The sequence below is a fragment of the Canis lupus genome, chromosome 9 (genome assembly GCF_048164855.1).
Source record: "Canis lupus baileyi chromosome 9, mCanLup2.hap1, whole genome shotgun sequence".
NCBI lineage: Eukaryota > Metazoa > Chordata > Mammalia > Carnivora > Canidae > Canis > Canis lupus.
The window spans coordinates 25086604-25158692 of NC_132846.1; the positions used below are offsets into that span (position 1 = coordinate 25086604).

General features: G+C 34.0%; 1 protein-coding gene and 1 long non-coding RNA gene across 2 annotated transcripts; one reads left to right on the forward strand and one right to left on the reverse strand.

Annotated features, from left to right (window-relative positions):
- Positions 1–18577: 18577 nt before the first annotated feature.
- LOC140639387 (uncharacterized) lies at positions 18578–35040 on the forward strand. The gene is made up of 3 exons (XR_012036115.1): positions 18578–19180; positions 28413–28466; positions 34353–35040. It is a non-coding gene; the product is annotated as an uncharacterized lncRNA (long non-coding RNA).
- A 32406-nt stretch (positions 35041–67446) lies between these two features.
- RPL10L (ribosomal protein L10 like) lies at positions 67447–68595 on the reverse strand. Its single transcript, XM_072838457.1, has one exon. It carries the CDS (start codon positions 68588–68590, stop codon positions 67874–67876), a length of 717 nt encoding a protein of 238 aa, XP_072694558.1. The 5' UTR covers positions 68591–68595; the 3' UTR covers positions 67447–67873.
- Between the last annotated feature and the right edge of the window lie 3494 nt (positions 68596–72089).

The following is a 72089-nucleotide window of genomic DNA, read 5'->3' on the forward strand; positions in this document are numbered from 1 at the left end:
AAAGTTTTCTTCAGGTCTCCCCTCAGGCATTATCCCTTCCAAGACCCTTTAGATTTGGTGTACTATACTTCAGAAATATGGTCACATAATTTTCCAAAATATTCTTGATATGTTTATATGTATTTGGGTGCTATAAATTCTTTACATGTAAATTCTCGTAATTATATATTTATCTAGGGGGCTGTTTGATCTGTTTCCCTCCTGTCTTGCCCTAGGTTACCTCAAAGCTGAACTGAAGGGAAAGCTTGTTTGCAAGTAACTTAGTTAGGAATGGTTCCCAAGGAGTAGAAGTGAGAGACCAGACTGAGGGAAGGAAGGAAAGCTGTTAAGGATTACAAGTGGTCTGCCCTGCTAGAGCTTAAGAGAAATTTATAAAATTCATTTTATAACTATCTACCCTACAGATGAAAGAAAAACTAATGAATTCATTGTCTCCATTCTCATTGATCCAGGGTAACCCATGACATTTTTTGTCTTCTAATTTGCAAATAAAGAAATGCTCAGTGGATCCCCATTGGATCACATTCCCTGGAGTTAAGAATTCAGAGGTAAATAGAGGGCTGGGCCGGTCCATCCAAGTAAAGGTAATATTTATATTTGTTCAAAGCTATACCACAACAATGGTATGAATGAAGAGGTGGGGCTGAGAGGTTTAGAAGCGGGATGAGGTAACCTTCCTCTTAGAGTCTCCCAGAATATAAACAGCAAGAGCTATGATCTTCTTCCTAAACATTACATGCTTACCTTGCTTAATGACTGGCATCTAGTTAGTACCCAATAAATATTTTTTAGTAAATGAATTAGTGGGGTGTAGGAATTCCTTTCTGCTATATTATTGAGTTTGCTAATCATATAATTTTCGAGAAAATAAAATTGAAGCCTGTATAGGGAGATCATGAAATTATTTCAGAAAGTTTCCTTTTTTAAGTTACTGTATATATTACTGCCTTGGTTGGTTAGCAATTTAGTGGACATGACCTCCAAACTTATGTACTATTAAATTAAATTCAATGATTATTTTTTGTTATAGAGAAAATACTTGGTGCATACAAAGTGGCAGTTCCATCTGGTTAGGGGTTTTGTGGTGTCAAAGCTTTCTCTGGCTCAGAAGGAAAAACGCAACAGTGCTACTTCAGTTCACAGATATTAGGGATAAGGTATGGATGTTTCAGTAGCCTTCTGTGTCAGGCTAGTGACCTCACACCTCACATACTCGCCGAGGCAAGTGACCTCACATCTCTTTGGGGGCAGTTCAAGTAGATAATAAAGGATTGTATCAAATGACGACCATGCACAGATATCATAGTACAGGGCACATGTAAATCAGATGTTAAAAGAACTAAATAATGCTAGAGAAGGAAAAACAGATGGATAGATGAACAGAACAGCCATCCACACAGGACTGCTAACTAAACTTTCCAAATATCAAAATGGTGCCTGCATCCACCTGATGCAGTCTTATGCTCCAATATTACCTCATCAATGAGAATTTCTTGGCCCTGCTTTCTTGTTTAGCAAGTCCTTTCTTGGCCTTGTCAAATCCTAACACTTTATTCTGCTCTATTTTTCTTCATGGTGTTTTTCCTCATCCAAAAATATTGTATAGTTAGTCATTAGTTTACTACTGTTAATTAGTACATACTAAATTAATAACGCATCATCACCAGACCCTGAGCTTCATGGAACAGGTAGTTTGCTCTCTTTGCTGCTTTAGTCTCAATGTCTAGAATAGTTACTGCCATAAAAGACTTCCTCAATAAATATTTAAAGAATCATTGACCAATCAATGAATACATAGTCTAGAGTAGAAATTGGAAAACTACAGTCTGCCTACTGTTTTTGTAAATAAAGTTTAAGTGGAATACAGCCATCCTCATTCATTTATTGTCTGCGACCATTTTCTTACTATAACAAATTGACCATATGACCCACAAACCTGAAAGTCTTACTACCTGACCCTTCATAGAAAAAGTATTATACATCATATTATAGATGTAGACATTTAACTTCTTTTACTTTGCAGGATGTGTATGTGTATATGTGAGGTAGATATATACATATATAATACTGATATTTTTCTGTGACAGGAGGCTACATAAATGATATAAAAACTGCTGTTCTTGAAACATTCAGAAGAATTCTGATACAAATTTTGTTCCATATCTATAACTCTTCCAAGGGCCAGAAAAGCAGACAGAAGAATCTTGCATGTTTTCTTAGAACTACTTCTCTGAATTTAGATATATTTGATTCTAGTCAAAGTACTGGCATTAACTAGATGTGTGACCATACATTACATAACTACACAGAGAGACATCTGTTCTCACCTTAAAAAATGAGTTAGATTAATTCTCAAGTTGATTCTGGCTCTAAAATTCTGATGTCAATTATTATCTCAGTAAACATCCAAGACATAAATTTTGAGGAGAAAAAGGAAGCCAGACCAAGGTATATCAATTCTTTATTTCTTAAGGCATTTGTCTTCAGAAAATTTACAAAACTGAGGGGAAAAGAAGGTGCATACTGGCTTAATGTTCTTTTCATATCAAGCTGACAGACTGTGACAAAGAACTTGATTAATCGACTGGGATCATTGTTATCTGAACTGGACTGATGAAATCCTAACATTGTACAAATTAAGACTGAATAACTCAGATATTGGAATTACACTATGGAATATAGTGATTAAGGTTTTTTTTTGAGGTATGAGAGTCAAATTATCTCATTTTTGAAAGTACATTAAGAAGGTTTGTATTTCTTGTTTTTCTAAAAGAAGTGACATTTTCATTTCCAGTTATTCTGAGGCAGAAAATGAGATAGTACTTGGGCTGGGTAAAGAAAAGAATTCTTTTTGACTGAAGAGAATTTAGGATGAAACTTGGAAATTCTTGTTAATAAGAATTCACTTAGCCCTGTCATGGGAAGGCTTGCCAAGAGCAAGGCAAATAACCTGAGGACAGGTGGAAGCAGTGTTCACTCTTCAGAGAAATTATTTCTCTGTTATACATTCACTTTTTCCAAGTTTTCCTCAAGTTTTCATTAACTTTCATAAACTTATATAAGTTGTTTTTGTCAGAAGATTCTGCTTATGCTCCCAGGGTGTTGAACACTTTCCCCAAGACTAAAGAGAATCAATGGCATTCTCCTGTAAAAGAAGACTGCCTAAGCTGTGACTTTCTATTATACTGTTAGAGGCAGTAGAGTATAAGCAATGAAGGAAGACCCAACCCAGGTCAATCCTGGATCCATCATTCCTATAACATGGCCAAATTTGTTATTATTGCTTCCATTTCCTCATTTGCAAAATGAGTAATTACACCTACTTCATACGATTGTTAAGGACTAGATAGCATCTATGAAAATTTCATAACCTACTGGCTAGACAAAGTAAGTGCTTGATAAACAATAAATGTAAGGTAGTACATACAAAGCTAGATATTTTTCCAGTAATGGCATTTAATATGGATAAAACAACTGTGAGTTAGAGCCGCAACATTCAATAAATGTGAAGGAAAGACTATAGGGAAGTCAGGTATGAGAGAGGGTACTAAAGCATGAGCTTCAAGGCCACAGAGTGTGGAGGTCCAATAATTTGAACCTGGCAAGAGATAACTAGGACAATACTCTTAAGTATGCAGAACTGGTACAAAATTAGGGGTTTCCACTTTGGACGGCCACAGGGGATGCCATATATTTTAGTAATCATAGATGTATAATGATGTAAATAAGGTGTTTAAGGAGAAGATTTGAAAATAGCATGGATTTTAAAAACTGGTGTTTCAGGATTAGGGCAGCAGTCATTAAAATTTGGCACTGCAGAAGAAAGAATTGTGTTCTAGTTCCAGTTTTGCCAGTTTCTAAATGTGAGACTTTATAGATAAGTTACTTAACTTCTCTGAGTTACAATTTTCTCATCTATAAAATGGAGATATCACAGCATTTTCCAGAGACAATGAGTCATTCCAAAGAAGTGCATAATGTGTTATTTTTAAAGTTGCTGATATTGTCCAGAGACTAACTAAATCCTCCAGAAAAATACCTGCAGTAAGCAATTCACTAAATCAATTTCAGCTATATGCCACATATCTCTGTTTGGAATCTACATGGAAAAACTTTTAAATTAAATAACATCCCCCAAATTCCAATTTTACTATTAGAAGAATTTCCACATGGAAGAGAACAGCTGATCAAAGCATTCCTCTTTTAGGTATCTGGCCAATGTGTGAAAACAAATTGTCTTCCCTTAGTATAATTAGCACCATCTAAAAATTTTTAAAAAACTATAGAAACTATATTATTCTTTAAAATTGAGAATAAAATAAAAACACTAAAATCCTGAGGTTAAAGAATGAATAAATCTATAAACATGGCCCTGAACACATGAAGATATTCAAAATTCAATTATAACAAAAGGAATCAAAATTAGAACTACTCAATCATATTTTATGTATCAAAAAACTAAAACTTCAAAAGCTAGAAAACATACTTTGTTGCTTAAGTTGTAGAGAAGTTGGCACTCTTTTACCATTGGGCCCTCAGAATATTCATTGTAGTGAAGAACCCTGATTTTTTTGTGATTTTATCTATGACCATCTAATTTGCATATGCCTCACTAAGGCATCTAAAATACTTGTCACTTGCTTCTCATGAGACTATCAAAGTAATGTTATCCATGTAGTCCATACAGTGTAGTATGGAATGACAAAGCTATTGAACTACTGTTCTTTGTTTTTTAGCCATCATCTAAAAAGCATTGCCTAAACCTAAAAAGCATTGCCTAAACTTATCCCTTTTCTGCCTATCAGGTTGGACCCTTAAATCCATTTCTTAACTGATTACTATCATTATTCTTTCTTGGTCCTGGAGTGTTATTTGCTTCATCATCACTATTTCCATAATACTTTAGCATTTTATAATTATTGTTTTTGTTTTATTTGCCTTTTCAATAACCTGGTTAACCTCTTTATATGGCTAAATTCTTCATATTAAATTCTCTCTATTACAATATCTGATGTATTTCCTGACTCCTGTATAGATATTGACTGGCACAATCAGGAATGATAACACATTACATTCTTTTTAAAACATCAGTCCATAAAGCCAAAGTGCTACAAATAAAATGGAACAGTGGTAGAAAAGCAATTATTTTCAGATTATGCTAACCAATAAATGTAGAATAATGATACATTATAAAAATTACCATTTGCCACTGCCACAGTAATAACAAATGTAGAGAAATATCATTAATAAATATTAAACCACTAGATACAAAGCTATTGAGTTAGAGGGTTTTTGTCATTTTTCAAGATATCATTTGGTAGATTATGTGTTATATAAAAAGAGTTAAAGTTACCTTTTCTATGGATAGATTTGGCATATACCACCACAATGGGACTAACTGATATAATGTACTTCTTGATATGTCTCCTCCTTTTTCCTTCTTTTTTTAAAGATTTACTTATTTATTTGAAAGAGAGACAGTGTGTCCATTGGGGGGAGGGGCAGAGGTATAGAATCTTCAAGCAGACTCCCTGCTGAGCACTGAGCAGGTTGCCTAACACAGTGCTCAATCCCATGACCCATGAGATCTCAACCTGAGCCAAAACCAAAAGTTGGCACTTACATGACTGAGGTGACCCTGTCTCCTTTTCTTTTCTTTTCTTTTCTTTTCTTTTCTTTTCTTTTCTTTTCTTTTCTTTTCTTTTCTTTTCTTTTCTTTTCTTTTCTTTTCTTTTTTTCTTTTCTTTTCTTTTCTTTCTTTTCTTTTCTTTTTTTCTTTTCTTTCTTTTCTTTTCTTTTTTCTTTTCTTTTTTTCTTTTCTTTTCTTTTCTTTCTTTTCTTTTCTTCTTTTCTTTTCTTTTCTTTTCTTTCTTTTCTTTTCTCTTTTTTTTTGAAGATTTTATTTATTTATTCATGAGACACTCACAGAGAGAGGCAGAGACACAGGCAGAAGGAGAAGCAGGCTCCCCCCTGGTAGCCTGATGTGGGACTCAATCCCCAGACCAGGATCACACCCTGAGCCAAAGGCAGATGCTCAACCGCTAAGCCCCCCAGGCATCCATCTCCTCCTTTCAATGAGAAGTTCACAACATTACTTATTTTAGCATTTTTTGCCAAACTCTTCAACCTTAATTTAGTCATAAGGAAATAACCAAGCAGTTCTAGATTAAGGAATATTTTATTTTAAAAATTGTACAAATATTCAAATAAAAAGGAAGGAAAACTTTTTTTCTACTAAAAACACACTACATTCAAATGCGATGCATTATCTTGCTATATTCTGTTACATTTTAGATCTAAAATACATATAAAGAACTTTGAGCAATTTGAGACACTTGAAAACAGATTATTTGGCAATATAATTGTGTCAGTGCTAAATTTCTTGGGTATGATAATGGTATTATGGTTATGTAGAAGAATGTCCTTGTACTTAATTAATACATGCTGCAAAATTGATTATAATGATGGCTGCAACTTACTTAGAAATGATTCAGAGTGATCCTGGGGTCTTGGAATTGAGTCCCACATTGGGCTTCCTGTGGGAAGCCTGCTTCTCATTCTACCTATGTCTCTGCCCCTCTCTCTGTGTCTTTCATGAATACATAAATAAAATCTTTAAAAAATGGTTCAGAAATACACATATATTCTACTCATACATACATATATGAGTACAATATAGTGAAAGATAAAATAATGTTGCAAAAATTTAATAATTGATAAATCTAGGTTAATTTTATATGCATAATATGTTTATATAATTTTTCTGTAGATTATAATGATTTTTCATAATAAGTTAGTGTGGGAGAAGGGCACAATGTGATTTCATTTCAGATTTTTTTAAAGATTTATTTATTTATTCATGAGAGATACAGAGAGAGAGAGAGTGAGGCAGAGACACAAGCAGAGGAAGAAGCAGGCTCCGTGCAGGGAACCTGACACGGAACTCCATCCGGGGTGTCCAAGATCAGGCCCTGGGCTGAAGGCGGCGCTAAACCGCTGGGCCACCCGGGCTGCCCTCATTTCAGATTTAAAGGATAGGTCTCACTATAGTGTTATAATAAAATTTTAAAGGACCAAAACTGAAAGTGGAAGGCTAATTAGATGGCTATTTCAGTAATCCCAATGACATGAGCAAGTGGCTTGGAATGGCATGGTAGAAGTTAAAGTTGTGAGAAATTGCAAAGTCTTGGTCAATTTAGAAGATAAATCATTGGAAAATAAAATTAGAAAATAAAATCTCCCAATACAGAAATCCTCCCCACAAAGGTAGTGGAGAAAAGAAGCAATTTATTATTGAATAAGCATTAAAGTAGCATGTAGTAATCTGCTAAGCAATCTGCTAAGACATTGCAGACAGAAAGACATCTCACTTTTTTTTTTAATTTTTATTTATTTATGATAGTCACACACAGATAGAGAGAGAGGCAGAGACACAGGCAGAGGGAGCAGCAGGCTCCATGCACCAGGAGCCCGACGTGGGATTCGATCCTGGGTCTCCAGTATCGTGCCCTGGGCCAAAGGCAGGCGCCAAACCACTGCACCACCCAGGGATCCCTCACCTTTTCATATATTAAAGAAGACACAACTCATTACATATATGATCTCAAGACAAACAATAACTAACCTTTAAGTAAAAGGACTTGACAGCAGCATTGGTCACATATAGTTTACCCTAAATTTACCTGGTAATCCAGATGACCATCTATGTTATTAATCAGCCCTACCTAGAGGAGATAAAAGATTCTTCTATCTTTATGACAGGAAGTAGTTTTGCAACTTGAACAATGTGTCCACTGAAGTCAGACTCCTAACTTCCCATAGAAATGTTACATTTCAAAGAGATGGCTCCTGGGTCCTAAAAAAATATATTTCTGGGTCATAAAACTGATAATAGGCTTATATCTAGTTTTCAAAATATATATATATATATATATATATATATATACATTTTTTTTTAAAAAAAGTAAGGTTACAGGATTTTCTGAAGGAAATGCTCTAAGAAAAGTGGTGGAAATGGAAGAAGTCTCTTTTCTGACTTTCCATAGGGTGAATTAAGACTCTGCTTTTTTCATTTTTGTTTGTCCTTACAGTGGCTTCCAGGGTTTAGTACTAGATTAAATGTAGGAAAAGAGAGAAAAGAGGAAATAAAGTTCTAAGACTAAACAACTGAAAGAAAAGACTTACTTAGATGGAGAAAGCTTGAGGAGAAGCAGAATTGGGGAAGGGGTTTTGGTGTATTAAGTTGGAAATGGCTTTTGTACTTCCTAGTTATCATGCCAAGCAGACAGATAGGTATATAAGTTTAGAATTTAAAGGAAAGGTCTGGTTTAGAGTTGTAATTTTTGGGTCTTCACTGTATAGAAGGCATTTAAAGTGGCTAATGAGACCAAAGCCCATCAGCCACTTGATCTATATTCATTAGAGATCCAAAGTCTGCCCTGAAGCATAACAAAGGAAATGACTGGGGAGATAGTAGGAATCTGTGTAAAAGAGACTGTGAAGAAGTAGTCTGTGAAGTAAAGCAAAACAAAACAAAAAACCTGTGAAAGCAAGCATTCTGTACAGGAAGTGAAGAATATATTTCAGGGAACAGATTGATCATGTGTGTCGAACGCTGCTAAATCAAGCCAGATGGAAACTGGGAAATAAGTACTGGATTTATCAATGTGGAAGACATTGGTGACATCCAAAACAACATTTTTCTGTGGAGTTGTGAGGTTGAAAGCCTGGCTGGTATAAGTTTTAAGAAAGAAGGGGAAGAAAAATTAAGACAGTGAATATAGAACTACTCTTTCCAAGGGAATTGGTGTAAATAGGAGCACAGATGTGTAACTGTAGTCAAATGGGAAATAAAGCATATTTTTTTGAATGGAAGAAATTGAAGGATATATGTATGCTGGTGGAAATGACCCAGTGAAAAGGAGAAGCAATCAGTAATACATGAGGGAGAGGAATTGCCAATCAATATTCTTGAGTAGATGAGAGGGCGCAAGTCGAGGAGTTGGTATAAGAACAGTGTTCATCTATGGTACAGAAAGGAAAGGGCACAGATGCTGATTGGTAGCTATGATGGTGGGAATTTAGAATATTCTCTTTTGATTACTCTATACTCTCAGAAAAACTGCAAGAGGGGCACCTGGGTGGCTCAGTCAGTTAAGCATCTGCCTTCAGCTCAGGTCATGATCCCGGGGTCATCCTAGAGGGAGTCTGCCTCTTCCTCTCCCTCTGTCTCTGTCCATCACTCGTGCTCACTCTTTCTCTCTCAAATAAACAAATAAATAGAATCTTTTTTTAAGAAAGAAAAGTTTAAAGATTATCACGATGGAGTGGGGAAAGTGTGAGCAGTTAAAAAAAAAGAGCAGAAAGTGTGTGTAGCTGTCTACGAAAATGGGAGAATATTGAATAAGAGTATGCTTGCTGGGCAGCCTGAAGAGCTCTTTGAGGCTATTGCCCTTGAATGTGAAGCAAAAGCATTTAGCATGGCTGTGTGTGTGTGTGTGTGTGTGTGTGTGTGTTTCACCTTAAAGATTGAGGGTACAAAATGGGTCTTCTCCCTCTGCCAAAACAAACATGACAAGACAGTTGAGAATATGTGTAAGGGGGCTATTATAGTAATTGGCCATGGAATTTAAGCTGGCTTAGGAAGGAAATGAAAAGGTGATAAAATCAATGGGTTATAGTTATTGAGGACTATGCCATCAGAGGTTGAAGAATTTTTTTTTTTGAGGTTGAAGAATTTAATATAGCTCTGGACACTTGAGATTGCTTCCATAAGGAACTCCACAAGATAAACCCCAGAACTAATATATACAGTAGACATATTGAATACTGGAGAAGATCAAGAAGCCATACAGTGTTGGAACAGGTAACAGTTCAATTTTTTCTTGATTTCAAAATAATTGCAAAATGTAAACTTTTATACTGATTACAGTTTAACAGTTTATCCTTCATTGTAATTGAATTATGATTGTGCCCATTGACAGTTATATCTAATACAATAGAAAAACTTGTACATGTCAGTTGTGATGCAGCCAAAACAGTTATTTTATTATTTAAGACATTCATGTGAATAATTCAGATAGCTTTTTCATAATAAGCTGATTTATATTTATGTCAATATTATTTTCTGAATAAATAAGGAGCAAAGGCCTTTAAACTTTATGACCAAAGTTTACATTCAAGAATTTTTAAAGTAGTATTTGCCAAATTTGCTATAGTAACAATCTGCCAGTACAAGATTCCCTTCTCTCTTATTAGGTAAGACTTAAAGGAAAAAATCCTCTTTGGAACTAAAGTTCAGGTAGTAAATATAAGCTAGTTCAAAATTCCTCATGAATCATGGCATATTTCTGTAAACATCAGGCAAGCATGTTAGGGAGGTATTAGTATTACTGCATAAACTAAAAATTACATGAGCTTTGACTTTGTCTTGGATTATTGGCTTTTTCTGTTACAAAAGGAAAATAAATCTTTTCCTGAAGATAGTTGGAATTGAAATAACCTAAATATATCATTGTTTTCTGTAGAATGGGATTAATTTATAGACCTGCAGCAATGTGGTGGAACTATACCAAGAAACTAATCTAATGTCTATAATTTTCAGTAACGATGACAACAACAACAGCAACAACAACATTTGAAATATGGTATCAGACTGCTGGGTGTGGCATGTCAGAGGGAGGCATGGGACTGATTTGTGTTAGTGTCTGGGTACTGGCCAAATAAGGAACTCAAGTGACTCTTGGGAAGCCAGTTAGGATATGTTCTTCAAAACCATGAAGGTGGGACACCTGAGTGGCTCAGTGGTTGAGTGTCTGCCTTTGGCTCAGGGTGTGATCCTGAGGTCCTGGGATTGAGTCCTGCATCAGGCTCCCAACAGGAAGCCTGCTTCTCCCTCTGCCCATGTCTCTGCCTCTATCTGTGTGTCTCTCATGAATAAATCAATTTTTAAAACCTAAGGAAAAAAAAAAACATGAAGGAGACCACAGATGAATCCATCCAGGATCTTTGCTCTCAGGAATTGATCTTACTGATATTACCAATTGTAATATATTTTACTAAGTGAAAACTGCCATAACTAGAATGTTATTACATGACTGGGTCTTTCAAACATAGAGTGTCACGTTAAGGATCCCCAGCATTTGTTTATGTTATTGTGGTTAAGTAAAATGTATTTGAGTATTCAGATAAGTGTCAGAAAATAATTTGTAGGGAGTTATTTTTGTTAATTGTGTCATGGTAGAATATAATATATTTTTAAAGAACCATACATAGCTTAAAAAAGCCTTCTCTACAAAAATAAAATTAATTCCTTTTCTCATGAAACAAACATTTATTGTCAACCCAATTTGTACAAGAGCCTCACAATAAAATTCTCAAATCTGGTGTCTTAACTTCACTGAAAATATACATCTGTGTATACATTTTATTTATTTATTTATTTTTTAAATATTTTTTTTTTAAGATTTTTATTTATTCATTCATAGAGAGAGAGAGAGGGAGAGACACAGGCAGAGGGAGAAGCAGGCTCCATGCAGGGAGCCCAATGTGGGGACTCGATCCCGGGTCCCCAGGATCACACCCCAGGCTGCAGGCAGCACCAAACCACTGTGCCACCAGGGCTGCCCTGTGTATACATTTTAGCTACAGAGACTTTCTTAGCCACGGGAGAAAGGAATGTGTTAAACACTATCAGTGTTTATATTCCCATGACTTTAGGTAGTAAGAATTCCCAAATCTGGATCCACAAGCCAGACATTGCCACTGAAATTGAAACAATCTGCCCGACATTTCCACTTGAATGTCTAATTGAGACCATACATTCAATGTTTCCAAAATAAACTGATTTCATCTACCAGAACATGTCATTCTTCCCACCTTTATAGTTCAGTAAATGATCCAAGGTGCTTGTTGCCTCCTTGCCCTCACTTTCTGTAACCACCAGATAATCATGACATCCATTCACATTCATCTCAAAATCACCCAACTATTTCCCTCTCTATAGTTCCACACATCTTTTCTTGGACTATTGTAGAATTGTCTTAACCAAACTTATTTTCCACTTTTGCTTCTACCTTTCAACCTTTCTTCCATAGACCACTCAGACTGATCTTATTAAAATGTAAATCTAATCATGTCTCTCCTCGCTAAATCCTTCAGTGACTTCCAATTACACATTGAGTAAAATCCAAACACTGTGTTGTGGCTGCAAAGTCTCTGAATTACTTGGTCTTTGCCCATATTTCTTACTTCAGCTCCTTTTACTCTCTCCTAAAGCACTGATACCCACTCTATTTACTACTAGGAATCTTCCTTAAATGTGCCACTGCTGTACAGACTCTGAACCTTTGTACCTGATTCCTTGAAATTCTTCTCTCAGCCTATATGCCGTTTAATGAATGGCTTTCTTTGGTTGTTACAGAATTTACATCAATTTGTAAGAATCTCCTCTGTTATTTCATTATTTATTATACAATAATATGTCCAGTAAGATTGCAGGATCCAAGAAAACAGGAACCTTGATTGCCTTGTTTATTATTACCACCAGCACAAATAGTTAATGATTTTTTATTAGAATAGTAATCCAAATACTTCCATTATTCCTTATTTTTTTCAGTCTCTACTTATTTAATAGAAAATACATATTTACATGTATTATATATGGGTACATAATTATAATCATAAAATATTATAATCAGTATGTAGAACTTTTTTTTAACATGATATTTTATATAGACATTTCCAGTATCATCGTAATTGGTTCCATTTAATAAATAGGTGTTGTCTACCTACCATGTATGAGGCTTTGTATTAGGCCCTAATAACAAATATAATACAGTATGGTCCACCAAAATAATATTAGTGCTTATATTTTTTGAGAATTCATAAATTATTTCATTCAACTTTTCTGCATTTATTCTTCATAGTTTATTTATTGTTTTCATTCTAGCTGTTTTTATTTTTTTAAGAGTTTATTTATTTATTCATGAAAGACACAGAAAGAGAGAGAGGCAGAGACACAGGCAAAGGGAGAAGCAAGCTCCCCACAAGGAGCCTGATGCAGGACTCCATCCCGAATCCCGGGATCACACCCTGAGTCAAAGGCAGACACTCAACAGCTGAGGCACCTAGGCGTCCCATCATTCTAGCTGTTTTTAATGATAAAATCATTTTTGTATTTACTGATTGTAAAAAATATTAGATGCTTATCATGAAAATTAAAACAATCAGATGTGTATGTTAAAGAACGTCAAAAGTTCTACATATTCTGTATCAACCAGAAATTACATTATTTTGGTTTTATATCTTCAAATCCATTCATCCTAGGCCCATTGCTATATAATGTTTTAAACTTGTAGTATATTATTGATATCTTTCCATGTCTGTACATGTAGTTGTAACTGGATTTTAATAAAAGCTGTGTAGTATTCTATCATTAATTATTTCATTTATTATTTAATCTAGCCACTATTGATAGGATTTTGCAAAAATAACAAGTAAAAGTAAGTTTGCACAATTCATCAATTATTTTTGCAGGATGAATTCATATCTTTGATTATCTTTTTTAAATCCTTGCTTTATGTTTCTTTGTGCAATATGAGTCACTTGTTTCATGTCATAAATGGATTTTATACTTGTCATGGCTAAGTGACAATGAATAATAAATATGTGGGCAAAAATAACATTACTTATCTGCATTTAAGAAATCCAGTTACTGCCAAGTGTGTCCACACTCTTACTGCAAATTACTCAAGTTCCTTGAGTTTCAGGTCATCTGAGCCAGCCAGGGCAAAATGATAAAGTAGATAAAATTTGCCTTGATGTAGAACTCCTCCTTCTCCTGCTGTTAGTAGGGCTTCTGTCCTAATTAATGAGTCATGTTTTTTTAAAAAAGTATTTAACCTCTGTACATTTGTTGTAACTACACATGTTTGGTAGTATTTCCTCTATCATTTCCAGTCCTTTGTATTTATTCTCTTTTCTTTATATTTTCTCTTTTCTTAACTTTTTTCTGATTTGACAATTTTTTTCTTATAATTTTTTTCTCATTTGATCCTTATTACACTTGTTTTCAACTATTGTACCAGAATTTCTTACACTGCTATTGTTCAAAAATGTATTCCAAGAGTATGTTTTTCTCAATCGCTTATTCTGGATTAATTTTGTAACATTTTGACCACACCAAAATCCATATTCAATTATTAAATTATCTTCTGCACTCTGCTTCAACTCTCTTTCTCTGGAGACTACAACTTTTATACTGGCTAAGTTTAATGTTTCTGTTTTGAATCTCCATTTCATTTCATGAGTCTTCTGTTTTTTTTTTTGTTATCTGCTATGGTTGTAAATGATACACTCTACCAATAATCTATATCAATAATTGGATTGCAATCTATATCAATTGAAACCAATAATCTATATCAATCTATGTCAATAGTTTTCAAAATACCTTGTGCTTCATAATCATGTCCTGAGATTTTTTTTTCTAAAAATACATACAACTGACATATCCTGAATCTGAACCAGAAAGCTCAGAGAAGCCCATGATCCAGTATATTTTGAGAATTCTTGTGCACACCTCTGATTAAGGAAAGCTGGATCATATTGACATATTGATGGCTTCTTTGGACTCCCTCAGCAATTGTATAGATCACGAGTTCATTGATTTTCCTTTGTGGGCTTTAAAACCATTTCATCCATCTTCAGGGAGCAGCAATGAGTCTTGTTTACTATTAAAATTCAATTTGTTCAATATCCTTTCCTTAATAAGTAAAACAGGGGAGAAAATACCAGTTAGGTCCCCTGGTGGCCGAGTTCTAAGAAATTTTCTAAATTCATTTAGTTTTCTCCCTGCCAAGCCCCCCTCCCCCCCCCCCCCCCCCCCGCAAACACCTATGGTCTCTGCTCTGGTGTCCTAGTGATTGCCTTCAGTAAGAGCTGTACTTATCATGAGAAAGTTATACTAAAAGCTGATCGTCTTCATGGCTTTCACCGCTGAGTGTTTCAACAAGATGAAATTGCCTCCTCACCTCCTTTCATTTTCCTGTTAGCAATATTAGGAGCTTTTAACAGCTAATTCCTTACTTTACCTTTTGAGAGGTTCAATAAAATCTGAGGATGCATTTGCTGATGTCATACAATATTCTTCAGCTTTTCACCTCCTAATTGTCACGGATGCTTATGAGGCCATAAGCCCACTGGAAGTGAGACTACCTTGTATTACCCATATAATTGAAAAGAAAAAAAAAAACAAACATACAACCAATCGTTTAAAAGAAGAAAATAAAATAACAAAGCTGGAGCCCTCTTTTTTTTGAGGGGCTTTCACTGTTTAAATAATTAACATTTTATATAGTGCAGAATATACATAAGTTATTTATTCACATCTTATTATTGGCCATTTGAGTGTGTTTTTTAAAAATATTTACAGTGACAAATACCTCATCTAGGAATGTTTTAATATAATAAGGGACAGAGGCAGTGGAGGATAAATTCCTTAGAGTACATTTTCCAAGTAGCATTTTATTAGTGAACTATGTGAGTGATTTTATAGCTCGTATTACATATAATAAATTTGCTCTCCTAAAAGACTAAGGCAATTTACTATCAACATACAAGTACACTTATTCTTCCATATTGCAACACTAAATTTTATATAATTTACTTCTATATTTTAATAGGTTTGTAATGGTGTCTGTACTTGACCTTTATTGCTTTGAGCTATCCATTTTCCTTCCCATTGTTCTAGCAATAGTCAGATGTTTTGCAGAATTCGTCTTCTACTTTGAGTTCATGTGGTCTTAGAAGACAGACCTACTACTGGCTCTTTCCTAAATATTAAACATTAAGTTAAAGTCTAAAAAATGACTTCAGCTGATTCATCTTGACAACTGCACACTCTGGTAAGATTATTCTTTACTTTGGACACCTAGATCCCCTGAGCTGCATTACTCTGCTTATGCTGAGCCTGTGTCAGCAGCTTTTCCTTTGAATAAACAAATATTTCTCTGAATATAGAAAATAATCCATTATTCACTTAAATTTGTCAGAGTAACTTTCCATTGCTTGAAAGAAGATTACCTAATCATATATATATGTATATATATATATACACATATGTTTTTAATTTGAATTGCTAATGAAGATATGAATATAATTTATATTCTGACTTTTTCACTTTATTTACTCAATTCAATTAGTTTATTTAGGGCACCTAGTGTGACACAACATTCCATTAATTTTGGGGGGATAAAAGCACTCATATGATAGAAATTCTAACTCTGGAAGATTGTAGGATATCTGTATAGTCAGGAATACAAATATAAACAATAATTAGCACATTCCAACTAAACACTTCTTTTTCTTTTTTTTCTTTTTCTTTTTCTTTTTTTTTTTTTAATTTATGATAGTCACAGAGAGAGAGAGAGAGAGAGAGAGAGAGAGGCAGAGACACAGGCAGAGGGAGAAGCAGGCTCCATGCACTGGGAGCCTGATGTGGGATTCGATCCCGGGTCTCCAGGATCGCGCCCTGGGCCAAAGGCAGGTGCCAAACCGCTGCGCCACCCAGGGATCCCAACACTTCTTTTTCTACTTTTCAAATATAATTTGTCCTTTATGCCAACACATTTGGACACATTTTTTACATTTTGGATAATAGCTTTTCTGTTATGTTTGTAACATATTTTTTTCATTTTCTTGCTTTCTTTTCAGTACTTGTTTTCATTATATTTTATTGTATGTATTTTTACCAGAATATAATAATGTATCACCTTCCTTCTGATTTATTAAAAAATACTATATGCATCTCCAGCTGCTATAGAATGTTTTTGATAAGCTCTTTTTAACATACAAATTATATATTCATTCAATATATATAATTGACACATGGTATGATATCTCTTTCACATTGTCTTCATTCTTACATTTAATGATGATAATATTGGTTTAATGAAACCTTCTCATTGTTTGTTTACTTTTAGTTCTTCATTTAATTTTAGTAGAAAACTTTGAATTAATATCTGGAAACATAAGTTTTTGGAAAATATAGACTGTTGCTTATTCTGTTTAAATACAATACCACACATGTTAGATAAATTAAGTTTGTAATATATTTCAAATTTTTTGAAAGGCAAGGCTAACTTAATACTCTGAAGAAAAACTTTTGCTGACTTTTCCAGTTTACTTTCCTTGATGAAAATTTTATTGAAATACCCCACAGGGACTTAATTAGAACAGGCTTGTCTATATATCAACTTAGAAGTGGTGTCATCTTTATTTACTATGTTAGTATTTCAGCAAGAATCAAAACTTCCACATTTATGCATGTCTTTATTTTTACTTCCTTCATTGGTATTTTATAATTATCTCTGAGTAAATAGCCTAGCTTAAGTTAATCTCAGACTATTTTGTCACTATTGTATATAAATCCCCTTTTTGTCATATTATTTTCTTGTTGCATGTCACTTGTATACAATGATACATGTGCTGTGATAAGAAGTGATGACTAAAACTACAGTGATAATCATATTGCAATACATAAATGTATCAAATCAGCATATTGTGCATCTTAAACTTACACAATTATTACATGTAAATGATATCTCATTAAAAAATGTGTCCCCAAAATCATCATTCCAACATTTTCTCCCAGTGGTACTCTCGTACATATTTTGAGTCACAGTCAAATTTAACCAATTGTTGCTCTTTTCTTTCCCAAGAAATTTGAACAAAAATAGTCTTGAAGGTTCTACACCTGCTGGTACTTTTGCAATCAGCATATAGATAATCCTCAAATATTTTTGTGGGTGATCTGTAATAGGTGATCAACAAATGGCAAAAACATTTTAGAAAGCCTGAGTAACTGCTCCTTCTTTTTACATTACTTTTAAAAGTAGTCCCATTATTCCTGGAATCTACCCATATTTAGAGAACAATGTCATAGAAATTATTTAATATATGGAATACACAGTAGCAATGAAAATATCCCCTTCCTGAGTAGGATATTGAAGCACTTTTCAAGTAAATAAATCCCAACCTACAGCAGCACTTCATTAGATCCACACCTAGAAGAGTCCAGATTTTCTTTAAAAATAAGAAAAGTTTATAAAGTATCGCTATCTGAAATAAAAAGGGTTATATCATCTGTGCTATGCTTAGAACAAGTCTAGTATTCAGTCTGGAAATTCTGCAGAAATAACATAATTTAATCCTCCACAATTGTAAACTATGAGTAACAGTTTGGGTGCATTTCAGTACTTCAAGCAATAAAGGAAGAGAATTTTAAAACACTCATCAGAAAATCCCAGGTACAAGATGTGGGATGTGCACAAATTATGGGAAAGACATGAGCCACTTTGTTGAAACCCTATTTCTATACCATGTGTCAGTTGTGGTGTAGGTGCTAGAGGATAGGTTCACTGAATATACCACCATGTTTTTCTTTCTCCAATTTAGGTTCCAAACAGTGACAAGTGAAGTTTGGTATGGGCCAACTTTCTTCTCACCAGAAAAGTTGGTAACAAGGGAGATAAATTGGAACTTGAGTGAACAATCTCATGGAACACAGTGGAACCCTGATACAGGAATTCCAATACACCAGAAAAGCATATGGGAAGAGGGATTTAAAACCAGCAAACAACCACTCAGTGAGAAGACAGATTAACTCATTTTAGACATACCAACTCTCAGAAAGATTTACCACCCACACATCTTTTCTTAATAAATTGCTAGAAGATACACAGCATAATAAAGGAGTAAATCAAAAGAGAGAAAAGGACAGGATTTAGGAAATAGTGAATCCTTGCCAAAAGTCTCGTAAACAAAAGTCCCAGAGCCAGTGTGATATATAGAATAGTTAAAATGTTCTTGATTACCATTATCATTAATCACCATCATTAGTACATAATAGCAAACATTTATTGTCCATTACTGCATCCAAGACACTGTTTTACATGTTAGCTCATTAAATACGCACACATTCCTATAAACTAAATACCATTGAGGGTATGAAGCTAGCCTCCCCCCCTCCCAGAAAAAACAACTAACAAATAGGGGCGATACATTGCCAACCTAGGCAGTCTGATGCCAGAAACCACACTCTTACCAGCTAAGTTCCATGATGCCCTCATCTACATCATCCAGCAGCTGGCATGTTATTTAGATTCATCAAAAGTCACCTAGGGTAAGTAAGTACTCCAAGAAAAAGGAATAATAAATAAAATTATCTGAAAAGCTATTTATCATATAACTCTGGTTTGGAAAAATAGAAGTCATTACTTTGAAATAATTTGCTTATCCAACTACACAAACAGGTTACCCATGGGAAAAATGTATTTTTTTCATGGCAGGATCAAGTCTCCCATACACTTGTTTCCCCAGTACTTGAAACGTTAACATTATGCAGTTTTTAGGTCTAATTTATGAGACTGCTATGAGTTGTTGTTTATACCACCCAATCACTAAACTCTGTTGTGTGCATTCAAGACCTACCTTACAATCTATATAATAATAAATTTATATGATATCTATAATGAAATACCACCTATGAATGAAACAATTAGTTTTTCATTGATTCAATATAAAGCTATATACGATACATGAGCTAGCTTTGTGGTGCTTTACCATAAAAGTATTGTCATGAAGGAAACAGTTAATTTTGTAAATTTGTTCAGAAACTAATTTATTTTGCAAATAAATTAAAACGGATTACACAAATAATCAAAACACAACATTGATACTAAATAAGAAGGGGTAGCTAAGAAATTGGGATAAAGATCAAAATGAAAGTAGAAAAACATTTTAAATGTAATGCAACACAGAAATCTGTGTGTAAGTCAGGACTTTTAATTGCTGATCACAGAAACACAGCTCAAGCTAAGTTAATCATAAATGAGAGGTATTATAAGAACAGTAGAGAAGGTCAGAGACCAAAGAAAACCAGCATTATGAAGCATCTGGATAAAGGCAGCACTGATATATCCTCAGCCAATAGATCATGAGACAAGAAAACTTTAAGCACTGTCTTGAGCTCATATTTGTTTCTTTTTTATTGATATTTTTCTACAGCAATGATATTTCTCATATGTTGGGAGAATGGCTTTAGGTGGCCAAGGGTTTACATCCTCACAAATCTACGACCAGAGAGCAAAGTTTTCCTACAGGCTAAATTGAAACAAAATTAGAGAAAGACCTGACTCAAAAGTTGGGTCATGCCCCCAATCATACATTCATCACTGTGACCAGGGGTAAAGTAGTAATGTTGTCTATTTTGAGTCAGATACCTTGGCAAATTATTTTGGCCACATGTCCTATCCCCATGTCCAATTCCCTTGGCCACATCTGATTTCATCTGTGGTAAAGTAGACTGTTCTGTATGGGTTCACTTTTTCTAGAACTGTTCCCCCTTGAGCAAAATCCAGATTTTTTTCTGCTTTTGTTCTCGGAACTTCCACAAAGCCATAGGAACCCATAGACGTGTGCAGCTTGGTAAGCTAGGAGAGTCAGTGTTCCAGGGAGCAATCCTCCATCAATAGAGAATGAGAGCTGATGAATAAATGCCTTAACCATCATCGGTTAATTCTTAGAAGGCCTTGTTTCTCACAGTGGTGACTAGATTAATAATGCCCTTTTATGTTGATCTTTCCTGATTCAGTTTTACCATTTCCTCATTCTAGCTTCATGATCACCTCCCAAGTAAACAATCTGTACTTAATCATTACCTCAGGCTTTTCTTTCAAGGGAATCCAAACTAAAATGTCCATCCTTTAATCAATTATTTTATCCAGGAAATTAGTTTTGTCTTGCTTCTTCATTAGATCACTGACCAACTTAAAAAACAAAACAAAATACAAAACCAACTTGTTCCCCTTCTACCTTTGATGCAGTTTTCATGTCTTCTCTATTTTTATTGTCTATTTGGATGATTTCATGTAGGCTCATGTTATTAAAAATCATTTGCGCTCTAGTGATTACTAATTTACATTTCCAGTGGGGACTTTTTCCTCCTTGTTTGCCATAAATAAGCCACCATATTCTGAGGATATCATTGTTCAACCATTCACTTCTAATAAGTGTTCCCTAGAATCACATTATCAGAGAAGCCTTTCTTGACTATCATATGTAACAGTTTCCCATATTCTTTTAGCTTCTTTAGTAAATGTCATCACACTTATTACCACTTGGCATATATATATATATATATTTTGTTTGTTTGTTTGTTTGTTTTTTCTTGTCTTTCATTTGTATCTAAAATGTAAGCTTTGTGAGGGGAAGGGATAGTCTGCTTTGGTTAGTTCTATAGATACAAGACCTATAAGAAAGTTTGACATAGAGGAAACTCTCAGCTTATACTTGTTGAATGAATGAAAGGAGATGAATGAAAAAGATGACAGTTCCAGTTCAGTCCACATTACTAAATTAGTGAGCTACTAGGGAGGAGAGGAGATTTCTTTAGATGGAATCTGGGATGTTAGTGATTTGGGTAATCAATAGAAACCAGGGTGAGCAGAGAAGCTTTCTGCTCCCCACTGGTATATACTATAGTACGTTATTGTTTCTAGAATTGAGTTATAAAGGTGACTGTTTTTCAGAATACACACACACACACACACACACACACACATTGTATACAATGTCAATGAGGTAAAAGAAATGAGAGACATGAAAAACACAATGAATTTTGGCTTGAAAATGGATAAAATGGACCAAATAAAGAGGATATCATGTAGTATACTGAGAACTGCCTTCAAAAACATAATTACAGTAAAGGTAGCAAATTTTTATTTATTATTTGCATCTTATTTATACATTATATACATATATGTCAATAATGCAGTGTTTCCAGTGATTCCATTTTTCAAAGTTTTTTGATAAACTTTTTTACAAATGTGTCCCTTATAATTCATCTGAATTAAAAATTAATCATTGCTACAAAGATATTAAGGAGAAAACTCAGTGACTGATGGCAATTGAATGTACTGAAGAAACCATTATAACTTTCAAAAATTAAAATTTAAAAATAAATCTTCTTTCATAATATCTCTACATTCCCTACATCAAAATTTTGTACCAACCCATTGGATCATTATGAAAACTGGATTAAAATCCATCCATCTTTTTTATTACAATTCAGAAGTATTTCTCAAATCAAGAAAAATTTAATAAATCTTTACTGGACTTAATAAAAGAACAGAAGATTTATATATCTAATAAAAAATTCATTCAGTTCCAACAGTTTTATTTAATTTGTTTCCATATGTCTTATCACCTGTTAGATATCATTTTGTTTTTCAAAATACAAAGAATAGAAATCACTTCTAAAATAATTTTTATAGGAAAAAATATATAGATTTCTCAAATATTCCATGGGTCTGTCCTTTTAAAATGTGGTGGATTAAAGAGTGGCTTGCACAATCAAAAAGCATCAGGGGAAGATCTTCTTGGCTGCTGAACTTCAAATCAATTTTGTGATTTTAAGAGTCTTTTACTCAGAAAACCCACATAGGGTTTTCTCTAAAGGGTTCCAGACAATTAAGAAGGAGTTAAAATTAGACATTTCAAAATGGATGTGGAATTCATTTCTGTAGCTAAACTACAGAATTCACACCTTAGTTTCTTTTTGTTTTTAGGAGCAAAAAGGCTACTTTGCTGATTAATATTTCATAGCATGTCAAATTATGTTGTAATCCTTCCTTTCTCAAGGAGAAATAAGTGTAGTTCTCATTGAAATCTCTTTTGAGTATTTATAGCTAATCAATTAAGAATTAAGACCAATTAAAAAAGAATCTTTTAGGTTAGCCACTTGCTAATAATTGGGATATGCCTACTTTGAATATAAGTATTTGAAGATTTGAAAAATAGGGATAGTTTTATTTCAGAAAGATAATATTAGATGACAATGGAAATATGAATCTCTCCCAACAAATTATGCTCTCCTTTTGAGGACCAGAGAGAGGTTTTAAAAGTAATATGGAGCACAAAATAAATGAAGTTAGTACTGACATAAGCTTTTTTAAGTCACAAAGATATGTACTCCAGCACTTATCAAGAGCTTTATGCAGTAACTACCCTAGCACCATACTGGAAAATCTTTATTCTAGTCCCTTTTCAATTTAACTAGTTATGTGACCTTAAACAAACTATTTTTAATGTTTTGAGGCTTTATTTTTCTTTTTTGTGAAATACCAAGAACTTTCACTAAGATTTGTTCATATTTAATAATGTCATTTGTTTCAAAATTGTAATACATGTTTCCCTGCCAGTCCTTAATTTTGAAGTATCATATTAAACGTGCAATACTGTTAATATGAATGCTTTCCATATATTCTAAGCTCAAATAATCATAGGACAGTTGGCATTGTCAAAATATAAATGTATGCAATAGACCTTTGTAATTCATAAAAAGAGCAAATGGACACTACATACTTTATTTAATAAATTATTATTTTCACCCTATTTGTTAATATCTATATATTTATGATAATACCAAGATGACAAAAGAAAATCTAAGCAAATCTAAATACCAGAACTTCAAAAGAAAATCTAAAATAGTTGGGCCACATGATACTTTCTTTCCTGATATTGAGTTTCTTATGAACTGCATGTAGCTCAGTTTCATTAGGTAAGTCTTTTTTTTCCACTCAGTAATAAAAGAATCTTGAGGGAATATACAATTTCCTTAAAATTTATATCTGGTCTTTTTTTAAAGACAAGTTTAAGTCGCAGTTTATGTATCAACTTCAAAATAGCCACTGCTTGTCTTGTATCACATTCTGTACAGCTCATAAACAGGGCCCAACTGTAGAATAAAATTGCAATGTTCAGATTTGTTTATATCAGTTGCACTAATAAAATCTTCTAGTATGTATAAAAGCATTTCTACCACTATATCACTGTGTTCAGATCGTCAGTAGTTGTAAAAGTATAAGGAATGAACAAAAAGATATTATAGCAGCAGAAGAAATACATACCTTCTAAACTCATTTTAAGTCCCTGGTATGATGGAAAATAAATGCAGGTCAGAGAACCAGATGGCCAAACAGGCTGAAAAGAATTAAAAAAAAAAACATACCTCCTTGTATTTATGCATGTCTCATTTTCAACTATTATAAACTTAACCTATCCTTATCCTTTGCAACATTAGTCTTCCAACTGAATATCTTTTCATGACCAAATTTTTTACTTGCTTTAAGTGTTGTGACATGTTAAAGCAAACAAATTATATCATTACCTTAGTCCCAAGAGAAGTTTTCTTCAGGACTTTTTTTTTAAACAGGTGAACACAAAACCCTGCCCTTACAGAATGTATATTCTAGGTAGGGAAAAAATATACATATAAACCTGACCAAGGTGGCCTTATTGTTTCCCTCAGCTTGACTAATCTTTAGACAGGATTCTTTCTTCCTTTAAGTCCTGACTGACTTCTCATTCAGGGCTTTTCTGAATCCAGATGGACTAGACGCAGACATTCCACTCCTCCTTCCTTCTTAGGGTATTCACTTTAGAAAACTTACTATAAATTCTTTACATTCCCATTTGAGATGTAAATCTTTTTAAAAGCTGGGGAATTGTGCAGTCCCGGTGGCCCAGCAGTTTAGTGCCACCTTCAGCCCAGGGCGTGATCCTGGAGACCCAGGATCGAGTCCCGCATCGGGCTCCTTGCATGGAGCCTGCTTCTCCCTCTGCCTGTGTCTCTGCCTCTCTCTCTCTCTCTATGCCTCTCATGAATAAATAAATAAAAGCTTTAAAAAATATTTAAAGGGATGTGTAGACAAATAATAAACTGAATTTTTAAAAAATAGAAGCTGAGGAATTTTATAATTGAAAAGGACTATTTTTCTAAAGGACCTGGGAACCATCATCATAATCATCAAGGAAAATAATGCCCTTGTCTTCTCATGTCTCTGATAGGGTAGGAACCTATATTGAGTGGACACTTTGCTTCAAGTTCTAAAACTACCTCCTGTCATAAAGATATAAGAATTTTGACTTATCCTTAGTGTAAAGTCAATTAACAAACACAAATAGCCTATGACCCTTTCCATCTCAGCTCTTAAAGACTTTCAGCCCTTTGTTCCAATGGCATTCAGACAGTATCCTGGTCCCATCTCCTATTACAATAGCCTTGAAATTAAGTCTTTCTTACCTATTGAACTTTGCCCAGTGCAAATTTTGTTCTGACAAACTTAAGGATGTACTGTGGGGTAAAAAAGCATAAAACAAGACCTAGGTTACTCGTGCTGGTGCTGTGAGGAATGCCATGGGGAAAAGTATGCCTTTAAATTTGTAAGCAGAGTAGTCAACATAAGCCAAAGATAAGAAAAGATTCGAGCAAACTCTTGACAAAGACTTGAAGGTGAGAAGTAATACTTGTGGGAGGAGTCTTCCAGATAGATGAAACAGTAATTCAAAGGCCCTGAGGTATGAGTGAAGAACTGTAGAATGTGGTCATAGTGAAGTGTGGTCAGTGTAGTCATAGTGCAATGACAAAGTGACAAGAGTAGAAGAATCCAATATGAAATCACATGGCTAATGATATAGGGCCTTATATACTATATTAAGGACTCTGCTTTTATCCCTAGAGAAAAGGGGGAACCACTGGATGATTTTGATGTAGAACAAGTAATGATCTGACTTGTGTTTTAAAAAAAAAATGTAGCTGCCATATTGAAAACAGACATTCAGAGATAAGAGTAGAAGCAAGGGTACCAGTTATAAGTTTATTGCAATAATTTAGGAGAGAGAGAGAAAGAGAGGGAAAGACTCTTGAAGTAGAGTAGAGATGATGAGAAGAGTTATTCTGGATATATTTTGAATATATTTTGAAAGCAGAGTCAATAGCATTTCTTACCATTGGGTTATAAGAGTAAGACAGATGTTAAGGATAGATTGAAGTGTTGTTATTATATTTTGTTTTTGTATGTTTGATTTGTTGGTTTTGATGTTTTGTTTTTGTGTATTCATTCTTGAAGCACTGAGTTTCCTTAACTGAGCTGGTCAGTTTGAAGAGAAAGTATAGGATTTCAGTTTTGAACTTGTTATGTTGAAATATCTGTTTGATTACCAATACTTGAGGAACCATAACTAAATGAAAACTAGAAATATCAATTTCAAAATGTTAGCTATGACAATAAACAGAGGTTATAAATGAAAAGTTGTTAACCCTACACATAGGACAAAATATGGGCCTTATAAAAGTTAATATAAAATTAAATGTGCACTTGTGCATGTATAATTGCACCAATACCACCTTTCACTAGTCTGAATGAAATCTATAAATAATATAATCTGCCTTTATGATTAAAATATAAAGCTCCAGTGCATGTACTTTAAAAGATAATCTCAGTATGTAATCTTCTCATCATAATGTTCTATCAAAGTACTAAATAAACTAAAAATAAATAGGCTATAAATACTATATTTTACAATAAAATTAATTAAATTCAAAGATTTCTCTGGATTTTATGTGTCATACAAATTTAAAACACTTGGTTCTAAGTGTGTTAAAGCAAACTTACATTTCTCTGTTAAATATTTTCGGTAGGATTTATTAATGTTCCTCTTTATGAAAATTTCCTCTGCAATCCTTTATTTAAAAAGAGTTAATGATGTATAGTTATGACAGTATATTTTAAAATAATGCTAGAAAGAAGACCGTACTCTGCCGTGGAGAATGTATAACATTGCTAGCTCCTGCCCACTAAATGCCAGTTGTAAGTACCTCACCTCCATTACTGTATGCACCAAAATGTCTTCACACATTTTCAGGATGCCCCCATTGTAACAATTCATATAGATGAACACAATAGAGGTCTTTTGTCCATTAATCAAGGGAAGAAATTCAACTAGTCATATAAGTGATTGCCAGTTGAATATCTATTACTTTGACAAAATGTAGAAGAGAAGACATGTAGTTGAATACTCAGTTCTTTTACCTAAAGTTGTCAAAAAATATTTCTGATTTTTCAACCAGAAATGTTAATCTATACATGTATAATTTAATTTACATAAAGTTCATAATATATCCAATGTAATATCTTTATTATTGGTACTACTACTGGGCCACAATAGCGATCATGCAAGCATAATGGAAGGTAATATTCTTCATCTGGGGACAAAGAATATAAGATTAATGTTAGTTAACATTTATAAATCACTTGCTTTATGAGAGATATTCTACTAGATGTTTTGCATATTTTATCAGTTGGGGTCCCAATATCATGGTTGAAACCAAGGAACTCATCTCAATGATAACAACTCTTACCATATCCTCAACTTAGAAGAGCCACAGAGCTTTTCAAGGATGCTTGTGCATCCTTGTTTCCTACTGCTATAGTGAAGGGAAAGTTCCTGGTTTCCCTCAGGGTATATGGTATATAGTAAATCTACAGAGTGCATGTGATAAAATCCAATTCTACATTTTCATTTTTTAAGCCTTTGGATTATCCCCTCTTTAGCGTGCCAGAGAAGTGTTGGCATCTTAACCTTATTAATATTAGGCCCCTTTGACCCATGGTTTCTGTCAAACATTTAAGAAAATTGTTCAAACCAATATATTAAATCCATAATCTCTGTTCACATGTCTTTAAATCTATAAATTGGGTAAATCAAAGGTATATTCATTCCTGCATGACCTAACATTCCCACATGTATTTTTCAGATTCTGCATATAAAAACTTATAAAGTTGTACAATTCTTCTGGGGTGTAAGATACTTCCTTCTAAATCAAACTTTACACTTGTCCTTCCTAGAACATGATGGGATCCAATCCCAGCTATACATCTGAAGGCAATGAGAGATGATGGGGATATATCTTGGGGAAAATAATTTTCTCCATGCAAGGCAACCACTTTAGGTTTGGAGATTACCAGAGTCCTATTTTTTCATTATCAAGGAGCACAGACACCAGAGAAAAAGATGTGACCCATCAGATCCTCATTGTGAGGCTATGTTACACTCTGGGAGAGGAGACATGAGCAAAGTCTCATTCTGATTAACAAAGAGATACAATGAAAGATAAAGCTGCTGTAAGTTGGCTGATGAAGTGATACTGACCAGGACTTAAAAACAGTCATAGTGCAATGACACAGTGACAAGAGTAGAAGAGTCCAATATGAAATCACATGGCTTCATGTGTTCATGTCTTCTAAGAAGACATCTTAGAAGAAGTGCCACATTTCCACTTTCTGATCTCCTTTCTGTGCCTTCCATTTGTGAAACACAGTAGGTGTGGGTGTGTTTTCCTTTTCTTGGGCATGAAAGTTCAAGAAATGTACCTTGCAGAGTTCTTGTCTCAGCATTACAGAGGATAGAATTAGTAAAACTGGAGTTGAAAGACAATAGGTAAATTACCAGTATTCTTATATCAATTAATTTTGCCATCACAACAATATGTTATTTTGATCTCCTTTTCACAGATAAGGAAAATAAGGCAAAAGGAAGTTAAAAGAGCTACCCAAGTTATACAACTGGTAAGTACAGCAGAGATTTGATACCAAGCATCATATATTAGAATGGAAACACCTAAATAGTGTTAAAATGTATACGTTTTTTGGCTCCTGACAGATTAGATGATTCCTCCAAACCCTAGGTTTAATACATACTGCACCTTGGTTATAATTGCTTTAAATATATTAACCTGGTTGATAACCTGACTTATATAGTTGATCATGCATTTGGCATATATCATATTAGTGCAGAATAATACAGAAACTGATTTTATTTATTTATTTATTTATTTATTTATTTATTTATTATATTTTTTATTGGAGTTCAATTTGCCAACATAGAAACTGATTCATTTTAAAAGCAAACTCAAAGGTACCTGAGTTAATAATATTGTAACATCAATTTCTTGGTTATGACAATGTACTGACTGTGGAAGACATTACACTGGGGAAGCTGATTGAAGGGTACATTGGAACTTGTATTATTTTTGAAATATCTTCTGAGTCTTAAATTATTTCAAAATATAAACAGTCATTGTTTAAAAGTCAACTCAAAATCCTAAACAGTGGTTAAAAATGGATTCTAATGTTCTATGTCTAGTATGGGAATACATTTAAACATGTCTATATATAAATGAAAAATTGTAACATTAAAATCATTAAACTACTAGGTTAAAATACAATAGCAGGTGCCCTGAACATTTAATATTTAAAATTCAATACTAAGTTTTTACCAAAATCATAAATCTCAAAATAATTCTGACAGTAATTGCTACTGCATTTCACTGATAAGAAAGCTGAGTTTTTGAGACTCAAAAAGCTTTCCTAGCTGAGAGTAGACAACTGCAAAATATCAGAGTGAAAGCCCATGCCATTTCCACTGTAAACTATTGAGTCTGACAACATTTTACTATATCTTGTTTTGAAGAAGTTATGTTGTCTAGCTCACCATTATTGACATTTTCCAATTTAACTCTATACTATTTCACCTTGTTTATCTGGAAAACAGAGGTGAAATATTCTACAATATCCACCCTGTTCCTTGTAATGACTCTATATTGTATACTTAACTTGCGGGTTAATAGCTGGGAGGAACCAAAAATGAATAATTGCTTAAGAAATGTTGGGACCTCAGGAGTTCTTGGAGCATGTGTTTTGTACTCTCCTCTCCCTATAAATAAATAAAACCTCTAGGACAAATATGCACCTTTTGCTCAGCACTATAGTTTCTATGCTTAAGCATTTGTCCATATGTTCTCACAAAGGATGCCACCTCCACTGACCTGAAATCAATGACATTGTCAAACTACTCATTTGACAAATTAACTATCACTAGCATGTTTGTGTTTGACAAATATACTGTATTGTCTCTCTTGTTGTCTATGTAGAAATACATATTAATTTATAGGTTACTCAAAAAGCCGTGTAAAATTTCATGTCAAAGCAAATTATTTAGATGCTAACACTGAATTTAAGACTTTGATTAATTTTTCAGAGGATTTTTTTCAATGACTAAAGGTTCTTCTATTGAAACTAAATTCTATATAAATCAATTTCTTTTCTTACATTTTTATCACTGATGATTGGCTCTGAAAGAATAAAGTAAATTCCATTTGGAAATTTATGGTAATTTCCCTAATTATTATGTTTCATTTCAAAATTATAAGGAAGGAATAGAATTCTCTAAGGTTTTATTATCACCCAATTTAAAAATACTGCACTAGGTAATACCTCATGGTCATATGCTCAGGAGTGTGTTACATACTCATTATATCCATTGCATCATTTATGTTGGCTGGCTTTTGCATGTTTGATAATAAAACTATTGCACATCCATAATGGTTTTGCACTTTCCAGGAGTGATCAACATATGATGGTACTAAAAGATTTAATGTCCCTTCAGAGATTCATAATTTGTACTTGTATAGCAATCACAGGTAGAAACAGGAAACTAAAGCTTAGAAAAGATAAATAGTAAACATTATACTAAAGAAAATAAACATATGGGAGTGTGTTGTGTTTGTGTAAATATAACCCAAACTTGGCCTTGTTCATATGTCAAAAAGAACTTAGACATACCTTAATGTAACTCCCACATCTATTTAACAAATCTAGCTTTCCTAGACTTTAGTTTCCTTGTCTCTAAAGTGGAAACATCAGTTTTATCTTCCATGTAGTATTCTTTTGAATACTAATTGAGATACCAAATGTAAGGTGTTTACCATATGATGAATTCAATAAACTACTATTCCATACATTTCTTTCTATACTAGCCTAGAGGTTAAGAACATAGACTGTGGATTCAGACTGCCCAGATAAAATTCCTGGCTCTCCATTTACTAGCTTTATGACATTTGGGCAAATTGCTTAAACTTTCTATGCCTTAATTTTCTCATGTGTGAACAAACTACATCTTTGAGGATTAAATAAATTAACATATGTAAATTAGATTAAAGAGTTTGTTCTCTATTAAGCACTAGAATAAGATTTTGTCAATATTTCTTTTTCTACTACTACTAGCACCACCATTGTAATCATTAGAATCAGTTTGTGGAAAGAATGGTGATACTCACCATCTTATCTTTCTCATCTCCTCAATCCACTGCCATCCATAATTAGCATCTCTTTTTCAATACTTTCCTATTCAGTGCTGTTAGGATGATTTTTCATTCTCCTTTCATAAAATCCCGTTGTCTCCTTTCAGCTTTTATCTTAGTTAAATTTGGTGATACCATTAGTTCTGTACTCACTTTTTTCCCAAAGTACTTGGTATTCTGTTATTAGCTGCCCCCCCACCCCTTTCCCCTTCATGCTGAATATTATTACTGGGCAATCTCATCTATGCTTGGGGTCTCACCATCTAACATACAAATGAATACAACTAATCCACATCTTTCTCTCTCTCTTTCTAGTCCCACCATAAATGTCAGGGCCTCAGAGATGCCTTTTTATATTTCCCAGATGAAGTAGGCCTTGCAATTCTGTTATTTTTATTATGCTAACAGTGAATTTAAGACTTTGATTAATTTTTCAGGGGATTTTTTTCAATGACTAAAGGTTTTATGATTCATAAAAGAAATTTTATGATGTATAATTATTTTAAAGCTTGAAGGACTTTTCTCAAATTCTATGTTCACTATCCTGCCTTCACTACTAGCTTGTAAACTACATAGGGTTCCAAGCCTATCCAACTCACCAGTGTATTACAGTGCCTTTCAGCATCCCAGGCACGTTTCTGACATTCAATTATGTTTGTTAACTGATCATCGAACTGAATCTTGAGTTCTATAACTGAATATCTACAAGTATTTGCAAATATCAATCTGAGTGTCCCAAAAGCCTAAAAAGCATAAATCCAGAAAGCAAATATTATGGTTGTTTTTTTTTTTTTATCTCTATAAGCTCTTATGGACTCATTGCTTGTGAAATTATTTGGGTGCAATAAATTTCCTTTGCAACTTCTCCAGAAATTCTCTTGAAGGTACAGCCTAAGCAATAATAATAAATAAAAATTTTAGAGTAAACTTAATTTCCCATTGGGCTATTGAATGAATGATTGCTATTACTGATTTTTACTTCATATGTAGTTTGTTACATTCAAGTATTTTTCCTTTGCTGTGCTATGAATAGTCCCTTTATAAACATTAAGGCTTCATTACAGATGGCAGGAATAGTACATATTTAGCAAATTTCTGAATATGTACATGGAACTATACAAACAGAGGTTCATTTGTTCATTTATTTTTGAAAAACATATGATAACAATAAAAATGTAACTTCTGTTTGGAGCAGTGTCCTGAGCTCTTATACTTCCCTGGCATCTGAGGACATTCTACTATGTTCACTGCTTATTCTCCTATCATCTGTCTGAAAGGTTAAGGATCAGCCCCAAGTTGTCTACCAACAGACCTAAGACTTCAGCTTCTGAAACATGAGCTATGAGCTGAAGTCTCCACCTTTCTTTACAACCTGAAATATACCCCAAATAGAGTTGAAGAGAAGAGATTCATTGTCTCATTTGAAATATCTCCATGTTGTATCTGCCTTTTGGTGCAGAATTTGCTTTATCATGGCTTTTATGGACATTTGTAATTTGACTGACTCCAACTATGCACATTGTATTAAAGACATATCTATTTCAAGAGTCCATATGGCTCTTCTAAAGAGAAATTTCATTTTTATTATCAGCATTGTCATCTTTGTCAAAAGGTAAAGGAGTTTCTTTTGAATGGTTCCCTGCTATGCATTTAAAAGTATATAAAGTATATATTTCCCTAGCCACTTAAGAGTAATGTGTGTTTTTTAAATAGAGGAATTATTCCTAGTATAGCAAGAACATAGAATTTCAGGGCTCTAAGCTACGTATGAGGCACAAGTTAGCGATATCAATCATTCATTCAATACTCCAATGGGAAATTAGGTTCATTCTAAAAATCTATTATTTATATTGTAATTACAAGAAATTTTCTGGCACTGAAATAATTGAACAACCACACATCGAAATGAGGGAAGAGTGTTCATTCACAATGAGAGTTACTTTTTAGGAACATAAAACCAAAGAAGCATAAAATAAATATTTTTTTTATGGGAGACCATTTTCTTGATATTACAGACCCCAAGCAAGACATTCTCAACTTTTCTTCACAAAGTAGTATGATTCCAGAAATTTGACTGTCAATGTCACAGTAAAGAATGATTTTGCATTATTTCTATAGTTTCACAATTAGTCTGCTTTGATTTTTGATATATATATATATATTGAAATCAATATATATTGACCATATTTTATTGACATATATAGATATATATGATTTTATTGATATATATTGAAATCTATATATATATATATATATATATATATATATATATATATATATATATATTGTTTTCAATGACCATATTTTATTTCTTTCTTCATGGTACTGTGTGTGCCTGGTGTTTGTTGTTATATCACTTCAACTAGTTTTACTCTGAAGTGTATTTTGATCTAGGTTAAAAAGAAATTCAGGTTAATTCATTTAGAACATATTCTTTCAAATTTTGGAGTTAGGAAGATATGAACCTTAAAGTTTTCATATTTACATTGATTGCTTTTAAATTTTCTCGTAAAAACCCAGAGCTGTTTTCTTTCACTCAGCCTGGTCTCTCTCAGGACTCTCCTTCCTGCCAAGATCAGCATGTTTTTTTGGATGCTATTAGCTTGCAAAGCTAAGGCATTTGGGATTTACTGGAAAATAAAAATAGGCTTGAACTTGTTCATATTCACCCGCTGTTCTCAAGATGAAAACACCCAGGAAAGCAATTTGGAACTGCAAAAAACTTTTTTTTTAATTTAGGGAAATTATTATATTTAATGAAAGTATGTCAGCTCAATTTTGCACCAGAGAGAGAGTACCCCCGCGCTTTGGAGAATCATGACTTGGTAGAAGCCTAAACTTTTCTTTGTTTGTTTAATTGTTATTATTTTTAACTCACCAGTCATGTATAAGCTTAATTTAAGAATTAAACAACAATATAAAGAATATCTCATTTTAATTTTCCTCTGTACTGAGACTTCTAAAAATTGTAATTGACAAAGAGGATCCTGAAAGTTTTCATGGGGTAAAAACTGACAAGATTCTATGGCTTACTTTTGATAAAGAAACAAATATCAAGTGTTTCACATTTATTTTTGTAATTCTGAATATCATTTTATACTTTAAGGGGGGAAAGAGAAACTCTGCAAGTTAATAACTTTTTTCTTCTTTTGTGCAAAATTTTAAACATTGAAGAGGTACAATATACTACAAAGAAGTCAGGAATGACTGTTTCTTTGAGTCTTCTTAATTTTTCTCTCCAAAAAATTCCCAGTTATATAAACTGTAGAGGTGAGAAAATATTGCTCCTTTACATTTTAATATTTTGAATTAGGTTTCCCAGCATTGTCCAGTTGAAACCAGTGATCTCGAAGAAACAACAACAGATTGCCTCTCAAGCCTTTCTTCAAACAAAATCTTTAGAGAAACCAAATACAAAGATGTCAGAGTTTCATGGAAGAGAAAAGGGCTTTAGTAGACTTTTCACCCCTTTGCCTGGTACCTATGCCACCTGGAGCTGTTTCTGCACCTCCAACAACCTCCAGGACTTCAGAGCACAGGTCAAGAGAAAGCAACTCTCACTTCTCTCAGAGGTGGCCTGCTTATCTTTATCTTTTTTCATGCATGTGAGAGAGATTTTGTCTTAGATATACCAATACCTTTTAGCTTCCATGTTCTAACAGGGCCAATGATAGCACTGCAGTAAGAATGTCATCTGCCTACACTCAGGCTCCATTGCTTGAAGCAACTTCTGTTTTGGATTTTGTATTTCAGCCTTGCATATGACTGAGCTGTAAGAGCACTTATTTTGCTGCTTGGCATGTTGTTCAATGGCTCTCCAGCAATCAATACCTATCTGCTGGGAGTTATTCAAGGCTTTGCCCCCTTTTGTTCTATTTTTCCATGCCTGGACCTTGATGAGATACATGTTGTCCAAACTACACTACATTGCTTAACCACAAGAAAGTATTTTATTCATGAAGAGGCCTGCATAAAAGCCATGAAATAAAAATGTGAGTAAATTTAACCCACAGCTATGGCAAATGTTTTTTCTCAATCACATACATCTGAAGCAAATATATATGAAGTCTTTAATTAAGTATTTCAATTTGCCACATCGCTTGGTATGTATAGTTGGGTTAAGAAATACTCAGAGGATATTTAGATATTCTTCTGATCTTTAACAAAAAATAGTTTTATGTATCATATCATTTCATAATATGAAGGGATCCCAACGTATCTGTGATTTTTTAAGTAAACCTGTATTAGAGTTTAAAATAGGGACATCTGGATGGCTCAGCGGTTGAGCGCCTGCCTTCGGCTCAGGGCGTGATCCCGGAGACCCAGGATCGAGTCCCATTCGGGCTCCCTGCCTGGAGCCTGCTTCTCCCTCTGCCTGTGTCTCTGCCTCTGTCTCTCTGTGTCGCTCATGAATAAATAAATAAAATCTTAAAAATAAATAAAGTTTAAAATACATCCATCTCCTTTCAAGGAAAGAAAATTCCTTGTATTTGAAGTATTGTATAAAGCCTATGTAAAGTCAACACAGACTATATTAAAATATTTTGCAGAATATTCTCCCATGGGAATTGGAAAATATATTATTTCTGGGAACCACAAAGACATATTTATATACATCTAAAAATAGTAAATTGAAGCAATCCATGTCTAAGAGTGAGTACTACATCTTTGAGCCACTCAAGTTTGGACATATTGAGTCACTTTCTCTTTCTCTTAGTCCAAATGTATGTATATCTGTTTATTCACTTCAGTTCAACATATATGTTCAATTCTCAATCAATTCTGCATTCTCTTAAAGTCAATGCTTTCCATTTTTACATAATATTTTTCTTCTTAACTCTTGCTTGAACTATTGTATTAACTTATGATTAATCTTGTTCCACATAGAATTTATCATCATCCCTTTATAGCTAATAATTTCTTAAAGCATACCTATGATCAAAGTCATACTCTAAGTCAAAAGGCTTTCTTAGTTTTTATGACCAATAGAATAAAACAAAATAATCTAGTCCCAATCCCCTCCTTCTATCATGTTTGCATAATTGCAATAAACTCTTCACCAACACTCACAGAGCTAAGTACTGTACTTGATCCAGTTAGATCTTGACCACTTGTCTTAGCTATATATCTTTAATTTAGAGTACTCTTTTTTTCATCTCCAGTGCCAAAATGAAACCCATCCTTGAAGATCCAACTCACATTCAACATCATGCTTTAAGATTTCCATCTTTATCTCAGCAGAAACAAAAGAAGCAAATCAGGCTATTCTCTGCACTTTATCTGAAATATAGAATTTGTCAAATTACGTCATGTATTCACTATCTGCGTATATGTCTATTTCTCCATAGTAAGCTATAAATTCCTCAAGCATAAGAAGCATGCTTCATTTATCCCTGTGTCCTTGCCCAGCAGAGTTCTTAATAGGCATTCATAGGAAGTTTGTTGAGTTGAATTATTTAATGGCTTATAAAATGTCCAAAGTAGCATGGTGCCTGTAATAGTTTCTTCCCACCCATTTTAAGTCCACTTAATTAAAAGTGATTTACCATACCTTAGGGAATCTCTCTTGGTTTCATATGCAGTTTCCCCCTGAACTCACTCACTTGTATCTAACTGAAATCTGCTTCATATCCTTTACTTAAGGTACCACCACACCCCTTCAAATCTCTTTGCACTTGCTGCTTTACATTTTCCTTTCATTCCCAAAGTTTCTGCTCCAGCCTCATCCTTCATTCAAAAAGCAGTCATTGGGTCATCTGTGTCATCCTTTTCTCATTTCTTCATACATACACACGCACACACACACACACACACACACACACTGCCTTTTGACAGACAATGAACTTTGACCATTGCTATGCTTTAAGAAATTGTTAGCTATAAAGGCATGATGATAAATTACATATGGAATAAGATTAATGATAATATAATAGTTAAAGCAAGAGTTAAAAAGAAAAAATATTACTTAAAAAATGGAAAGCATTTAGTGTAGCCCATTTTATTCCTTTTGTTATCATGGTATTGCAGAGCAAAAACTCTCAGTTTTTTTCTTTCCTATGGAGGGAAAAAACAGTTCTTTCTTACTGTGTGTTTTTTCATCTTGTGTGTCACTTTTGTTTTCACAGAGACCACTTCACTTCTGACACTTTGGTCACTAAATGCATGAAAGTTTTTTCTGCATCAACAAGCAACTGTCGGACTCCAGCTGGGTGTCCTACACTTGAACTCAATTTTGATACTATCTACCTGGAAATAACATCAGATCTCACAAGCAAAAGGTTCTCTCCTGTCACTAAGTGTGCCCTCCCCCACATACCTCCTGCCACACACACACACTTCAGACACCAGTCACAAGCCCAGGTTATCACTTTTGTTTCTGACCAAATAGCTATAAATCAGAGGTTCCCTAAACCTCTTTCTCAGGTTCAATTAATTTCTTAGATGGCTCATAAAGCCCAGGGAAACACTTAAGTTTACTAGTTTGTGAAGAATATATAATACAGGATACAAATGAACAGTCAGATAAAGAGATTCCTAGGGAGAGGTCTGGGAGGGTCCCAAGCACAGGAGCTTCTATCCCCGTGGAACTGAGGTGCATCACTCTCCCAGCACGTGGGTGTGCTCACCAGCCTGGAATTTCTCTGAATCCTGTACTGTTGGGATTTTTATCAAGGCTTTCTCATATACGCATGATCAATTATTAACTCCATCTCCAGCCCCTCTTCCCTCTCTGGAGAATGGCGATTAGAGCTGAAATGCCAAGCTTCTAATCATGGCTTTGTCTTAATGTTGACCATTCCTCATCTAGGAGCCATTCCACAGCCTAAAGTCATCTCATTAGAATAAAATGCTCCTGGTGTTCTTATCATGTAGGAGTTTACAAGAGTTTATGAGCCCTGTCTCAACAACAGGGTCGACGACCAAATATTAGAACAAGAGATGGTCCTAGAGTTCTTATCACTTAGGAATTTATAAGGGTTTTAGTAGCTCTGTGCCAGGAATCTGGGCAGAGACCATGATATATGATATATGACCATGATATATATGGTCATGACCATAAAATACAAATATTTATATTTTACATTATCTTTACAGGTACTGACTGGGTATTTTAGCCAGGAACTACGCTGGCTAAAAATGTTATTTCTTATAGGAGTAAGATTAAGGAGAAACATATCCTGATTCTTAGTTACTTAGAAATAAAAATAAATTCCAAGAAAAACAAGCAAGTTTGACCAAGAGAGAAGTAATCAAGAGAAAGTATTGTTCCACATTCAATTACCATGCATCACTTTTTAGCCAGTTTCTTCCATGTCAGAATCTTTATCTATTTTGCCTTTGTGATCTTTTAATATTTCCTTGCCTGGTTAAGAATATACTTCATGTTTTCACTTGTTCTCTTTCTTTTCAAATGTAGATTTTTTTTTAAAAAAATAAACTAATTTTGAGGAATGTCAGCTCTCCCTAAACTGATGCTTTGCATCCTTTATATTCTATTTCATTCCTAGAAAGAAAGTTATAGGGAAGATATAAATCAAGTATGCCATGAAAAAAATGGTTAATTTAAGAGGAAATTCCTAAAGTTTTGTACAAAGTGAATTTCTGAACATCAAACACAACAATCTTCAAGTAATTTTTGTAATTTCCAAGCTGAAGAGAAAGGACATTTTTTTTTTAATTTTCATTTATTTATGATAGTCACAGAGAAAGAGAGAGAGAGAGAGAGAGAGAGAGGCAGAGACATAGGCAGAGGGAGAAGCAGGCTCCATGCACCGGGAGCCCGATGTGGGATTTGATCCCGGGTCTCCAGGATCGCGCCCTGGGCCAAAGGCAGGCGCCAAACCGCTGCGCCACCCAGGGATCCCAGAAAGGACATTTTGTATTACATTCCATCTTGATCATTCTTACCTCTACTTCTAAAGTGGACCAGATTATTAGATGGATGTCTTTATAAATGTGAAAGAGGAAATAGCTATGTGGTTCCGTTGAACCATATAAATGGCTAAAGGGCATGTTTGGTAGTAACTATGTTTTGATTGAATATTTGTGTGCTAAATACAGAAAGTAGGATGTGGACAACAGGTCATAAAAACCACACGAAAAAAAAATAAATAAAAACCACACGATAAAATTCTGAGTAGTGGGACACCTGGATGGTTTAGTTAAGTGTCTAACTCTTGGTTTTGGTTGGGGTCATGATATCAGGGTCGTAAGATAGAGCCTGAGTCAGATTCCATACTCAGCACAGTCTGCTTGAGATTCTCTCTTTCCCTCTCCCTCTGTCCCCACTTCTGCTCTCTCTCTCTCTCTCCCTCTCTCTCTCATAAATATATATATTTTTAAAAAATTTAGAGCAGTAATTTGTGAAGTCTGATGTAGGCAGGTAAATAAAAAGGCAGAGAAATCAGAAGACATAACTGATGGGAGACAAATAAAAAAAAAAAGCAATTGACCAAGAAACATGAAGAAAACAGAAGAAACTTAGGTAAGTTAGAGGGAAAGAGAGAGATCAATGTTTAATTAGGATAAATTTGAAAGCATGTTTAGGTAAGGTGGAGTGGAGTAAAAAAATCAAATAATAAAGATAGAGTCAAAAAACAATATTCATTGGAAGAGGAAAGAAAATACAAATGACAATTTTTTGCACTTATAGTGAGATGGTGAGAGATAAATACGAATTAGTTATATAACTCACCAAATGAAGTGAGCAATATCATTTTTATTAATCAATTTTTGAGCATTCAGTAAAATCTGAGAAGGCAAGGTTAAAAGCAATAAGTAAATGTTAAAAGAGAATAAATGTAACTCCTAGTTAGCTTTTATTACGTGGTAACAAAAGAAATAAAATGAAAACAATTCCATTAAATCAGAGAAAGAGAGAAGTATAATGGAAGAAAAGGAAGATGATCAAAATTTGAAACTCCTAGACTAGAAATAAGTATTTGAGAAATTGTTGATTTTCAGGAAATACTTTATACAAATATGCATTTATGAGATTTTTAATAAATATTACTACAGAGAAGCAAGGCAAAAGTAACAATATCAGGATAGGAAGCGGGGATTGTGACCATGAGTATGAGTAAAGAGGAAAAAATCCAATGGAATAGTAAATATTTAATATGGAAAACCACCTAAAGAGGAGAATAAGAGTTGTGTTACAATGTTCCTTCACAAATACTCCATGAGTGACAGCAATCGGAAAATACTATTCTTTTGGGATATTTTAATGAGGCCTAGTAAAGTAAAAAGACTGAAGTCTGCAATTATATCTAATTTGGCCCTGCTACACAAACTTGAGCTGAGGGCGGATGGCACAGCAAACATAACAAAAAGAAAAACAAGAGGATGTGGCAAAGAAAATAATAATTAGGCACATGTAAGCTTAGAGGGAAAGAAAAAAAGATAACTCTTCAATACTCGGCAATTTTGTATCCCAGCCACTAAGTATTGGCTAAAATCTTCCATTGAAATTCTGGCCTGCACCACTTTCTTCATTGCAAGCAAAGCCATTCATCAGTTCTTTCATGCTGGTTCAATTAAATCCTATAGTGCTCCAAGGCAATGTAGCATCAGCTCTGGTGAAGAATTTCAATTCTGTAAACAGGCCTGTAAATATGCTTCTGTGGATAAATTGGCCATCAGGGTGATAGAGAGTAGCAAACGAAAATGTGTGATTACAGCTAGTTTTAGCGTGCTAGAAAGCTGCTGAGCCATTAACTGTGCGCAAGAACAATGTTTTTTTCCTCCTCTGCTTATCTAACGGTTTTGCTGTTTCCATATTAGCTATCAAATGCTCTTTGTCTGATTGATATTTCTCACTTAGTTACTTTCGTAATGACCTTGACCTAGATATTTTTTGAACTAAAATCCAATTTACCACTCAAACCCACCTTTGCAGTAGACCACTGTCACCATACTTCATCCTTCTAGGCCCTCCCATCTTAGAGGTACAGAAATACAGGTTGCGTGTGTGTGTGTGTGTGCGTGCATGCAAAAAGGTGACTTTCTTAAAGCATGGGGACAGGACCCATGGGCAGAAAGAGATGCTGCCAATACAGGCTGCCTTTATATTTTTGTTTTTAACCCTCAGATTAACTATAGCATCTATCTTCACTTTTTACTTTTTCCATTTCAATTCCCTTGTTTTTATAAAATAGTTGCACAATCAAGTATTTTTTGTAACCTGAAAAAAATATAACTTAAGGGTTTTAGCTAAAATATGTTATAGGCAAAAGCCATACTTGACTTCAAAGGAAATGTTTTCTTAAAAACAGTAATATTGTTTTAGAAGAAATCTATTATTTCACTCTATCAAAAGTTCTTTCCTGTACTATACTAGCGATGTCAAAAACTTGCAGATAAGAATTTTGATATTAACAGAGGGAACAAAACTTTGTGCACTGAAATTTCTGATACTTATTTAAATTTATAAAAACGATGGAATTTGTTTTGCCAAAAGAGTTAGATGCAGGATTTTTTATGTTCAGTGAAATGAATAAGATGCTAAAGCCTTTGAATTTAAGAGTTTGCATTAAAGTTTCCATTAAAGGCAAGTATGTAATTGCTTTTACATCACTAATCACAATATACTGAACTTTAGATTTTCTGTTTCACAGATTTTTTTCCTTTTACAAAATTCATGTGAAAGTATTTTGTGTTGATATTGTAGGTGAAATCTGTAAACCAGATTTCTATAAACTTTTGTAGCCACTCCTCACTGTCATGAACATCTCGTCGCTATTTCATTTAATATTAGAAATCACGATCCTGCTCACCTAAAAATGTTGTATGTCTACATTGCATTATTCTTTCAATTGTATGCTAAGAGATGAGTAGAGAAGAATCAACTCTACTGATAAATTTTGCTTAAAAGTAAATATGTTTGGACAGTTGGGATTAATATTCTTTATTCTAAAATCAGCAGTTTTAATTGTAAATTTCACTTGGGTCACAGATTGATTTCTCAAAGAGTCTTGTGAAACAGTTGAAAAATACATAAATATATTCTTTTTAACAAAAGAAGTAAGTGGGGAAACGTTTTAAAGCAGAATAGCTCTTGAAATAGATGAAAAAGTGATTTTGAGGGTCCAATATGGTAATGCAGACTAAATTATGTTCCCTTTTTTCTTGACAGTTAAATCTGAGATAATATCTCAGATTATAATGTACTTCCCAGAGCTGTGTATCTTTTATACAAAGTGGAGGTAAATGTGTTTCCATTCTTTATATAAACTGAAGTAACTATATCCTAATAATGTGTATTTAAAAATATGCCTGAGTCAAATATGAGGTTTCCACAAGTCCAGGATAGTAATTTTAAAAGGAAATCTTATTAGATTTTTTATCAGAACCTCCTTTGAGCATTCCAAAATTTTTCTATTTTATATTGTTGTTAACATTCACATAATTCTTAGAGATAATTGACCAAGAGGCCTCATAATACAGTGCCAATATTGGCACAAACTGCAGGATAGTGTTGAGGTGATTGGTTCGTTGGACCTCAACTTGGCACATTTAGATCAATGTGCTTATTAAAAGGTTGTTTAATGAGAAATAGGTATTCTTTCTAAACCTTGGTTATTTACTAATTCTCTAGAGCGTTAGTCACCTCACTTGTGAAACCAAGGATAATGGTAATAAGTAGTTCATTGGGTTAAGTAACATCAGACATAAAACATCTTAATAATAAATATTTATTATTTATTTTTATTATTATTAAGATAATTATTAAATAATAAAAATAATTTTAATAAAATAGTAAAAAATTATTATTAAATAAAATTTAATTATAAATGATCCACAAATGTTAACCACCTAACAAATGTTAACTACTAGTGATAATAGTAATAAATCACACTTATAATCCCATTGGTTTGCCTTGCAATGTCTTTCCCTTTGTGATATTGGTGCCATCTCTATGAAGCAGTATACATGTTTTTAAGAAAATGGAAAATTTCAAATAAATGCTTTGATAGTCTATGTGAGAGATTGAAACACTGTATACCATGGGCCTAATCTGACTTGCAGCTTGATTTTGTGAATCAACTTTCATTCTGTCACAGCCATGCCCATCTGTTTTTGTATTATCTATGACTGCTTTCCCACTACAGTGGTAGTATTGAGTAGCTGCTACAGAGACCATTTGGCCCACAAAGTTTAAAATATTTACTATCTGACTCTTTACAGAAGTTTGCCAACCCCTGGTCCATATCATGTTAAACATTTGGATTTTTTTTTAAAGTCCATTCTTGAAGAAAATTTTGATTTATATCTCATTCTCCCACTTTCACCCTATCTAATCCATCATCATGTTTTGTAGAACCTAGCTCCAAAAAATCTCCCCATACTCTTCACTCTTCTTTATATTACTGCCCCTATTCTAACCCAAGCCATTTTAATTAGTTTTCTAGTGCTACTATAATAAACTAATAGCACACATTTATTGTCCTAAAACAACAGAAACTTATAATCCTATAGTTCTGGATGTCAGAAATCTAAAATGGGTCTCACCAAGGTAAAATCTGCTCGAGAGCGTAGATTAGTGGTTGCCTAGGGCTTGGGATTGGCAGCTGTTTCCCCCAACGCACCCAAGTCTATGAGATAATCCATTTTCTAGACCTTTCCAACTTCTAAAGAGTCCCCTATTTCTTGAAAGCTAACAATGGCCAGTTAATCTTTCCCATGGAAAAGCCATCTCTCTGGTTCTGAATTTTTTGCTTCATTCCTCCTCATTTATGGCTCATGTAAGAATACTGGATAACTCAGAATAAACTCAAGATCTTAAATTCAAATAGTAGCAATCTTATTCTATCTGAACTTTATCTTCTTCCCATTTAACATAAACTATGTGTTTGCATAATTTAAAACTTACTAACAGGGTAGATCTTATGTTTAGTGTTCTTATCCCAAAATAGTAAAAATAAATAAATAAATAATAAATAAATAAATAAATAAATAAATAAATAAATAAATAAATAGGAGGAAACTTTTTGGAGGTAATGGACAGTTTTGTGGCATAGATTGTTTTGATAGTTTCATGTGTATACATTTATCTCCAAATTCATCAAGTTGTATACATTAGTTATATACAGTTTTTTGCATGTCAAAAAATTTTAATAACATATAGAAGGTTATACATAAATTTATCATATGACCCTGCAATTCTATTCCTAGGCATATACTTAAGAGAAATGAAAACATGTGACCACACAGAAACTTGTACACAAATATTCATTGCAGCATTTTTATTTGTAACAGCCAGAAATCAAAACAACTTAAATGTCCATCAGCTAGTTAGTCAATAAACAAAATGTGGTATATCTCTATGGTGAAATAATATTCATTAATAAAAAAGAAATGAAGTGCTGATACATGGTACAACACGTATGAAACTTGAAAATATGCTAAGTGAAAGGAACTGGACACAAAAAGCTACATATTGTATGATTTTATTTATACAAAATATCAAAAATAGGTAAATCTTTATACATAGAGAAAGAGAGTATAGATTAGTGGTTGCCTAGGGCTGGGGGTGGGGACAAATGCTGAGTATGAGGTTTTCTTGGTGGTGATGAAAATGTAGAGTCGATGATGGCAGTGGCAGCATAGCTCAGTATATGAAATATCACTGAATTGTATTTTGAATGTGTGTATTGTCCAGCATGTGAATTATATCTCAAGTTGTTATTTTAAAAAGATTAAATTATGAATAAAGTTTGTTTTTTTACTCAGGAAAAAAATGTCCATTTAGGGACATAAAAATAATAATTTGTATGTTGAATTGTGTATAGTTAATTCTCAGTAAATATCAGGTACTATTATATTATTATCATTTTCTCCAGTAGTACTAGACCTCTATTTTTGTATTCAAAGATATAGAAAGACCCAGGAGCAAGGGAAAGGGGCGAACAGGGCACTAATAATTATTTAGTATTTAATGATCACTGTATGAAGCACTTTACAAGGACTATCCCATTTAGCTTTGTTTTCAGTGTTTCATAAGAAGAAACTAACACAGGGTGCCTGGCTGGCTCAGTCTAAAAAGCATGAGACTCTTGATCTCAGGGTCATGAATTCAAGCCCCACATTGGGTGCAGAGATTACTTACAAATCAAATCTTTTTTTTTTTTTTTAAAGAAGAAACTAACACTTCAAGAATTTGTTTAATTACAAAGTGGTAGAGATGAGAAGCAAAATCCATGCTCTCTCAACCCTTGCACTATTCTGCACCCAGAAACTCATGAACTCTGTGCATATGACCTCAGTTGCCTCATAGGGAAAAAAAAAAGAATGGATTTTGAATTTTTAAGACAACAAACAAATACATAAACAAAGCCAACTATGATATGAGGAAATGAACTCAGGCAGAAGGGTATTAGATGTATGCTAAGTAGGTAGTAGAACCCACTCTTACACACTACTAAAACAAATTAGAAAAATTGGTATTGTCAGTTAACGATGACTTATAATAAAATTCCAAAGTGGCTTATAATTTCTTCCACAAAAACCTTTCCTTTAAATAAAATTAAAATGTCTTCATTTCTAAAAAGGGCTTTCAAATAATGATAAACAATGTGAATAATGGTCTTGAAACAGAAACCCTACAATTGCAGCAAGAAGGTATGCCAACCATTCAAAAAATGCTACCTCTAAATGCCCAAGTTACAAATTCACATGGCAATCATACCATAATGGGTATCATATATGTTCTTAAAATACATGATTTGTCAAGCAAAGAGGGGCTTTCTATGCTTCTTTGGCCCTGAGCTACTGACGTACTACAAAGTCTTCACTTGAATGAGGAAACTTCAAGTTTGAACAGGCTTATGAGAACAAAGAATAAAATGAAGTTGGACATGCTGCACAATGAGTGGAGCATAAAATGTAATAGAAAAAGACTAATATGGGTTCCAGTGATTTGAAAGGAGACATAACAGCAAAAAGGAAGAAAAATAACATTGTGATGTTCATTAAACATAGTCATCTGGGGTGTTAAATGTGACAATATTGATCTTCTAAGTGAACAGGACAAAAAGACTGATGTTGCTGTAGGTAAAATAACTGTTTCAATGTAAAACAACACATTGTCTTTAGGACAAAATTCAGCTTTATGAGATTTGCTTTTATGGACACTCTTATATGAATATTTAATTTGTAAATATCCAAGAGCAAGGAAAAACATCCTTGTCTTTAGACGTGCAAACTCTCCCTTGTCAAGCAGCATTTCAATTGACTTCCCTTCCCACTGTGGAAGAAGTTCATTTTGCTTCCATTTATACATTCATTTTAATATTATTCCTGATCTATAAATGTGTCTGTTCCTTAGATTCTCTTTTGCAACCATTATAACGTTTCTTGGTTTCTGCATTAAGAATTAAATAATATATTAGCATGCACTCATATTTCTATCTGATGGGAATCAAAATAGTTTTACCTTTTTTGAAAACCATCTCTTAATATTGATGTCACATTTTACCATACGAAACCATTTTGGTTTAACTAAATCTGCTTATTTTTTCTTGCTCAAAACATTTCCTCCTCTCTCATCCTTTAAGGCATGTATGTGTCTGTGTGTGTATGTGTGTGTGTGTGTGTGTGTGTGTGTTGTGGAAGACAAAATGCATTAAGGAGATTATTTCATTTCATTCAGGGTGTTGCAGTAGGGGGAACATTCTTTAATAAGAAACATTCAAGGAAAAGAAAGAAGGCCTGTGGTTTTATGGGGGCAAGTAAGCGATGGAATCATCAATGTTTTATTTACATAACGTAAGAATAAACAAGTCCACGTAGTTTAATAATTATAGATACAAATATTGATAGAAAACTTGAAAGGAAAGGAATTATTATAAAAATCAGGATGGAGCATCTTTAAGGATGAAGGAAGAGATGGGATTTGTTAATGATAAACAGATCGTTTCTAAGGCACCAGTGCTTAGATAATTTCTTGATCTGGTGCTGTTTTCTTTTTGTAATTAGTCTTCAAATTCTGTATATATTTTTATAATCCTCTATGAATAAATCCCAATTAAAAAAAGGTAATTTCATTTTAAAGTATATACTATTAACTTTTCTAGCACCATACATTGAATAGTCTATCATTTACTCAGTGATGTCACTTTTGTAATATATCTAGCATTTATGTAACCGAAAGTAGATGCTAAATTCAACTGATGAACTTGATAGTAAGTGAATATCTGGTACATATCCGAATCAATAAATATCTCACAACTAGCTCTATAGAAAAATGATAAAAGACAGAAACAGTTGTTTCACAGAGGAAGAAAAACAAGTGCCTCCAAACAACGTATATAATGTAATTTTAATCTGATGAAATCTAACATTCATTCCTTAAGAGATTATTTCTTTTTTTTTTTGAGATTATTTCTTTAGAGCAATTTTATTTTTTTTCTTTAGAGCAATTTTAGATTCACAGAAATATTGAGCAGAAAGCACAAACATTTCTCATGTACTTCCTGCCTCCACATGCATGCCTTCCCCCATTACCAACCACCGAGTAGTATATTCATTACAATTGATGTATCTGCATTGACACATCATATAGCCCAAAGTCCATAGTTTACATTATCATTCACCCTTGGTATTGTATATCCCATGAGCCTGAGCAAATATAAAATGACATGTTTCCATCATTATGATATCACACAGAATATCATCACTGCCATAAAAATCTGTGCTGGGATGCCTTGGGTGGCTCAGCGGTTAAGCGTCTGCCTTTGGCTTAGGACCTGATCCTTGCAACCGGGATCGAGTCCCAGGTGGGGCTCCTTGCAGGGAGCCTGCCTCTCCTTCTGCCTATGTTTCTGCCTCTCTTTGTGTCTCTCATTAATAAGTAAAAAATATTTTTTAAAAAATCCTCTGTGCTCCACCTATTCTCCTTCACCCCAACTCCCAACCCAGGCAAACGATTTTTTTTACTATCCCCATATTTTTTACTTTTTAAATGTCATATAGCTGGTATCATACAGTATGTAGACTCTTCACATTGGTTTCTTTCATTTAGTATTAGGCATTTAAGTTGACTCCATATTTTTTTCATGGCTTGATAGCTCATTTCTCTTTAGTGTTGAGTGATATTTTTTTAAATATGTGTTGAATGATATTTTAATGCCTGAGTGGACTACAGTTTTATTTATCCATTTACCTACTGAAGGATATCTTGATTGCTTCCAAGTTTTGGCAATTATGGCTATAAACATCCATGTTCAGGTTTTTTGTGTGAATATGTTTTTAACTCCTTTAGGTAAATACCAGGAAGTACAATTGCTAGAAATTATGGTAAGAGTATGTCTAGAATTGTAAGAAACCATTAAACTGTTTTCCAAAGAGACTCTATGGCTTCACATTCCCACCAGCAATGAAGATAGTTCCCATTGCTCCACATTTTTACCAACATTTGGGTCAGTGTTCCAGATTTTAGCCATTCTAATAAGTGTGTAATAGCATCTCATTGTTGTTTTAATTTGCATTTCCTTTGTGACACATGATATGGAGTATCTTTTTATAGATGCTTAATTGAAACCTTTATATGTTCTGTCACATTCATTCTTGATAAAAACTATCTTGGAATAGAAAAGAACTTTTTAAATCTGATATGATATATTTATTGAATCACACAGCAAATATAAGCCAAAGGTAAACATTAAAATCAGACCACAAAATCAAGGACAGAATTAAGGTGCTTACTCTATTGAGTTATAAGCCTATGAGACTTATAGATTCCCTTGACCCTCTTCTTCCCTCTTGATTAATACTTCTCCATTTTCAGACATGGGAAAAATACCACAAAGCATTAGACATGGGATCTGGCTTCCAGAACAGCCACCAGATAATATAAATCAGAAGTTCAATCATTAATGGACCTTGGCCAATGAAAAGTGGGGGACAGAAAGGAGCTAGAGAGATTCTCTTTCCCCTAGAGAAGATTCTGACATGTAATTTCTCCTTCTCTTAAATAATCCTGCTTGCCAAGCTAACAAATATAATGAACAATCTGCTAGGTTTCCTTGTGGCTTACTGTAACACATTATATTTATTGGTTTTTTGTTGATTAGCATCTTATTTACTTCATTTCCTTTTATTTGTCACTCTTCCATTGTGGGCTTTCACCTTATAAAAGGAGTACCCTCTCAAGCTCTACTTTGTAAAGGACCTGAACTAAAGTATCTCCCCCCTCTCTGCTTCTATTGCTTCTATTTAACATCATATCGAAGCCTCTAGTAAGCATAATAAGAATGGAAAAATATATAAAGACTGGTTTGTTTATAAAGCTATAATAATTTGCAGAAGATATGACTGTCTATATACAAAATATAAAAGAACCAAAGGATAAATCATTAGAATAAACATAAGACTTTAACAAGGTTATCTGTTAAAAGATCAGGGATCCCTGGGTGACTCAACAATTTGGTGCCTGCCTTCAGCCCAGGGCGTGATCCTGGAGTCCTGGGATCGAGTCCCATGTCAGGTTCCTTGCACGAAGCCTCCCTCTGCCTGTGTCTCTGCCTCTCTCTGTCTCTCTGTCTCTGTCTCTGTCTCTCAGGAATAAATGAATAGAATCTTTAAAAAAAAATCAATCTATAAAATTCAGTTGTATTTCTCCATATTAGTAATGAAAGATTAGAAAATGCAAACCATAGGGATCCCTGGGTGGCACAGCGGTTTAGCGCCTGCCTCTGGCCCAGGGCGCGATCCTGGAAACCTGGGATCGAATCCCACGTCAGGCTCCCGGTGCATGGAGCCTGCTTCTCCCTCTGCCTATGTCTCTGCCTCTCTCTCTCTCTCTCTCTCTGTGTGACTATCATGAATAATAAAAAAATTTAAAAAAAAAGAAAAAAAAAAAGAAAATGCAAACCATAGGATATAGGTGATAATAGCAATAAAAGCATGTTTTCTTGGAATAAATATGATAAATCTTCTTAATAGAAAAATCATAAACCTTCATTGAATGACTTTAAGAAAATCAAAATAAAAGGAGATATACAGCCTGGAAAAAAATATATAACATATGTGTTTGTTTATCTTGGTTATAGATTAAATGCAATTCTAATCAAAATCCCAACATGTTCTCTTTAAAATTGCTAGCTGATTCTCAACTTAATGTGGAAGTGCAAGGGTATTGAAAAAGGTAAAAACGTGAGTGGAGGAGACCTATAAATACCAAGATTTATTATAAAGTCATGATAACAAAGATAGTTGGATGGACCAGAAGAAAGAACTCAGAATTAGGTACCTCAATTAATGGAAAAAGATGGACTATTTAGAAAATGGTACAGGATAATTCATAATTAATAATTTAAAAAATTAGATTCCTCTCAGATTATGCACAGAAGCCAACACCAGATAGCATCCTTTATTTCATTTTTTTAATGTTTCAAGTTTTTATTTAAATTTTAGGTAATTAATATGTAGTATAATATTAGTTTCAGGAGTAGATTTAGTGATTCATCACTTACATATAACACCCAGTTCTCATCCCAATAAATGTCCTCCTTAATGCCCATCACCTATTTAGTACATTCTCCCACTCAGTTTGTTCTCCATAGATAAGAATCTCTTGTGATTTGCCTCTCTAATTTTTTCCCTTTCCCTTATGTTCATCTGTTTTGTTTCTTAAGTTCCACATTTAAGTGAAATCATGATATTTGTCTTTCTCTGACAGAGTTAGTTTGCTTAGCAAAACAACACTCTTGTTTCCATAAAAAGCTAAAAATAGAACTACTTTATGATCCAGCAATTGCACAACTGAGTATTTATCCAAAAGACACAAAAATACTAACTCAAAGGGATACATGCACCCTGATATTTGCAGCAGCATTAACAACAGTAGCCACATTAGGGAAAGAGCCCAAATGACCATTGACTGATTAATTCGTAGTTTAAAAATGAAGACAAACTTATAAAACTATTAGAATAAAAATATAGAATATGTTTATAACTGAGAAATAAAAAATACTTCTTTAGAAAATATAAAAAGTGAAAACAATAGAGGAAATGATTGATAAATCTAAACACACTAAACTTTATTTTATTTCATCAAAAATTCCATAAAGAGATTGAAAAAATAAGCCACATATAAGCAGAAGACAAAGTAAACATAGAAAATAGGTAAAGGTCTTATATTTTGAAAAATCTAAATTCCAAGGCAAAGCACAGTGTTGCAGAACACTTGGCAATAGAGACTGTCATTTCACAGAAGAAAAATGAATGGCTAAACACATTTAAAAAGATGTAAAAAGCTCCTCAGAGAAAGGCAAATTAAAATTATAATTCCATACCATTTCAAAATTATAAGATGGTCTTAAGGTTTAAAAAGTCAAGGTATGATTTGAACATTTGAGAATGGGAACTCTCATATAATGCTGGTGGAAGTACACATTGAAATGTTTTTGAAAATAACAATTTCACATTATCTGGTAAAGTTGAAACGATCTATTCCTTACAAATTTTTTAAATTCAAGCATAATTAATGCAGTGTTATTTTAGTTTCAGGTATACAATATAGTGATTCAACAATTCTATACATTGCTCAGTGCTCATCACAATAAGTGTACTCTCAATCCCCTTCACCTATTTTGCCCATCCACTCACCCACTTCCCCTCTAGTAACCAACAGTTTTTTCTCTGTAGTATAGAGTCTGTTTTATGGTTTGTCCCTTTTTTTGTGGTTTGTTTTTTTTTTGTTTCCCAAATTTCACATATGAGTGAAATCATATGGTATTTGTCTTTTTATGACTGACATTTTATTTAGCATATACCCTCTAGATCCATCCATGTTGTTGCAAATGGCAAGATTTTATTCTTTTTTATGGCAGAATTAAATTACATTGTGCATGTATGCCACCTCTTCTTTATTCATTTATCTATCAATGGACTCTTGGGTTGCTTCCATAATTTGGCTATTGTAAATAATGCTGCAATAAATACAGAGTTGCATATACCTTTTCAAATTAGTGTTTTCATATTCTTTGGATAAATACCCACTAGTGCAATTATTGATCATATGGTAATTCTATCTTTAATTTTTTTTTCTATCTTTAATTTTTTGAGGAAACTCCATACTGTTTTCCAGTTGGCTGTACCAGTTTGCACCCCCACCAATAATGCCTGAGGGTTTTCTTGTTTTCCACATCCTCATCAACACTTGTTTCTGGTATTTTTTATTTTAGCCATTCTGATAGATGTAAAGTGACATCTCACTGTGGTTTTGATTTGCATTTTCCTGATGATGAATGATCATGAACATCTTATCATGTATCTGTTGGCCATATGTATGTCTTCTCTGGAGAAATGCCTATTTATGTCTTCTGCACATTTTTATTTGGATTATTTGTTTTTTTGGTGTTGAGTTGTATAAGTTATTTATATATTTTAAATACTAATCCATTCTTGGATATGTTGTTTGCAAATATTTTCTCCCACTCAGTTGTTGTCTTTTAGTTTTATTGGCTATTTCCTCTGACATGCAGAAACTTTTTATTTTGATGTAGTCCCAATAGTTTATATTTGCTCTTGTTTCCCTTGCTTTAGGAGACATTTCTTTAAAAATGTTGCTATGGCCAATGTCAGAGAAATTATTGCCTTTTCTCTCCTGCAGAATTTTTATGGTTTCAGGTCCCACATTCATGAGTTTGTTTGTTTGTTTTATATGATGTAAGAAAATAGTCCAGTGTCATTCTTTTGTGTGTAGTTGTCCAGTTGTTAGAACACCATTAACCAATGGGCTGTCTTTTTCCCACTGGATAGTCTCTCCTGCTTTGTCATAGATTAATTGCCCATATAATCTTAGGTTCATTTCTGGGCTCTGTTCTATTCTATGATTTATGTGTTTATTTTTGTGCCAGTACAATACTGTTTTGATTACTATAGGTTTATAGTCTATTTTGAAATCTGGGTCTGTGACCCTTCAGTTTTCTTCTTCTTTTTTTTTTTTTTTCAAAATTGTTTTGGCTATTTGGAGTCTTTTGTGGTTCCATACAAATTTTTAGATTATTTGTTCTACATGTATGAAAAAATGCAACTGGTATTTTGATAGGGATTGCATTAAATCTGTAGATTGCTTTGGATAATATGGACATTTAAAAAATATTTGTTCTTCCACTCTATGAGCATGGAATATCTTTCCATTTATTTGTGTCATCTTTAATTTCATTAATGTTTTATAGTTTTCAGAGTAGGGTTGTTCACCTCCATGGTTAAGTTTATTTCTGGTATTTTATTATTTCTGGTGCAATTGTAAGTGGGACTGTTTTCTTAATTTCTCTTTCTCCTACTTCATTATTAGTGTATAACAATGCAACTGTTATAGTTTTCAGAGTAGGGTTGTTCACCTCCATGGTTAAGTTTATTTCTGGTATTTTATTATTTCTGGTGCAATTGTAAGTGGGACTGTTTTCTTAATTTCTCTTTCTCCTACTTCATTATTAGTGTATAACAATGCAACAGATTTCTGTATATTGATTTCGTATGCTGTGACTTTACTGAATTCATTTATTAGTTCTAGTAGTTTTTTGATGGAGTCTTTAGTGTTTTCTATATATAGTGTCATTTCATCTGCAAATAGTGAAAGTTTTTTATTTCTTGCTTATCAACTTTTGTTTTTCTTGTCTGATTGATGTGGCTAGTACTTCCAGTGCTATGTTGAATAAAAGTGGTAAAAGTGGACACCCTAGTCTTATTCCTGACCTTAGGAGAAAAGCTCTCAATTTTTCTCCATTGAGGATAATGTTCACTGTGGGTTTTCATATATGGCCTTTATTATGTTGAGGTAAGTTCCCTCTAAACATACTTTGTTAAGTGTTTTGTTTATTATTATGGATGGTTGTTATACTTTGCCAAATGCTTTTTCTACATCTATTGAAATGATAATATGTTCTTTTCCATTTCTCTTGGTGATATGCTGTATCATGTTGATTGACTTGTGAATATGGAACCACCCTTGTATCCTAGGAATAAATCCCACTAGATCATGCGAAGTCATTTTTTTAATGTATTGTTGGATTTGGTTTGCTAATATTTTGTTGAGGATTTTTGCAACTAGTTTCTTCAGAAAAATTGGGCTGTGTGTTTTCTGCAGTGTCTTTCTCTGGTTTTGGTGTCAGGGTAATGCTGGCCTCTTATAATGAATTTGGAAGCTTTTCTTCCTCTTCTATTTTTTGGAATAGTTCAAGAAGAGGTAGCCTATAAAGATGCTTGGATCTTTCTTAAAAGTGTACCAATTATAATGCCTGCTTCCCAAGTGTTACCTGTCTCCATATTCTATATAGTGTTCTACTTTTCAGATGGAACTGGAACCTCAGTCCCATGATTCTATTCCCAGATTTCATTCTATATCAATCTGCTACATCCCATTACATACAGGTATTCAAAATATGCAGATTTACCTAATAAAATGAACGTATTTGATCTAATAGCATATCCATCTTAAGAGAGAATACAATTTAACTTCCACATATCTACTTCATATTTTCATGAAGTTTTAACATGCATTAGTTTCTGGTTAAAATGAGCTTCATTATATTATTCGCACAGCATTTTGCGTAAGACTCAAGTCCATTATTGTAATCAGTTAGGAGTAAGCCTAACCAGGTATTCTATAAATAATTTCTAATTCTTTTTTATTACATGGTAACATTTTAGCAGTATAGTAATTCTTGTTCTTGAAGTTCAAAACTTAATGCTTAATTTGTCAAATATTACAAATTTTTAGACAAATGGTTCATATGTAAATGGTTTTGAGCCAGAGAAGTAATTATTTTTTTCTTACTCTCTTAACTGATTGGCATGTGATTAAAGGAATGGAATATGAAACTACTAAATTTGCAAAACTGTTGACTTGCTGATAATCTCAAATTTGTGTATAAATGTGTGTGTGTGCGTATATGCACAGAAAGACAGAGAGGGAGAAGAATAGATAAGAATCTAGCATGAAGACTTATTGTAATTTTGTCTAAGTTAGTTACATGGGTGGAGCTGAGTCCAAAATGAAGACAGTGCATAGGCTAGCACTCTTTATGATCTTACAAATGGAACTCTATGCTTTTTTATGGCTTTAATTTATACAATCCATTCTTACATTTTAATCTATCTCTTAAAATGCATGATCATGGATAAAAATGCTTTCTCTAACTTAATCATAACTTTTCATATTTCATTAAATCTAAAATAATATATACTAATATGTTGGTATAATTTATAAGTTGGAAATAGTAAATCACTTTGTTACCTTTTATACTTCTATAAAAATAATTACTTTCTAATATTCCTTTTCTAATACATACAATCACTTATATAATTAAAATTTTATCTAAATGTTTTAAGCAATATATTTACAGGTAGTAAAAAGTTAAAATATGGCCAAATGGCACAAGCTGAAATAGTTATTTCATAGAAATTATATGTGTCTTCAGTAGAAAATCAGAATTAACCTACCAGAGAATACAGAGTATGATGGCTATTAAATATTTTCACACTTGGATTCAAATACTTCATCATTGTTTGGCTTAGAAAAAATAGGTACATGTATATTTAAAACATGAATTTTAAAGATATCATCAACAAACTTTGATATTCTGTGATTAAATCTAGGTACAATTTAGATTTCACTTCATAGCCAGCATCACTAAAGAACATAGCTAGTAATACAGTGAACTTTTTTCAAGTTCTAATAAACCAATAAATGATGGTAATAATAAATAACATTCATTCAGAGTGTACTATGTCCCAGAAACTGTGCTAAGTGCAGGTTTTTATCATTATCATAATATCATTTTATAGTAAAGATTGTTTTGAGGGTTAAGCAACTAAGCCTCTGAACATTTAATAAATTGCTCAAGGTGAACGGGAAAGTAGAGGGCAGAACCAGGATCCAAAAAAAGTATATATTCCAAAACATTTGCTTTTTTCAACAACTACACCAAAATAATTTTCAATATTTTCCTGATTTTAATGATCATTTCTGTATTAGCTACAGTTTGTTTAGGGATGAGAAGTACAAAGAGTAATATACACTAAGAAATGTATTATGGAATTAGACTTTGCAGAAGAATAGTAGTAGCTGGGAAAATAGTCCTTTTTTTTTTTAATTTTTATTTATTTATTCATGAGAAACACACACAGAGAGAGAGAGAGAGAGAGAGAGAGAGAGACAGAGACACCAGCAGAGGGAGAAGCAGGCTCCATGCAGGGAGCCTGACATGGGACTCAATCCTGGGTCTCCAGGATCACACCCTGGCCTGAAGGTGGCACTAAACCGCTGGACCACCAGGGTTGCCCCTGGGAAAATAGTGGTGGGTGGTCAGATAAAACTCACCAACCAAGGACAATGAAGAAATTTACTGGACACTGTTGTCTTTCTCCTTGTGGTGGATCTGAAGTCACAACGAATCAGAAAGTCAGACATTTGGGGGGAAAAATCTAAATGCAAAGTGAAGTATGGATATTTAGTAGAAAGAAGGAAACAATAAGTATTGGTTTGGAAATAAATGAAATAGAGACTAAAAACATGATAGCGAAGTTCAGCAAAATCAGGAGGTAGTTCTTCAAAAAAGATAAACAAAATTGCTAAACCTTTAGCCAGATGCATCAAGAAAAAAAGAGGACCCAAATTAATAAAACCAGAAATGAAAAAGGAGAAGTAACAACTGACACCACAGAAATATAAAGGACTCTAAGAGACTACTATGAAAAAGCATATGTCAACATATTGGACAACCTAGAAGCAAAAGAGAAATGTGGATATACTTGATTCCACAGGTCAAATGGAAGGCACAAGGACAAATTAATCCAATGGACAATTTGGAATCCAGGTCTGTCAGTGCATCAAACTCTAACAATTGACTGAACAAAAGCCTGTGCATTTCAGCAAAGCTGTACACAAGCCTGGTCTGGGTTTCAGAGTAAGTAAAAAGCAGGATCTAAAAGAAGCTGGAGGAACTGATGTTGGGTTGCTGCCATCCATCAATGAGGTGAGTCAGCAGATCAATGACAACATTAATGAACCACAGTGATGCCTGGGGCTCTGCACCAACTTTGTGATTATAATTTTTGTTGCTTCACTTCTGCCTTTCAAACCCCATGCAAATTTCCCTTATGATCAAGCACCCTACAAAGGAGGGAATTCTGGGAGACGTTTTCAGCTTATGTACGATAATGCAGTAAAAAGCCATCATGTTGTGCACAGTATTTTATATGTAAATTTTGGAAGTGGGCAATGCCATTGGAAAGACTAATATTTATGAAGTCAGTATATATTAATATGTTTGAGGGTTAAGTTACCATGGTAGTTTTCAAAGGACATAGATCAGATAAAAAAAAATATCACAAGGCTTCCACTTAAGTAAGGAAGACCATGTATTTTAAGTGACCCTTCTACTAAAATATAACTAGATTCTCTCTGTTCTTACCTTTAACTGCATTCCTGAGATTACTAGAAAATAAAGAAATCACCAAGAACCAAAAACAGAAGAATCAATAGCAAGTCAAAATTGGAGCAGAGAACTGTGAATGGTTAGCACATGCAAAAGGAGTATATTTTCCAGCAAATACACAACAATACATAATCCTCACAGGACCTTGTGCAGAGCAAAAACAGAAAGTTCAACCTGAGAACTCCATGTTCTTGATACCTCATGACAAGAGAAATTGGTTCCAGGATAGTAACATCCCAAGGAATAGGCAAAATCCACTATAAGTCCTCTCTGGTAGAAAAATATCCAACATATGCTTTGGTATACCACAGAATAATTCAAGCAAAAGATAATCCAGCGATAAAAAAAGAATTATTTTAAAAAAATGAAACAAAAAAGAAATCAAGCCACTATAAAATAGGAATGGAAGCAAAACCACAAATAACAATTTTAAAACCACCCATGATCTCAGATTCTGTGAAATTATTAATTATAAAGTAATAATATATAAAAATCATGAGGAAATAAATATTAAAGAACAAGGGCAATGAAGGGTACCTGGGTGGCTCAGTCGGTTAAGCATGTAACTCTTGGATTCTTCTCTGGTAATGATCTCAAGGTCAAGGGGTGGAGCCCCACATTGGAAATGTGGAAAAGAAATGTGGAAAAAGAAAGAAAAGAAGAAAGAAGAAAGAAAGAAAGAAAAGAAAAGAAAGAAAGAAAGAAAGAAAGAAAGAGAAAGAAAGAAAGAAGAAAGAAAGAAAGAAAGAAAGAAAGAAAGAAAGAAAGAAAGAAAAGAAAAAAGAAAAGAAAAGAAAAGAAAGAAAAGGAAAAGAAAAGGAAAAGAAAAGAGAGAAAAGGAGCAATGAAAAAAAGTAGCTCTTTTAAGAAACTAAGTATAGCTTCTGAAAATAAAAAATGCAATTGCAGAAATTAAAATCTCCATGAGTGGATTAAGCAACAAACCAAAATCAGCTAAAGAAACAACAATGAACAGGAAAATAGATATACAGAAATTATTCAAATGCCCTGCAAAGAAACAGATATGGAGAGGCGAAAGAAAGGTTAAGAGACATGGAGGATACAAAGAGATCTAACATATATTTAATCTGAGTTCCAGAAAAAAGAGAATAGTGAAATTAGAACAGCAGTATCTGCAGAAATAATATGAGAATTTTCCAGATTTGACAAAAAGGTAGAATCTCTACAATCACATATATAGAAAGAAGAGGTTACAGCAACCAGGATTCACAGCCCTTAGACTGATAATAGAAGACAAGGGACCCACTGGCATCTGTATCTGATGCCCATTTAGGCCTGAAACTCCCAAGTGGCTGTACACTGGTGGGAGGAAGTGAGCCCCAATCCTCTTCTCTGATGATGCTTTCTGGCACACTGCAGTCCATGAATATTCAGTAGAGAATGGCCCATGAGTGGTTTTCATGGTGGATTTGTGGCATCATTGATTTCATGCTCTAACACCTGACTCAATGGAGAGGTCTTATTTGGGATTTTCATATGAGTATTTTTATTTGAGTGTGTCTTTCCTTCAGTTATTGGTTATTGTAAATGGAAAGTTTTCTACTTGTATTTCCTTAGCTATTTCTTCTTCTAAACATCTGTTTCTGCATTCCCTCCTGCCTAATACTGCATTACTTTGCTCTGTTGTGACAAGAGATTTGGTGCCTCTGCTGTTTATGTCATGTTGCTACTTGGTATTTTCAGTTCTCTGAAGAGCAGCCAAATGATTAAAAATAAAAATAAAAGTAGAAATACTACAAAATATATAAAGAGTCAAGATATTTCCATAATCATTAAATAAGTTAAATCAATAGTTAAAATCTTCTCCCAACACACACACATACACACACCAAAAACCATCAGGCTCTGATGGTTAAAAGGGAGTTCTAATAAAACTTCCTGAAAAATGATTTCAGTCTCTTCTAAAATAGAAAAAAGGGAATATATATTAACTCTATATATGCGGCAAGATTGTCCTTGAAACCAATACAATAATAATAGTAAAATGGCAAACTTATTTCAGCAGAGTATAAAAAATTACACAAACAAATTAGATTTGTTCCAGGAATGCAAGGGTGGTTTATCATGACAAAAATTACTGTAATACATATTATTTAGATATTACTATAGAAAAATTTAATGTCATCTGATACACAAAGACATTCAATATATTCAACTTCTAGATTTGAAAATAAAACAAATTTTAAAAACTAGCTTTTGCCAAAAAGAATGTTTGTGAAGCTTCTATTAGTCTATAAAGAGTATCTGTTAAATACACAGGAATAGCATCTTTACACATTGAGAAATTAGAGGCAATTCCTTTAAGTTCAGGATTAATTTAAGAATATTATTTGCTCCTACTATTTCTATTCACATCATATCGAAGATTTTCGTACAACAATAAGAAGAAACGTATTAAAATACAAATATTGGAAAACAAGATACAAAACAGGTTAATATTAGCAGATGATAGGTCTATGAGTACACTTAAAATGTAATAAATAAGATGATTTCAATGTCAACGAAAACATAAGGCATCTAAAAGCAAGTCTAGCAAAAGATGTACAAAACAATAACAGAAAATTATAAAAATATATTGGAAAACATTAAGGGAGACTTAATAAACTTAGAGATTTACTTTATAGACAGGAAGACTCATTTTCATAAGGATGTTATTTCTAATCAGATTACTCTCTAGGGTTAATATGAATTCAATAGAAATCATATTAGGAATTCTGAAAGCACAGTTGAGTGTGGTGATTTGACAAGTTGTTTATCAAATTTATATGGAAGGAGAAAGTTGCAAGATTAGCCCTGACAAACTAAAGGTAATGAGCTACAAGGACTTGCTTTATAACATAGTCGCTTAGTGACTTTCTATCCCTTTTGCCATATTTTATTAGTTAGAAGCAAGTTACAAGTCCTACCTACACTCAAGGAGAGATTATATGTGGACAAGATACATCTGGAGGTAGGAATCAAGAAGGTTACCTTAAGTTCTGTCTGCCACAGATTTGTCCATTCTGAATTGTGAATAAATAAATATCATACTCCAAAATATAAATTAGAACAACACTAATATGATTAAATATCATCTAATCTGAGTACCCTCTAAGGCTATCCTTATTTCTCCCCTGGCAGGCTATGTCCCAGCCATAAATCACTGGCCTTTATTTTTGTGCTTTAGCATTCCCTTAGAAAACTAGATTTATTCTGTTTCTTTGTATACACACAATATTTCCTCTAGTTTTGCTTGTTTTGAGCTTTTAAAAAGAGTTTTTAGAGTCTTATTTTCTTTTTTTCACTCAACATTTTGTTTCTGAGACTTATATGTATGTTGTTGGCTGCACCTGTAGGTTATTTATTTTCTTTCTTTATAATTTCTCCCATTGTAAAGCTACCCCAATAGATATAATCATTGTCTTCTTTATGGAAATTCATTTTCTTCTTTTTTTTTTATTAAGAACAAGGACATGAGGGCTCTTACATACATCTCTTGGCCCATATGATCAGAGTTTTCTAGCATAGATACCTGAAAGTGGTATTATCGGGTCTTAAGACAAAAGCCTCTTAAATTTATTATGCAATCTCAAATGATTTTCTGAAATTGGAGTGTCTATAGACCTCAAATTCACAATTCAGTAAATATTGACAGTATTTGCTACGTATATATGTCATTAAGCAGCCCTTAAGAATCAGGTTTCCAGGGGATCCCTGGGTGGCTCAGTGGTTTAGTGCCCGCCTTTGGCCCAGGGTGTGATCCTGGAGTCCTGGGATCAAGTTCCACATCGGGCTCCCTGCATGGAGCCTGCTTCTCCCTCTGCCTGTGTCTCCGCCTATCTCTCTATGTCTCTCATGAATAAATAAATACAATCTTTAAAAAAAAAAATCATGTTTCCAAAATCCCAACTTTGCTTTTAGATAAAGTAGGTTTGGGCTTTATAGACTGTTATATTTTGATAATTTCAATTTTTTTATATCTTCAAAAATATGTGAAAATTATATTTTCATCAATAATCCAGTTTTGTGGGATGCCTGGGTGGCTCAGCGGTTAAGCGTCTGCCTTTAGCCCAGGGCGTGATCCTGGAGTCTCAGGATCGAGTCCTACATTTGGCTCCCTGCATGGAGCCTGCTTCTCCCTCTGCCCTTGTCTCTGCCTCCCTCTCTCCATCTTTCTCTCTCTGTGTGTCTCATGAATAAATAAATAAAATCTTTAAAAAAAATAATAGTCCAGTTTTGTCTCAAACATCAGCGTGCAATCACAGAGTATTGGTATAAATTGAAGGAGTCCATTGTATGTATAAATCAGAGCTCTACCAACTGGAGAGATATATATGTAAAATTTGATTAGAACCACATGAACATGAGTTGCAGTAATGAGAATTTAAATTATGCTTATATCTAAGGTGTTTATATGGGATAGAAAAGTAGAGGGTCCACAGTTAAGTTGTAAAGAGGCTTTTTGAAAGTGGTTATAAAAGTTTTGAGTGGGACTTTGAAGTGTCAATGTCTTCTAAGTTTTGGTAATTCAGGCATTTACTAGAATGGTTTGTGGAATTTTTTCGTTAAAATGATTATATAACTGGTTTGACAGGACAAATATTCAAACGAATATGAAACTTTTATTTTACAAGAAATAAAAATTTCCTGTGCTCCATTTCCTGTGTTGTTTTTTAGTAACATGTTTCCTAAATATAAGTCTCATCCATAACTTCTCACTTTTAATTATTAAAATTGTCACCTATCCTATTCAAACCTCCTGTCTGTTCCTTTAATGTAGCCTAGACTAGTAGTTTCAGCTTCTTAGAGCAGGGAGAAGAAATCATCTGCTCTTATTCCCGTCTTTTCCTCCCCTGTCCCCTAAGATATAGATAGATGATAGATTAGATAGATAGATAGATAGATAGATAGATAGATCCATTTGATAGATATAATTGAAAACAGAAAGTGAGCATAGACAATATTCTTTATGTTTAAATGACTCCAAGTCCCAGGAAACAGGTTCCCTTTCAACTGTTGCTGATTCCCTTTATAATGGTAACTACTTCCTGATCCTCAAGATATCTGGTGCCCAAATGCTGATTCTCATGGGGTCTTGTTGCAAGTTCTTTAGAGGGTACTGGAGTTCCCCTCCCTATTTAGTCCCCTTAAGGGAAATCTGTCTAAATAATGGCTCTTTCTTTCCTGGATAAGTTCGCCCAAATAGTTTCTTGCTGCTACAGCTCCTTCCCAATAAGCAATGCTCATCAATATTGCTTAAACTTAAAGCACTAGAATGGCACCACAGTAAGGGAAATTTAAGTCATATCTTTAATATGCCAGGGACTGGGGATGAGGGCTGACTCCTGACACTGTTTATCTTAGTTCTGGCATATCCTTCCTGTCCCCACTACCAGCATCATCTTTTTGTTGTTTTTCTTATTCAATGACTCGTAACATTTAGGCAAAAGAAAAATCACCATTTATTAACAAATCAATGCACTGTCCCCTGTTCCCCTCTACCTACCCAGGGAGGAGAAAAAATAGTTGCTTCTTGAAGAAACTTGCACTTTCCAAAAGGCACTGTACTCTTTCACAACCTCTTATATTTCTCTTTACCAGTGATCCAGTCAACTTGGGACAACAGAGAGTTTCGTGAACAGGACCCTTGAAGAGTTTAGTAACATAATTCTCAAAATATGATCGTTTCTACTATAAACATGGTCCTATTCTTTAAATATTTGGAGCACAAAAATATCTTTTGACCATTTACTCTCAGAAGCCTATTTAACTTCTATAATATGCAGAATTAATTATTTATAACACAATAAGAATGATTAAGATTCTGTATGGACACAAACACAAAATTGTTGTTTTTAGAATTTATATTAAAAATTCTTCATTTTGGGTACATGGGTGGCTTAGTAGGTTAAGTCTCTGCCTTTAGCTCAGGTCATGATTTCGGAGTCTTGGGATTGAGCTCTGCATCAGGCTACCTGCTTCTCTTTTTCCCTCTGCTTGTGCTCTCTCTCTCAAATAAACAAATAAAATATTTTTTAAAAAATCATTTTGGTAGTTATAACAATGTATTACAATTATTAGAGATCCACACCAATAAAGGATAACTAGAAATTATTACAAACATGAGGAAGCATATTTTTTACATGAATTACTTTAAAGTTTCAGAAACAGATAATCTTTACTACAACATTAAGAGGATTTTGGGTGAATAAACTGAAGTAAAACAGGATCAAAGAATCTCTTTGCCACCACCTAATGAAATGGATAATATAGTAAAAGAAATACAGCTAAAAGCCACCAAGGAAAAGGTCATGTTATATGCATATTATGAATTTAGGAGAAAAAAAATGTCATAAAATGAAGATGTATCCCTATGGAATATCCCAGAGCTTTAAAAAATAAAAGAAAAGTAAAGATCTCCTGCTAAATAGTTTTAGTATAATTCTATATCTTGAGGAACGGGGAGAAATAGTACATTATTTAATGACCATTTATGAAATGCACCTTTTCAAAACTCTCCAAACTCCTAGAAACATTCCTAAAATAACATGTGACTTAAAAATGTCTCACTTACAGTTACCCAAGGGAAAATCATATGAAAATCCATTGACAGGTGGAACCCCAATTGACACCAAAGAGGCTCATGCTTGGGGTCAGCATTCTCCAGCATCCATCAAAGGCTATAATTAACTCCAAGTTCCCTCCTTTCCCTAGCTTCTCATCCTGAAGCAAGGCAAGAGCTGGTAGCAAAATCCAGCTCTCAAACTATGGCACCCAGAAAGAGGATTCAGTAAACAAAAAAATAACAAAAACGTTGTGAAAGCATGACTAGAGAAATTTACCTACAACCTTTCAGGTTAAATAGAAGGTTTGCCAGAACAGTCTATTATCACACATCAACATTGTAAAAATAAAGGCACGATAGTCATATGAACTTTCTTTTGAAAAAACTGAGAAAAAGGAGGAGAAAAAAGAAAGAAGAAATAAATACTGAATGAAAAAAGTAGGTAAGGTAGATAAAAAAAAAAAAATCCAATCTGTGGGGAAGAAAAAGGAAATAAAGCAAATCTCCATAAGTGAGTAATAGGTAAAGGATAATGGGTAGAGTACAATTACATTTTTCAAAAGGAGTTCCAAGAAGAGACAGCCAACTAGAATAATATAAAAGTGGAAATTACAAAACTAAAGATAAAAAATAACAAAGACTCAAGTCAGAATATTGAATCCAATTAAATATAGAACTCAGATTAGACAAACTGGAGGGAATATGTTTGCAAAATAGAATATTAAAGTTATAGATCATGAAAAAATAGTAACACTACAAACAGCAAAAATCAGATGCTGAGAAGCAGTGAGGCAGGAACAAAAGGGGTAATGATAACATGAACATTAAAATAAATTAACATTGATTTTGTGTACTTAATATGTGCAAGGCACAATCCTGTTCATTTTCTCAATGAATTATCTCATTCAATCCTAAAAACAAATTTATAATCTATAGTGTCTAAACTTTTTTTTTTACAGTTGAGAAAATTAATAGTGATACTAAGTAATTTGCCCAAGTATGTGGAGAAACTAAGATTCAAATCCTATCATCCTAATGCCAGAATTTCCCTTATTATCCACTGCTTAACATGGCGATGACTTCACTTTGAATTGAGAGTGTAATTTGATTCACTTTGACTTTACTCATTATTTTCTGCATCACTTAAAGAAAGGTAGTTAGTTTTATGAAACCAATTCATTACTCTAAGAAAAACCTCAAACCTATGTCATTAATATAAAGACAGGGAATGATTGGGGCTAAATAATCTCCCAATAATCTCTCTAAATAATCCTTAGATCTGTGGTGACACCCTAAGAATCAGAAAGCCCTACTTGAATTTTTTGAGGTAGGCAGTACCACGCTGCTAAAGTGGAAATAAAATGCCTGCCAAAGTTAGTGACAGTCAATTCATGGTAGAGCTAGCGCATATTTTTATAAAAATTAAGGACTTCAGGCTAAATATGCTTAATATAATTGCATATTTTGAAGGGAGGAGAAACAGTGGTTTATATAATGACCATTTGTGGAATGTGCTTTTCAAAATAAATTGATGATGATGCATGGTCCAATTGAAGTTTTCATCATCTTCTGATTCAGTCAGTATTTTCCATAAAACCTAGAGACTCCATCAACCAAATCAAAGAGTTTTATAGGGCAATATTTATTTGAATTTAGTTAACTGTACTTGTATTTTTTTTTAAAGGGCAGATAGTTCTGTTACATTGCAGTAGTACATGAATATATGAATACATAATATGTTCCCAAATTAAATTCTCCATTTTGAATAGAAATTTAGAAATAATGACAAGCTCTGCAAAAAATATAATCAAATTATCCTTCAGCTCAACTGTCTTCTTATCAATTTGTTAATAACTAAAATGACTAGAAAACAGAAAAATGCTGAAAAAACAAAACCATGGCTTAGAAAATATAATAGGATTTTTGTTTTAAAAAATGAAGGTGAAAGTGTCCTTCTATCCACATTAAAGAAATAAAATTTATATAATAGCTTATAATAGAAAATTGTAGGAAAAACCAAATAATATACCTTAATGACACCTACCAGCAGTTTTTAATGTAATAATTTTTTATCTTTTTCTTTTCACCCACATATCTATATGCATAAACAGTCTATACCAGACAAGGACATTCATGGGTTTATCCTTGGCTTCCTCCCTGTAATTTAGTGGATACATAGTTCCAAGTTTGAAGGTCAAGATGTTTGAGAAGTTTGAGATCAAAAAGAAGGATGAATAATGAAGATGGAATTATTTTCAAAACTGCATTAGTTATATTAACACAGACACTATGGGACTGTTTGTTTTGTTGTGTTTTACATTTTGATTTGAGCTTGAGCTTTTATTTTCCAAAGACAGTGTAGCAAAAAGTAAACAAGACTGGATAGGAGTCAGAAGATCTGGCTCATGTCTACTCTCATTTATGAATTGCACAGGACTTAATTTCCTAGAAAACTTCAGGAGTTTTAAAGCATCAAAGAAAACGCATGAAGGAAAGTGCCTCTTAGGCAGAAGACCCTCTCTGTATATTTGTATTATTTAGTATATTGTATACTATGTACAATATACATGTATATAATTTATGTATATTGTATTATCTTTCTCATTTATATATAATATGAAAAATATTATAGATTAATACAGCAACCTTGCTTGAAAACATACAAGTAAGACATCTCTTATAGCACAAACCTGAAAAAAAATATTGTCAGATGCAAACCTTTAGTATTGTCAGATGCAAACTTTTAGGATGCAAAATTTTTTAAAGTAAATGGAAAGACTTTAATAAGCGTATGTCTCTACACTGTTTAGTACTCCTTTTGTTGCTTTCATTCAGTGACCCTGAAAATGGTTAGTTTTTAAAAAGTGAGGGCATTGTTGACAAGATTGAGATTCAGAAAACTAAATAATTTAAAGAACCAGAATTTTAAAATGTGATACAGACCCAGAAATTTTAGCTTAGGTAGGTTCCAAAACAAAGTGCAACAAACAAAAACACCTGTATGATCAATGTAACTCTAAATGTAGGGCAAGCATCTACAGATTGCAAACTATCTCTAGGGTCCTTTTAGAGCACAGATAGTTGATTTGGTGTCATTTTCTCTTTTTCGTTGGTTCTACTGGGACCCAGATACAAGCTATGTGAACTCTGTTGTCAACCTAAGACCTTTCTGTAATAAAGGATTGGACTGTGGTCTCCTGAGTGTGAGATAATGTAAGGCTTGTCTGAGGAAACCTTTTGCAGTCATAACCAGCTGTCCAATGGCTGATAATCAGAGGTGATGTGAAATTCTAAAATCAATGTGCAGAAATGTTTAAGGAAAACATTAGAAACAAGTTTAAGAATGGATTTTTTTAGTTTCAAAGAGATTGTAGTTGAAATATCGCTAATGCCTATCATTATTTTCATCCCTATTGTTTATTTTCCATAAACAATAACGATTTTTTCTCTACAAATCTTGAGGTTTTTTTCTCAAGGTAACAATGGCTGCATAATTAACGACCTCGCTAAAAACAAAACTCTTGACATATTTCCCTACTGCCCCAGGTTAAAAGTGTTTGGATTAGAACTGCAATAACTTTCTCCATAAATCACATACAGACTGTTTCATTCGCACTTGAAGGGAATTATCATGTGCGGTTAAGAACTCTGCTTTAATAGAAAAATTATTTCTCTCAGAGTCTATATTCTGAAAACTGGATAAACAATTTTAAACTATTTAACAGAATGTTTAAAAATATTTATATTTTGTCAGTAAATAAAATTTATCAAGTGAGCTTGTCGGAGAGACCAGCATGGGCAAAGGAGTCAATGCTGCCAAAGAGTTCAGGAGTGCAGAGCTCTCCACGTGTCCAGAGAGCCACGACTGGGAACGTATTTGACTCCACAGCCGTCAGGGATGAGGCGCTTCTTAGCCACTTTGTCTTCAAATTCGTTAGCATTAAACTTGGTAAAGCCCCACTTCTTGGAGATATGGATCTTCTGGCGGCCAGGGAACTTGAACTTGGCCCTGCGCAGGGCTTCAATCACGTGTTCCTTATTCTGAAGCTTGGTGCGGACGGACATGATGACTTGGCCAATGTGGACTCTGGCCACCGTGCCCTGCGGCTTCCCAAATGCACCTCGCATGCCTGTCTGGAGCCTGTCAGCCCCGGCGCAGGACAGCATCTTGTTGATGCGGATGACATGGAAGGGATGGAGCCGCACTCGGATGTGAAAGCCATCCTTGCCACAACTCTTCACCATGTACTTGTTGGCACAGATTCGAGCGGCCTCCAGGGCTTCAGAGGAGAGCTGCTCGTATTCATCAGACACCATGTGGCCGCACAGTGGGAACTCATCCACTTTTGCCTTCTTCCGACCCAGGTCAAAGATGCGGATCTTGGCATCCGGGACTCCTCGGCAGAAACGAGACTTTGGATACGGCTTGTTTTTACAATACCGGTAACAGCGCGCTGGTCGGCGGCCCATGGCGACACCAGGAACCTCGGCCCGCGTCGAAGAGAAAGAGGCGCGCGCCCCGCCCCCCCGCCGTCTGCGCATGCGCCTTACTTCCAGCGCCTCTCTTCCCACGTGGGAACCATAGAGTCCTGATGACGACGTGGAGACGCTCTTTCAGGACGTCCCCACCGTAGACACAGCAACTCTATTGCTTTGTGAGTACAACTTGGCACATGCGCAGAGCGGAGAGTGGCTCGGTGTAGTTTCCCCGGGCTTGCGGCGTGACGAGTTGGGCTTTGCCACAGCAGCCGGAGAAACTTGTCTTCCCGCCGTCCCTCCTGGGCATGGATCTTTTGCCCTAGGCTTGGTTATAGGTATAAAAGACCGACTTTTGTAGAGTTTAAATAAGGAAGCTGCCTCCGGCTGTGCAATATCCTTTGTTTCTAGTTTGTCTAAATAATTCATCTTCCGGAACTCTATTTCCCACTATTTATAGATCAATTGCTATTTCTCAAGGAGTATGTGGTTTTCTTTTCTACATAAAGTGGTTTCTTGGCATAGGCTGTCTGATAAGGTTCAAAAAAAGAGATTAGAGTGGGGACAGACACCTGTTGCATATGTTGCTTGATAATTGCTTTAGAAACATTAAATTTTGGAGTTTTATTTGGCCATATAGAATGAACTTATTAGCAAAACGGCATCCACAAAATTGAAATATTAACTGAATTTTTCAACTTAAGGCTATTTTCATTTTCAAGGGTTACAATTGCTAGAAGCTATAGAAGATTAACTATTTATGCTTTATTAATCTTTTACACCTGAGAATCAGTTTTAATCCTTTTTCCCCTTTATGATAAGAGATTAAAAAAAAAACTATTATGATTGGGATCATAATGTGGGAAGGAGGAAAATGAGAGAAAGAGAATTTGCAAATACTCTATAATCCCTACCTGAATTTTTGTAGTTTTGTTTTGATCTCTTAGTGCTATTTCACAAATCCATGACATCATGGAACAAAGTCCTTCCAATGTGAATATACTCTACTCATGCTTTCTCTTTAAAAAGGACACGAATAGAGGTGCCTGGTGGTTCAGTCATTTAAGCATCTGACTCTTGGTTTCAGCCCAGGTCTTGATCTCAGGGTTGTCAGTTCAAGTCCCATGTTGGGCTCCACACCCAGCCTGGCACCTACTTAAAATAAAATAAAGTAAAATAAAATAAAATAAAAAATAAAATAGAATAAAGGAAACAAATAAGCTGTAACAAAATGATTTCTATCCTTAAAGTGAGTGGTATTTTACAAAATATCCATATCAGGAAAGAAATATTAAAACTCCCAATTTAGAGAACTTTTCCATATTATATTAAAGCTTGCTTGTGTCTCCTTTCTTTGTTTATTTCTACCTTCACATTTTTCTTAAATAGGTCCTATTTACTGTATAAGCCTGATTATGGAGAGAAAGCAGCAAGGAAGGTTGTATTGCTCACACTGATCTTACAAGTGTAGGAGAGGATTTGAATGCTCCTCAAATATGTCATCTTATTACTAAGTACAAAATGTGCCAAAAAGGAGAAGCAGAGTGAGCCCTGAGAGCCTGGGATGAAGCCCTGAGCTAGTCTGAGAAATGGACAGGAACAACTTGATCAGGAAAGAGATTTCATACAGTGGCTATGTATGTCACACAGGGCTTGGCATATGCAAAGTCCCTGAAGCAGGCAAGAACCTGAACCATTTAAGTAACTAAAGTAAGGCCAGTATAACTATGAGTAAGGGGGTGAGTGGCACACTTATGAATATAGCGTGTGTATGAGGGGGCCTTGTGTGTCATGCAAGGTCCATTTTACCAAATTAGGGATTCTGTTCTTTTAAGACCATTGAAGAGCTTTCAACAGGTTTTATCACTCTGGTTGTATGTAACATGGTCAATATCACTCTTGTATAAAATATTGTCAATTGACTGGAAGGGACAAAAAATGGATGCAGGGAGATCAGGAAGGAGGGCTTTGCAAGACCAAAGAAAAAAAAATGAGGATAGTTTCAACATGCTTTGAATATCTTTTAACTTTATAAACATGTTTGCATCTGTTTCTATTACTGCATGCCTAGAATATATCATCATTCTGGCGGAAAGGAGTCTGTGAGGTAAAACGAATATAGCCAGAATTCATGTGCCATCTCAGTCATTGGCACTTATCTAGGTCATGCTTTAGGTTTTCAAAACCCTAGAATTCTCTGACCGACAGATGTTGTGTTATCAGGGACTGTTTGCATAATCTTTTTTTTCTTAATCCAAGAAGTGAGTAATCATGGCTTGCTGGAATTGTACCAATTTTAGAACTGAAGTCCTGTATCCTCCAAAAGTCCTTAGTCCTGGGCAAAATGGAAAGGTTGGTCACCCTATCATATTTATGCCTGGGGCCCCTCGCAGTTGCAGGACAAAGTCAGAGGGCCAGAAGAAATTGTGAGAGCCATACTGGGATTCTCCATTTATATTCCTTTCTTGAGCCTTGTCAGAATTAGATGGGACCCTGTGGAAAATGCATAAGCCACACTATTCTTTTTTTGTTTTAAGATTTTTATTTATTCATGAGAGACACACACACACACACAGAGAGAGAGAGAGAGAGAGAGAGGCAGAGACACAGGCAGAGGGAAAAGCAGGCTCCATGATCAGGCCCTGGGCTGAAGGTGGTGCTAAACTACTGAGCCACCTGGGCTGCCCAAGCCACACTATTCTATTTAAATGTTGAAAGCATTACCCTTCATCAATTCCAAAAACTTGATTTTTCCCCTACCTTCCAACTCCTGACACCCACAGTGTGCGTCATGCTTAGCCAACCTTGCAAAAAAAGTCTAAAACTTGTCTGATTTGAGGTAGCCTGAAATATAGTCATGAAGATGATACAAGGAAAATCAGGTTTTCCTTATTTGCTAAATTTATTACTTTGATAAGTGCAATACAAATTTGGGAAAGGGAGATACTGGTAAAATAGAGAAGGCTTAAAGAGTAAGTAGGACATATGTAGGTGAAGGCAAGGAATAAGACAAGAAAGGAGCATGGCAATTACATAAGGCTGTTAAAAGCTGTGGAAACAAGGACCATGTCTATTTGGCTCACTGTTTTGTCACTTGTTTTTGGCAAATTGTGTGATCCATAATAATAAATGTTTGAATGAATATACATTACTGCAGTGGTGTGTTGGTAAATGTTTAACAACCTGTTCATTGGGGAGCAGGGGCAGAGAGAGGAAAGGCACAACTTCAGTGTTTACTGACTTCTGTGGTGTAAATACTTCGTCATCAATTTCAGTCACCAATGTCATATCAGTGAAGATGAAGATGGGGACATGCACACAATCAGCTTTTGTCAGCCAATATTAGCTGGTTCCAGCATGCCACCATTTAGCTGTGCATATTAAGAAAAAAATAGAAATGACAAATATGGATGGCTAAAACTAGTAATGCATAATCTGGAAAAATAAATTTGAAGATGAGTGGGAGAGATCATTTTCTAGGAGTCTTTAGAAAGGAGGCAGGTAAACATATTTTGACTTCATGATTCAGCTTTGACTGTGAAGAATTCTTTCTTCTATGGTTTCT

What these genes read in the sequence shown, in the direction of transcription:
- RPL10L (XM_072838457.1), bottom strand. Translation starts at nt 68,590, where the DNA reads ATGCGCAGACGGCGGGGGGGCGGGGCGCGCGCCTCTTTCTCTTCGACG.